At 44.4% G+C, this 60,948-nt stretch overlaps 5 protein-coding genes, 3 long non-coding RNA genes and 1 pseudogene across 9 annotated transcripts in view; 6 read left to right on the top strand and 3 right to left on the bottom strand.

The window, feature by feature from the left end:
- Positions 1-2,178: 2,178 nt before the first annotated feature.
- Positions 2,179-3,659, bottom strand: LOC120661325. The gene is made up of 4 exons (XR_005669866.1): positions 3,528-3,659; positions 3,053-3,445; positions 2,558-2,968; positions 2,179-2,474 (listed from the first exon to the last, which is right to left on the bottom strand). It is a non-coding gene; the product is annotated as an uncharacterized LOC120661325 (long non-coding RNA).
- An 8,628-nt stretch (positions 3,660-12,287) lies between these two features.
- LOC120661290 (L-type lectin-domain containing receptor kinase SIT2-like) lies at positions 12,288-14,755 on the top strand. The gene has a single exon (XM_039940106.1). The coding sequence runs from the start codon at positions 12,510-12,512 to the stop codon at positions 14,541-14,543; it is 2,034 nt and encodes a 677-aa protein (XP_039796040.1). The 5' UTR covers positions 12,288-12,509; the 3' UTR covers positions 14,544-14,755.
- Positions 14,756-21,931: 7,176 nt separating this feature from the next.
- LOC120661278 (L-type lectin-domain containing receptor kinase SIT2-like) lies at positions 21,932-24,788 on the top strand. Of its 2 annotated transcripts, XM_039940062.1 has the most exons (2): positions 22,653-22,798; positions 22,960-24,788. In XM_039940062.1, exons 1-2 carry the CDS (start codon positions 22,790-22,792, stop codon positions 24,631-24,633), a joined length of 1,683 nt encoding a protein of 560 aa, XP_039795996.1. In that variant the 5' UTR covers positions 22,653-22,789; the 3' UTR covers positions 24,634-24,788. The 2 variants fall into 2 exon arrangements, with proteins under 2 accessions (XP_039795985.1, XP_039795996.1); XM_039940051.1 differs by having other exon boundaries at positions 21,932-24,788.
- Positions 24,789-36,224: 11,436 nt separating this feature from the next.
- Positions 36,225-42,159, bottom strand: LOC120661280. Its single transcript, XR_005669857.1, has 3 exons — positions 42,016-42,159; positions 37,231-38,713; positions 36,225-36,867 (listed from the first exon to the last, which is right to left on the bottom strand). It is a non-coding gene; the product is annotated as an uncharacterized LOC120661280 (long non-coding RNA).
- LOC120661279 (L-type lectin-domain containing receptor kinase SIT2-like) lies at positions 37,965-43,446 on the top strand. Its single transcript, XM_039940079.1, has 2 exons — positions 37,965-38,710; positions 42,013-43,446. Exons 1-2 carry the CDS (start codon positions 38,013-38,015, stop codon positions 43,343-43,345), a joined length of 2,031 nt encoding a protein of 676 aa, XP_039796013.1. The 5' UTR covers positions 37,965-38,012; the 3' UTR covers positions 43,346-43,446.
- Positions 43,447-46,001: 2,555 nt separating this feature from the next.
- Positions 46,002-48,704, top strand: LOC120661262 (annotated as a pseudogene).
- A 363-nt stretch (positions 48,705-49,067) lies between these two features.
- Positions 49,068-50,329, bottom strand: LOC120661283. Its single transcript, XR_005669860.1, has 2 exons — positions 50,076-50,329; positions 49,068-49,379 (listed from the first exon to the last, which is right to left on the bottom strand). It is a non-coding gene; the product is annotated as an uncharacterized LOC120661283 (long non-coding RNA).
- Positions 50,330-54,643: 4,314 nt separating this feature from the next.
- Positions 54,644-57,263, top strand: LOC120661271 (L-type lectin-domain containing receptor kinase SIT2-like). The gene has a single exon (XM_039940039.1). It carries the CDS (start codon positions 54,858-54,860, stop codon positions 56,913-56,915), a length of 2,058 nt encoding a protein of 685 aa, XP_039795973.1. The 5' UTR covers positions 54,644-54,857; the 3' UTR covers positions 56,916-57,263.
- Positions 57,264-60,854: 3,591 nt separating this feature from the next.
- LOC120661243 (L-type lectin-domain containing receptor kinase SIT2-like) overlaps positions 60,855-60,948 on the top strand; it is a 2,168-nt gene continuing 2,074 nt past the window's right edge. The window contains exon 1 of the mRNA XM_039940011.1: positions 60,855-60,948. This exon is cut by the window's right edge and continues 2,074 nt beyond it. The gene's annotated coding sequence lies outside the window, so the exon portion shown is untranslated.

The raw sequence follows: 60,948 nt of genomic DNA, 5'->3' as shown, positions 1-60,948 counted from the left end.
AGCTCTCTGCGGACGGTCTTCCCGTGGGACTTCTTCGCCCATCGACGCCCAGACTGCTGGTGGCCCTTCTCGGCCGGGGTTCCTCTCCATCAAGCACGCGGCGAAGGAGCCGGCGAGCGGCCGGCATCCGTCATCTGCTATCAAGCCGACCGTCAGGACTCCATCAACGCGAATGGGAAAGGCAGCAGCGTGGTGCCTCCGGCTCATGGTCGACGTTCGCCTGCTCATCATCAACAGACACTTCGGCTCGCCCGCCAGCGAAGCGGCGGTGACCCCTCAGCATCGACGGTCACTTCGACTCGCCCGCCAGCGGAGCGGCGACCCCCTCATCGTCGACGACTACTTTGGCTCGGCCGCCGGCAGAGCGGCGGCACCCCTCATCATCGATGGCCACTTCCCTGGCATCAGCAGCCAGAGGCGCTAGGCAGTGTTTGGAGGCCCATCTACTTCAACATGAAGTGCAAGTACGTGGGGGCACTCTGCATGCACGTACGTGCGCATGCACTACCACAAGCTAACAAGTCAGTTAGATGATTCTGAAGTTTCCGGCGGATGGGATTTCTATGCTAATCTACAATGCTTGCAACGATCAAATCGACCACGACAAGCTGCTGCGACAATGACTTGTCTAGCTCGCGCGACCACGCATCGCCAACATACCCCTACTACGACTACTCCGTCGTTCAAGACCGACGAGGCCGAACGACACGGGCGGGCGCCGCTGATGTTCCAGCTGTGCTACACCGGCTCATGGACACTGACGAGGCCATGGACGACGCCGACGCCCACATCTACACCACCACCATCATCATGCATGGAGAACGTGAAGCGAAAACTGAAGATTATCACCACAGCAGCTTAATCGGAGGTCCTCCAGCAAGCTAGTCTTGCGGAGGTAATTAACCAGGAGCTTCTCGAGGCCCTAGGAACCAGAACACCACACCGCCCAAGTCAGATCTACCCAACGGTGGCAGGCTATGGAGCGCAGGCATATGTATGGGAACTGATATTTGTATTTTATAAAATATAAATAAAGCTTGTGTTCCCTACCTTTTGTTTCTTTTGTGTATTTTTATATACACTGGCACGCCCGCATTTTTATTTTCCACATAGAGAAAATCTTGTGCGATTTTTCTCTCAGAACAGGCGTACCAGCAAACCCTTCTGAGGTCGAGTAAGAAGACCCAGAACCAGCATGCCTGTCCTCAAACTGTGGTGCAACTGCATATATCATAATTCATAGAACGCAAAGAATTAGTAGATGCTTAGTAATTAAAAACAGAATATAGACAACACAAAAAATGAGAAGTAAGCACCTGGTGTTACGGAGCTGTTAATCCCATCAAAATTTGGTTGGGGGAAGCCCATAGAACCCAGTCCGGACAGGAAAGGCTGTGTCGGGGTAGACATGGTTGCATGATGATACTCCGACGGACCCGCTGTGTCTGCAACAGGAGTACGTGGCAGCTGGACCGACGTGCCTCTACTTGTCGGGGTCGTAGTAGGTCGAGGTGGCCTGTCCCTCATACATGAGGTGGAACGGTCCATGACGACATCGTCCATTCGGCGGCATGTGGCGACTCGAACAAGACGCTTCGCCTTCTGTGCTATGCGGGTAAACATGTTGACAACATCGTCGTACCTCCCGCTTGTGTCTCGGCCACGAAGCATGGATATAGCTGACGATGCATCTTCCGCTATATCCATGCCTATGTCAGCCTGTACAGATTGTATAACAATTAAATATGGTAGAAAATTATTAGAACTTGCACATACACCATAAGTTAAATCAATGAAGTAGTACGTACCGCCTGGTGAAGCGCTTGGCCAGCGTGTGCAGGGTAAAGTAGAGACTGCGGAGGAATGAAAACACCTTCATCTTGCCGCTGGCTAATGCGGACGAGCCGGGTGCGAGTACGAGGAGTGTACCATTGGAGGTACGTGTGGTACGAAGCACCATCGTAAGGAGCCTGCTCATCCATGAGGTCCTGCAGCGCTTGCCCCCAAGCATCTATCCATGGCTGCATCCTCCGCATCAATTCATTAAACATTTTACGGGCCCCTGCATTTTGTAACTGATAACAAAAAGTACAAAATAATATTAAACAATAGGCATGTATAATACTTGACAATCTAGGTGCATCAAATAAATAAAGGAAGTGTCACACTTACGCGTGGACCGCAGGGTCGATGCGGTCACCCAAAGGCATCGGAACCTCCTGCCGTAGGCCAAACTGCCTCATGACGCGATGCACCGCATAATCCTCAACGAAGACATCGAACATGAGATTCTTACATGTCATCCAGTAGTTCTGCTCCTGATAACACGCCTCAGAAATGCCTAGGTCATTACTCCTGACGTGGATGGCGCGCTATGTGTAAGGCTCCCAAGTGACGTGCTCAGGCCTCATGTGGTCGAACTGCTCAGTGAATGCCTCGTACGTGGAGCAAACCTGAACCCCCGCCCACTGCGGCTGCAAATATGCGAACAAATTATGAGTAATGGTATGACATTCATTAATGAACAAATTTGAATTGCATTACACATTCAACGTACCCGACGTCTTGTCCAATGGGAGCCCATGGTCGGCCGGTCGATCATACCCGCTCCGTACATATCCGCGGTGTACTGCTATGGTTGGATATATGGTCGTCCAACCTGAAACCACTCATAGGACCAGAGGTTCACTAGTAGAGGCATACCCGTCATGTTGGAGTTGGACTTCTTCCTCACGCATGCTTGACATAAACCTCTATACGTCCAGCAAAGGACCGCCGAACCCCAAAAAAGCTAAGGAATCTCGTGCAGCTCATTCTCAGCAATAGCCCTAGCGTAGGGTATCCAACGAGCATCTAGTGTGTCTCCATGTGAGCTGGTAAACATAACCCAACCAAACAACCATAGCAGGTACGCCTCCAAGTGACGAGCAAGCTGGTAAGGCGTGTAGTCGTGCACCGTCCTCTGCAGCTGCATTACAGAAAATAGAAAAGTTAGTGCGCAAATAGTTAATACAATGGTGTGTCGTCCAAGTCTTGAAAATGATTAACTTACCCTAAAAAGCTTGAGCCACTGGAGCTAAGGTCCGTGCTTCTTATTTGCTGAAATTGTCAAGTCCAATTGTTGGTTGGGTAGGACACCCTGAAACCGGTGAACCAAGTCCTCACGCCATGTGACCGATGTCACGAACGGTCCAATGGGGCTTCCTTGTATTGGAAGGCCAGTCAGCATGGAGACGTCCTGTAGAGTAACAGCCATCTCCCCGAACGGCATGTGGAACGTGTGTGTCTCGGGTCTCCAGCGGTCCACCAAGGCCGAGAGGAGGGACTGGTCGTACGGGAAGCGTCTGGACCGCTCTGGCTGCTCATGGTCGTCATCATTATCAGCTACATCATCCCCGTCGCTTCGATCATGCGGGCAAGGGGAAGTAGCCCGGCACGCGCCAACCTAAAAAAACAAATCCGATCAGAACAATACAAAGACATTACAAAATAAATAAATGCTCATGAGAAACAATGAAAACACATACCTAGGAACCCACTGGGGGTGAATCGGCCAAGCTTTCTTTGGCGCACGAGCGCGAAGAACGGGGACAACATCATTCCCCTGCGTGATGTGCACGTAAGCACGGTGCTGTCGGTTGATGGATTCGTTAAGCAGCTCCATCCTGTAACAAAACCAAAATTTTGAGTTAGACAGACTGTATCATACCATGCGAAAACATAAAAGCATAAAAAATTGGTATAGACATACGTAAGACTAGAAAATCTTAAAAGACATAAGAATTATTACACATAACAAATAACGATATATAAATGATCCAACAACACACATCACTACAATGATTTACAAATATTGTACAGGAATAAAACGAAGAAGGAAAAGGTCAAACAATACGTCTGAGAATAGCAAACAGATACAAGTCCAATACGCAATACAATGGTCCAAGACTACATATTTGAAATAAGACGGGGTGCACATTGAAGCACCAATATACAAGAATAGTCAAACAGCATAGTCGTAGTCCTCAAGTGTTAGCTGTCGTCCGCTTCGACCCCTTCCACGGCCCCTTCCACGCGGGTTTTCTGAGGTGCTTCCACCCTGAAGGTCTGTGGGGGTCAGAACTACTGCTTGGACAATCAATTGTTTTGTGGCCGAACTATTCACAAATCCTGCAACGTCTCATTGGACCTCCTGCCTCGGATTCGTCCATATCATTGCGTATACGCCTTGTCTGAGGACGCCCCCCTCTGCCATGACTGTGACGTAGCAACTCCATTGGTGGAAGGCATATTGGCAACTCTTTATTGTACACAGAGAAATCTCCACGAGCCATGAATCCAAAAAACTCCCCAGTCCATGTCTGGACCACATTTTCCTTTAAGTAAAAGGTAGGTATATATCCCCCATTGGAAACTCGAACCTGCGCAAGTGAGGCCAACACATGTGAGCAAGGAACATGTAAAAGCATTGGCTTATTGCAGGTGCATTCCGCTCGTCCATCAAATTGTCGACCAAGGTTGACTTCATGAGTTACTAGAGTTGTCTCCCTTCCTACTCCTCCTTTTGCTCTAACAGTTATCTCAAAATGGTTGCCATGCGTACCCATTGCAATAACTATATGTTGCGATGCCTTAGCAACAGCTTTCTCCATCCATATGTACATCTTGTTGCAATACGGTGTCTGCAATATAGTGCTATGAAGAACTGCCACTGCATGACGCTTTTGATAGTACTTTATGATGCCATACAAATGTTTGGGCAATCCTGCACAACACCGATCTTAAGATGCCTAAGAAACCAGAGCCAGCTTTCCTTGTTCTCACCCTCAACAAAGGCAAAAGCCAAAGGGAGTATCTGCTGGTTCGCATCAACTCCAATAGCAGTTAGTATCTGACCTTTATACTTCCCCGTCAAGAAGGTCCCATCCACACAAAGCAATGGTCGACAATGCTTGAATGACTCAATGCAAGGGCCCAAAGATAGGAAAGCACGTCTAAACACATTTGCCTGTCCGTTGTACACACATTCCCTGAATGCAGTGTACGTGTGTAAGGATCACCGGGGTGTCCGACCCTAGAGGGGGAGGGGGTGAATAGGGTCATTAATCACTTTTTAACCTAGGGCTCAAACTACTTGCATAAGATAAACCTAAGATGTCCTATACATGCTAGTTATGACTAAGGTTTATCTTTGCTATTCTCTACTTACCCCAAAATACTTGCAACCTATAGCCAATCCTAAACACACTAACTAGGAAAGTAAAGGCACGCAAGATAAAGTAAATGCGGAAACGTAATAAAGTAAGTAAAGAGGTAAGTGCAAGAGAGATGCAAACTCCTGAGTAGACACGGTCATGTAACGTGGTTCGGCACAAACGCCTACGTCCACGGGACACCGAGGCTCTTCCGATCACCGTCTTGCACTACGCCACCAAGGCGATGCCGGCAAGCAAAGGCAAGTGCCCACAAGACACCGAGTCTCGTGCACTGCCACCGTCTCTCTCGGTCACCCAGCCGAAATCCACTACGGAGCTTCTCCACCAAGGAGGGGTCTCCTCTTCCCCCGCACAAAGTGCTGTTGCCACTCCACACCAAGTCGGAGGGTCACACGACTGATCACAAGGATTGCTTGCCGTAGCAAGACTTCTCTCAAGGGAGCTCTCGCAAGAACTAATCCCTATTACAAGCACTAAGCACTCTCACAAGTGTGCTTAAGCCTATATGATGTACAATGAAGTTATATGGTGGTTGGAGGTGTTCTTCAAGTGTCTTATGCTTCCTTAGTCTCCAGCACTATCAAAAGAGCCGTGGGGTGGCATATATATAGCCCACACCCCAAACTAGCCGTTGGAAAAGGCTGACAAAAAAATGCTATCACCGGTTAAACCGGTGCTCCCATTTTTGTCATCACCGGTTTAACCGGTGAGTGCATTTTCCAACTAGCCGTTATACTTCAACGGCTACCTCAATCGACCGACGTAATCAACCGATGCAGCGTCGGTTTAACCGGTGAGTGTAGTTGCTAAAAAACTAACTCTCTGGACAACTGCACCGACGTTCACCAATATCTAGCGTCGGTTCATCCGGTGTATAGATTTTGCCTCAGCTGCTGAGTCCATTGCACCGACGTATACAACTTCCTTAATGTCGGTTTAACCGGTGATACTAAAACTTCCTGGTTTGCTCCAAGTCAATGCACCTACGTATGTAACTTTCTCAGTGTCGGTTCAACCGGTGATACTAAAGTATCTCTGTCTTGATTTCTTTGACTTGGATTTCTTCACGGTCTCTTCGACTAAGATTTCTTTTCTTTGTCATCACTTGAACCTAAAAGCCTGAGAATGGTCATCTTAACAATCATATTAGTCCAAGTGTTGTGTGTGTCATCAATCGCCAAAATATTATATTGAAATATGGCATGAGAGGCCATTTTCGCTACAACGTGCTAGGATTTCTTTCCTTCAAGATGTCAAGCACACAAGGCAGGTTACAATATGAGGCCTCATATGAGCCCCATCGCTTCTCAAGTGCAATCTGTTTGGCCCTCCAAGCTTTCTGGTATGCAATGTCATATTTGAATTGCTGATGAACTGATCGCTGGATGAATGAGCACTCCATGTCTCTCTTTTCTATTATCTCACTATATAGTTCATTTGCAATCAGAGACGCTGTCAAGTTCCGATGCCTCTTACCTAAGTTCTGTAACGTGCAGCTGTGATTCTGCACGATAGAAGCAACCCAATGGATCTCATTCTTCAGCACATGGGCGTGTACGTAGAACGTGCATCCCGTGGCCCTGCACTTCACACTATATTTTGATGGGCTTGAAATCGTAACATACACCTCTCTTAATGACATCACCGCCCACCGTGAAACTGTGTCCTTCAATTCTTGCTTATTAGGAAACAATTGATCTTGGTGAATCATGATGCAGCCATATTGATACGAACACTTCTGCATGTCCATAGCTTCCATACTCGATTGATTAGGCCTATTCCATTCCTCAGGAATCAGAGCCTGACTACCCATGTTATCATCGTCTTCATCTTCATCGTTGTCCATATCGTCCTCCAAATTTAGATTTGCTTCCACTTCAATGGTGTGGTGGTCAACGGCTACTAGATCGTCAACAATCTCTTCAACTGTTTCTCCCGCATCAGCCACACCATCAACATCAATTTCCTCCCTTTGGGTCCCGCCTTCCTCCGCAATCTGTAATTGGTCCACATACACATCACCATAGAAGGCACTCTCATTCTCTACTGGCTGCGAAGAGCTAGCCTCACATACAACCTCTTTTGGACATGGCTAGACCAGAATAGTTAACGGAACATTACACCGCCTGCACCACTCTACCCATTTTCTCCACTTATATGTTCGGTCTGCAACTCGAAGCTCATATACGACTGGATTAATGCCTGTAATATACAGGCAATGAACCGTGACCGAACACAGATTTGCATCTAGTTGAAACATCGCCATAAACCAATCCTTCAGATCCCTTATGCTCGCACTCTCAGGGTGCGGATGATCAACGGTGATATGAGGAAAAGGACCTAAATCAGCCCCGAAGGCCATTAACTACCTCTCCCTGACCATAATATATCCGAATCTGATTTATACTTGACATTGCTACAACCTGCTACAAATTTAGACTATCAGTTATAGATTTGAAAAGAAGAATTTAATGGACTACATATCATATTAAATCTAAACATCGTTGTTAGGCCTGGATATGCTAATTTGAAATTCTGAGTCACATAATTCCTAAAGTAGAACCTTATCTACGGTAAAGGTCATGAATAGCAGTTTCAGTACTTGTCAGAAAATATGGGTGCTCTATTGTTCATATCAAAACCACAATCAGTTAAAATTATATTGTTCTTTAGGTAAATCCCCCTATTAGAATGCACCCTGGATGTTCCTTAGGTAAACCACGCGCACGCACCGGGGCCTGCCTGCCGCCGCGCCCTGCTGCCGACCACCCACGCCGCCGACAGAGAGAGAGAGAGAGAGTGCTGAGGGACGACGGGTGAGAGAGAGGACGGCTCACGGGCCTAATAAGTAATTTTCGTCTGGCTGTTAGACGAAAATTGATTTCGTCCAACGATTCAACGATAAAACCAAAATTTCGTCCGGCGACTAGATGAAAATTTGTTTCGTCCGCTGCTTAGACGAAATACACCGAAATACTCTGGGCCCACGTAAAATCGTCGAATGGGTGGACGAAAATAATATTTCGTCCGTCCGATAGACGAAATTACAATATTTCGTCCGTCTAGTAGACGAAATTTAGATTTCGTCCAACGAGAAGACGACCATGATCTAGTTTTGAAATTCCTACAATGCAGAGTATTAATCTGTAATTTGAGTAAAAAAATGTATTAAAAAAAGGTTCCTGAAGCTTGGGCTGCTATGCTCGCATCCCTCGCCCAGTGCAAGGCCCAACATGCGGCAAGTCGTGCAGTACCTTGATGGAAATGCGACGTTCCCGGAGCAGATACTGACGGAGACAACACGTGTTGGAGGGGTCTATCCGGGTGCCAATAGTGCTGTGTCTTCATCACCACCATCGTCGACAAGCTTCGGCACAATCTCAGTTGACCTCTCAGTAGGAAGATGATCGAGCTCACGGCCCATCCATTACAGGGGTGCATGAACGGCCCAACATGCATATTATTTTGTTTTGCCCACTTTGTTTGGAATTCAATACGTGGTGGATTAATTACTTGTGTAGATTCAGACTCAATGTATAAATGTTCACACTTTCGGGGGGCAATGCAGATTACAATATGAAATGAAAACATAAAGCCATGATTGATTGTATCCAATCATCAGTTTTTTTTATGAAACATAATCTAAAAACATCTTTAGAAATAATCTAAAAATGTTTTTTTTATGAAACATAGTATAGATGCAGACTCTCCATACACGCACACGTATGTATCTGATCATCAGTTGGAGGGAAGGAAGCACATATATCATACCAGTGCAGGACAATCATAACCAAACAAGCTAAGAACAGCACAGGATCTATTTAGGAGATCTTACAAGATGCATGAGTCACCAGAACCGAATTAGGCAGGCATATTCTGTATCTGGAGTTATTGTTGTCTAAGATATTTTTGAGTTCAGCAGCACGCTGCATATATATTCCAAGTCTATCATTATTGTACGTGGAGCTCTGTTCTTGCAAGCCATATACACAGCAGAATCTATCTCCAATTTCACACCTGAGCTTGAGTGTATGTAAGTGTTTGATCTGAATGGTTAAAGGGATATGCAGCTCAATACATCGAACCCTAAACCCTAGCTAGGGATAAGTCCAAACAAGGCAAGTAGGCAACGCTAAGTGAAAGCTTCCAGTGATAACATCTAAGATCTAACTTTGACAGGATATTGAAGCTGAATATCCACAGACATCGTAATTCAGGTGTCGATTGTTAATACCTCTCTAGGTTCAGAATCAGACTGACATAAAAAAGAAGTGTGAAGAGTATCACGCCTGAAGACTTCAGCACTGCTACCAAAGAAATTTTAGTCATGACTTAGAAGTTCAAACAGGTACCACATATGGAACCGGAATGCAACAACACATTCTCTTTATTACTTGATCTTCATTTACATGTTGGTAGGATTTAATCTTCTAAAAAAGATGTTGTTAGGATTTAAGGTCGGTTCTGAACCTTGCCAGAGTCACATCAGAACATTAAAGCAGGATTATATTGACAATTCATAAGATCCATTTTCCATTCGATGCCATTTATGACATTTGGCTGTCAATAAGGTATATATCCTGAATACTAGGTAATCTCCAACAGTCACAAATACAAAGATTAGTTTCAGGGAATAGTACAGTGCTTGCCATCACTTTCAATCACGATCTACATTAACTGCACGATTCTTCTACATCATGCCTTTCCAGTTTCCCTTCAAGTTCGCCGATCTGCGTGGTTAATCCTCAGCTCCAACCCCCCCGCCCCCCCCCCCCCCCCCCCCCCACACACACACACACACACAAAAACCCTAGTAAGAGTTTAGGAACTTCCTGCACTATTATTAAATCTAGTTGTGCCACGGTCGATCCACCTTCTCTGTAAGGAATCAAGACAACTTAAAACCTTAACTCCCTAGTAAGAGTTTAGGAACTTCCTGCACTATTATTAAATCTAGACGTGCCACGGTCGATCTACCATCTCTGTAAGAAATCAAGACAATTTAAAACCTTAACTCTTGATTTCCACGAAAACATGCTTAAGATAAGAGAAATTTTACTGTCTTTGGAAATTTTAAGAGCCGTTGAAGGTACAGATCCAGTGGTTATAAAGTGAGAGGAACGAATAACCTAAGATGTGGATTAGAACCTACACTCTATTCGTTGTGCTGTGGCTGGTGGCTGGTGCTCATTTATTGTGAGAGAAAAGTACTGCTGGCTAGCTGCTGGCTGCTGGCTGATGCTAGTTTGGTGTGAGAGAAAAATACTGCTGGCTGGATGCAGCGAACAGAGTGAATTTGAAGGCGAGTAACCATCTATAAAAATAATAGTAAGGTCTCGGCAACATCCTTGGTGGATGCTACAACATAGGCTAGGGAGGACTTTATGGTCACCGGTACCACATCATTGATTCATTGTTACTCGCATCTTTACATTTTTCACATTTCTTATTTGCTTATATATTTTTTTTGTAGCGTAGTTCTTGTGAGAATTGACTTTAAGTTGAAAACTCTTTGAAATGAGCTTTTGTTACATATTTAGATGGTATGTTTAGGTTTATCTTGAGAATGAAGTAGTGAAAATCATAAGATTTAAGTTATCTTAATCTACCCTCTCACTCTTTCAGCCCATACAAACATGGATTACTTTCAACATGCATGCTAGTTACTTATTTGGAGCCGACACAATTGACAGTTTCTATAGCAGTGTGCAGCTGCCACAACGTACAGAGAGCTCTCTGTTCAACTGGCATATTTATACATATCTGAATTTCTAGTCTTAATTTGAGACTAGTAGAACTGTGCTGCACCAATGAATCAAAATATTGATATCGCCATCTACGCATTTTCCCCTGCTTAATATATGTTCATTGCTCACTCTCAGATCATCTGCGACATACTGAGCAATTCAACTTCCATAAATTCTAAGGTATTCTCTGCACAAGCCACAACTCGAAAGAAATTTCTATGTATAGTCAAAGTCAACACGCCTGTCGTTCTTAACACACCTGTCGTGTTATAGCTACGCAGCTCCTGCTGCATGATTAAAAAAAGGACTATGATTTCTCCAGCATTATATTGAATAACTAGTGAGGTGCCATGGTGGTCCACCATGGACTAGTGACCAGCAAATAAAACTGGGACAAAGAAAATTCAGTTCGAGGCGAACAAAATTTTAGTGATTAGAAGAGTTTATAAGGAAAATATAATCCCCAACCAGAGCATTACTATACGTTTCTGATGGAACGTACATGTCATCAAAACAGATCATTACGTGTTAGTGAGGCCAGATAACAGATCCTGACACAAATTCATTTCACTTAAATTTAGGTGTTAGACTCCATTAAAATTCTTAGGTGAGAGTTCAGATTTGTTGTCTGAACTCACCTTAAAACTCTAGAAATGATCTGATATTTGAAATAAATAAATATTTTTTTTGCAGATTATCTTTACAATATCGCATTGGCTTCTTACATGGGCTATTCTCCAAACACCTACTACACATGAGTTGCAGTGGCATCTCAACGCTTGGCACAATGGCCAAGGAATCTTTTTACCCAGATACATGAGTGGCAGTTTAGTTTAGTCTACGGATTGATAATTAAAGTGGTTGCTCTCTTTTTTTCTGTAAGGCCATATGCCAGAGGTTGGGAGTTTTTTTAGGTATTGTTGTATCACCTTGATGTGCGCTACTTAAAATCAGTAAAATCAAAAAATTCAGATTTTCTGTTTTTTCCCTCTTACTAATTGATATCTTATTGGGAATTTTGAAACCATGCATTTTGTAGTCAAGCATGTGCAAACAGTCTTACCTGATTGACGGGTTTTCTCTGTCATCTCACTCAGCATAAAGAGATCGGTGGCGGAGTTCTGGCTCTGATCCACTCGCCAGGTTCAAATCTTAGTGCACATATTTGAATAAATAAGATATAATTGTGTATATTCTTAGTTGGTGTAGAGACCAAAGATTACCTCCATTACTCTTTTTTTAAAAAAAAATAAAATAAAAGAAAACTCAACACATAGAGTGCCCATAATTATGGGTAATCTCCTCCATCAAACGCTTGTCCAGACCGCTGGGAAGCACTGACCAGGATTCGACGGCCGGGTGGAATTAAACGCTCAGTTGCCCAGTGCCACTCGTTTTGGCCTTCCCCCGAGTGAAGTCGCCCAGCATCCACTGTGAAGTGCAAACTGAGAACTAACTCCTGTTTGAGCAAGCTTTGTTGCCGAGAAGCTTTGTTTAATCATATCCTTCGTCTTCATCCTTGCATCATACTACTTGCCAGCCAGCCATGCCCAACGCAATCAAGCCTACGCCCATGCTTCTTCTACATCTCATCGCCCTTGCTTTTACCTTACCTGCCTTCACAGCTAGCAACGAGCAATTCGTCTACTCTGGGTTCACCGGCGCCACCAACATCACAGTGGACGGCTCGGCCGCGATCATGCCGTCCGGCCTGCTCGAGCTGACCAACGGCAGTTACCAGCTAAAAGGCCATGCCTTGTACGCGACTCCACTGCGGTTCCGCAGGTCGCCCAACGGCACGGTGCATTCCTTCTTCGTCTCCTTCGCGTTTGGCATCATCTCTGCCTTCACCGATGTGAGCGGCCAAGGCATGGCCTTCTTCCTCGCCCCGAGCATGGACTTCTCCACTGCGCTTCCAAGCCAGTACATGGGCCTCGTCAACGACCGCAACAACGGCAACGCGAGCAACCATATCCTCGCCGTGGAGCTCGACACCGTGCAGAACAACGAGTTCGGTGACATCGACAGCAACCATGTGGGCATCAACATCGACGGCCTCAACTCCGTCAACTCCAGCAGCGCTGGCTACTACGACGACAAGAGTGGCAGCTTCTACAACCTGACGCTGATGAGCAGTGAGGTGATGCGGGTGTGGATAGACTACGACGGGGAGGCCAAGCGTCTGGACGTGACCTTGGCTCCCGTCAAAATGGCGAAACCTGTAAGGCCGCTCGTCTCTTCCACCCAGGATCTCTCCCAAGTGCTGACAGACATGTCGTTCGTTGGGTTCTCATCTGCAACTGGCATGGTCAACACACGTCACTACCTACTTGGCTGGAGCTTCGGCATGAACGCTCCAGCTCCACCCATTGATATCGCCAAGCTGCCCAGGTTGCCTCGTGCTGTTGGCCCCAAGAAGGGTGTCCTGGTGATCGTCGTTCTGCCTGTGGCGACAGCCTCCTTCCTCCTCACAGTGAGCGTAGTTGCATTCCTGGCAGTGAAGAGACATGTGAGGTATGCTGAGGTGCGTGAAGATTGGGAGGATGAATTTGGGGCTCACAGGTTCTCGTACAGGGATCTATACTGTGCGACAGAGGGATTCAAGGACGAGCACCTGCTCGGCGTAGGAGGCTTTGGGAGGGTGTACAAGGGCCTTCTTCCTGTATCAAAACTGGAGATTGCAGTAAAGAGGGTGTCTCACGACTCAAAGCAGGGCATGAAGCAGTTCATCGCAGAGGTTGTCAGCATTGGTCGCCTGCAGCACCGAAATATTGTCAGGTTACTTGGTTACTGCCGTCGAAAAGGTGAACTCCTTTTGGTGTATGAATATATGCCCAATGGAAGTCTTGATAAGTATGTGTTTGGGTGCGATCACAACCACAATGATAATGTTAAACTAAATTGGAGCCAAAGGTTTCACGTAATCAAAGGCATCGCATCGGGTTTGCATTATCTTCATGATGAGTGGGAGAAAGTTACCATCCACCGGGATATCAAAGCTAGCAACGTGCTGCTTGACAATCAGATGAATGGAAGGTTGGGTGACTTCGGCCTTGCAAGACTGTACGATCATGGTGTGGACCCACAAACCACACATGTGGTTGGCACCTTAGGGTACCTAGCTCCTGAGCTTGCTAGAACTGGCAAGGCCACCCCTGTAACGGATGTGTATGCATTCGGAGTGTTCGTACTTGAGGTGACTTGTGGGAGAAGACCTATTAACCAATCATCTGATGAAGACAACCAACTCATGTTAGTCGACTGGGTACTCGAGAATTGGCAGAAAGGATCACTCATTGACACGGTAGACATTAAGCTTCAAGGTGACTACGACACGGACGACGCGTGTCGCTTGCTGAAATTAGGATTGCTCTGTTCACACCCATTTCGAAATTCGAGGCCCAACATGCGACAAGTTTTGGAGTACCTCGACGGGGATAAGCCATTGCCAGAGCTATCACCAGCTAATTTGAGCTTTTACGTGATGTCCATGATGCAAAATGAAGGATTTGACGATTGCATCATGTCGTCCTGCGTGACAAGCCTTGCTACAGTGTCCGACCTATCGGGTGCACGGTGATCCATCGGTGTAAGATGGTATTTCGTCCTGTGGGGTGCAAAAGGAATCACAGTTTGAGCATAGAGTGTTTAGCATATATAATTTGTACTTATAGTGTGTTTAAGTTTGCATCGGTCTTGTAACATCTTAAGACTTTTCCTATTTATACTCTCCTAATACAAAATCAGCAGACCTCGTTCTGTTCTTTCAATAAAAATTGCTTTCAGAAACAATCTGGTTTATATGTTCTGTTAGAGTTCAGCAGAGTAGAGGATGTTTGGGAGCACTCCACTCCAAAAAAAAGTTTAAAAAAAACACTCCACTTCAAAAAATCCACTCCACCATTTTTTCCCATCTTATTTGGCTCCACTCAACTCCACCAACCCTTGTTGGCCATACTGTCATAGAGTGGCTGGCTTCTTCCTCCTCCGTGTAGGATCCACACAGGCCGGTGGGTGTCGGAGGAAACTAGACGGGCGGCGGCCCAACCTCGATGCAGTTGCGACAGCTCGTCCCGAGGACGGCGGCGACGGCGCGACGGTGGGAGTCTGGCAGGCGGTGGCACAGCTCGAGTCCGGCGGGGGGTGGCGTGGCCATGGGTGGCAGAATCCACGAGAGGGCAGCGTGATCGTGGGGAAGACCGGAGTTGATCGTGAGGGGAAAGAGGCAACCAAACATTTTTTTGTGTAATGGGTGCCATGGTGCGTAATTCTCTCTAACTCCATTGGCTCCACTCCAGCTCCAAGAATTGGTGGAGTATCTCTTGAGGTGCTCCACAAAAAAGGTGAAGTGGAGCTAGTTTTTTATGGAGTGGAGCGAAACAGCAAGTCTGTTTGGGCATTTTTTTAGAGTGGAGCTAAAAAAAGATGGAGTGGAGTGCTCACAAATAGACCCTAACTGAAGCATGTAGAAAGTATAAACAACATAAAAGAAAATAATACGCAAACAAGAATGAGGCACTATATATGTTAGGGCAAGTACAACAGTTTAGACAACTGTTGTCTTTTTGCCATACACAGACAGCTAAATAGACATCTTGTACAACGGTTAGCCAATTGCTGTCTATTTGGCTATATGCAAGATATTTAATTCATCCTTTGACACGTAAATCATGATGATCTAGTACATAATTTGATCTTTATAGTTATTTTGGTGCTTACATGAGAGAACCCATGATATATTCCAATAATTTGTATGAGTCTCAACAGAGTCTGAATTGTAGTAGCTAAATAAGTTTTTTTTTCTGAACATGACCTGCTAAGTTCTACAGTAAGAACTTAGCTCTAGTACACAGGGCCCACGTGCCAACCTCATATGTACATCTTATTCCTCCTCTCTTTGCTGCTGCTGTTTCTTCCCTGTTGGCTGCCACATTAAAAAACATCTCTCTTCTCTTTGATTCTCCCACCGAGCAAGAAGGGCAAGCAGGTAGCGGCTCCCCATCTAATTTTTCTACGCTCCCAGCAAACCAAGCAATTGTTGGCCAATGGCCATCATCTTGTTAGATTAAACGTATCGACTAGGGTGTAGATCGAACGGAAAAACTCACTTTCCTTTGGACAAAATTCGTCACACTTGCCGTGATCCATGGCGCCGCTGTTAGGGTTGGCGATGCAGTGACGCGATGGCGCGTCGGTAGAGCTGATGCCGGCGTGGTGCAGTGGCTGGTGCCAGTGGCGCTTCCCGTCGCTTTAGCCCTTCGCTGATCGGTTCGCGACTAGGGTTTCGGTGGGGAAAACTGGTCGGCGGCGAACCTCGTGCCATGAGCCGCCAGTCCCCATCCTGTCTTTATAGGGCTACGCGACGGGGGCCCACCAGCCTTATCTTGGGCTGGGCGCTCCCGATCAGAGCGCGAGTCAAAGGCCCAATTGACCGTTGGGCCAACTGGTGGAGATCAACCCAACATTCTCCCCCTTGATCTCATCTTTTACTTTTAGCTTCATACGTTTTACTTCTTTTCATATTTCATCACAGATTAATGCATAGAGCAGTTTCATCGTCACGGTCAGTTGCCGATAGATTCAACAGCTACAATACACTTCTCTGTACTGAAATAGATTATTTAACTTTGGGCCCTTTATTATCCGGAAAACATAGGCTATACCGTAAACCCATGTCGACTGTGTGTTCTCTGTACACACTGGGTGGCAAGCCTTTTAGTAAGCGGATCCGCAACAACTTTCTATCATTTAAACTCGCAATCCATTTCAATCATGATTCCGGACTTTCTCCTTTACAACGTATAACTTTGTGTCAACGTGTTTGGCACCACAGTTGACTTGTTGTCATAGGAGCAAACTACTTTAATGGTTATTGCTGCTGTCAACCATTATCAACTCCGGGTAAAGGTTCCCTTAGCTATTTTGCCTGTCCCTCGGCCTCGTATCATGCTATACTATATCTTTGCATCACATTGATCATAATTGCTTTGTTTTGGAGCTTTTCCACACAAAACCTCCAAATGTGAAAGTCAGCGACAATTGTGGATTTCGCTACACATTTCACAAGTTTTACTTTTGTATTCACAACCTTTTGAGAGTACTTGATCTTTCCAACTCAGCATGAGGCCAACATTCTCAATTTCAATTCCAGTGATCTATCTCTGGATTGTACTTTTGCCAAAATAACCCGGATACACAAACTATGTCATGGTAAATTCTTTACTTGCGCGCTTATAAGGCTTCCAACAGCTGAAGCATATGGGACTATTTCTATTTCACATTGATTCCTGGAACACTAAGGTTCCCAAAACTATTACCCTTGATGATAAGAACAGGCGTAGATTTATTCATTCGCATACTTTATTTCTTTAGAAGCTTTTCTAAGTATGCCTTTACAGTAACCATAATACCCCTTTTTTCTTTTATCTCGATTAGTCTCAATTCATATAATGAAAACTCATCACCGAGATCAAAATTTGAGGACAAGAATTCTTTATCTATAACAATATATTAACACCACCACTAGAAAGTAGGATGTTATCTTCATTTAAGATGTGGAAATCACATTTCTCATTCCTTTTACTTTGTTTAAAACTATTGTCCTCCTCAATCTCTTTTAAAACCCAAGCTTTCTTACTATCTCATGAACTTTAGATATTACTGTCTCGAAGCTTACTTCAATCCATAAATGGATTTGATGTTGTACTATTTCACATGTTCTTTCTTCTCTGTAACTAAAACTTTTGCCATAAGTCTTGCTTTATACCTTTCAATATTCCCTCTGGAGTCATATTTCACTTTGTAGGTCCATTATAACCTATTGTGATGGCTCTTTTAGGAATCATTCCTTTTCCATGGACTTAACACATGTAATTTTTATGACTTCTTCAAATGAGGTGGAATCGACCTCCATTTGATTTTCTTTACTTTGTATAGGGTTGTTGTTGCTCCTTTTGCCAAATGGCAATGGATTAACAAGATCCTGCATAACAGGATCCTTCTTTGACAGCTAACAACAGGTGTTGTACGCAACATCAGTAGGCATGAGAAACTTTTGTTCTTGAATCATTGAAGTAGACACGCATTCCTACTTCTCTTCAAGTCTTATGTCTCTATATACCATACTCCCCCAGATTTGCCATCATTTGTAAATATAGCATATCAATAAATCTCTTTATTTGGGTTCCATCTGTTAAAAAATTTATATGTGCTCCGTAAGCACCATCTTACTATCTTTGAGGTCATCCAGCATGAATACTGGAATTTAGCTATTTCTTTACATAGGGGTATCAGTATAGTAACCGTTGTACTCCCTCTGACAGTCACATTCATTCTTTAATAGATCATCTCTTGATTTCAATGCACGTTACCGGAGAGTATCTTTTTTTTAACTGTCTCATATTTCTCCCCCTCGAAATGTGGCTTTAACTTTTCTACCACAATTTTGAAAACTATTCACAACTTTTGTTAATGAGGAAACTTTTATTACTTCATCCACATGATTACGTCATGCAGAACAAAGTAATTTCTTAATTTGTATGGGAGTACCTTTTATTCATTTTGCTTTGAGAACTCAATAGAGTCATTTATTCGATATGACAATACTTTTTCCTCATTTCATTTCACAAACTCAACAGAGTCCTTTATTACAAGTACTTTAGCAAGTCATGCTTGCATATCTTTCTTATCTCGAGGTTCGCATGTAACTTTCTATTCTTTTTAAACTTATTGAGTGCTTAATCACTGTGACACAATAGAAGTGTCCGATCAATTCTAGAATAGTTTCATACTTTTTCCAGACAAAAAATGTCAGGATTGGTTCATATTCAGTCCTCAAATTCAGAATTAATCCGAATATTCCATGATACATAATACACATGCTTAATCCGACGTTGGTGAAATTAGTCATGCATGACATATCACAACTTTGATTGAAAATGAATTCTTTTTGATAGAGAGTACATAAGAGACCTTTCTCAAAACGATCTCTTATTGCTCTATCTGCTTTTCTTGGATCAATATCCATAAGTACTTTTCTTTTCTAGCCAGTCTTTACAGAGAATACGTTTTCTCATATGTAATGACCTTGTTTCATTCTGAGTCACAAGTACCTAGTTCATTGTCTTTCGTCCTTCAAGGACAACATAGAACTCTTTGTCTGAAAAGTCAATAATCAATACTTTAAGTTCTATTCTATATCACCGCTGGGCAGAAATAGAATAATCTTTTACATTAATTCTGTATCACCGTTGGGCAGAAACGGAATTAATGTATGGAAAACTCAATAAACTTTAAAATATATATTTGCTCCTCAAAATGAAATTCTCCCGTTGGTTCGAATTTAATTAAAGGATAATCAACTTTATTGCAGTGCAAACTGGAAAATATATTTCTCTAATTTGAGAGCAGTTCTTTATCTATTCTCTGTAAAATGGTCACTTTGATGCAACATTTACTAGAGACTTTAAACTTTAAACTATGACTCATAAAAACTATAATATTGTTATCATCAACGTTGGTCAGAAAATAACAATACTATAATTAACTTTAAATTTCTCTCCTTTGAGAATTATCTTTATGAGTCTAGTAAAGCTCAGCTTTGAGACTTCAAATGGCAGAATAATGCCAAAACTCAACTTTTACTTTAAACAGCGGAAGCTTTTCTATCTTTTACCCACAGACAAATCATTTAAGACTTTTTGACCATTCATCCAATTAAATCTTCTCGTTGGTTCCGACTTAATTGGAAGATAGCAACTGTATAACAGCGGAAATATTTTCCTTTCTTTATGGCAGCGGAAAACTTTTCTTTCTTTTCTGAAACAGTACTTTGTACTCATTTTCTCTCTAAACAATTTATCTCGTTGGTTCAAAATTGAATAGAGATAAAACTATACAAAACTTACTCAAAGTAAACTCTTTAGGCATGCTCTTAAAATTTAATTGTCTTGTTGGTTCGAATTAAATTAAAAAGCAACAATACAAACTTTGCAGCGGAAACATCTAAAAAATTTCTATTTTCAGAAGCAATACTGTGAACTTTTGTCTCTAAACAATAAACATGTTGGTGCAAATTGAATAGAAATCAAACTATTGAAATTTCATCAAAATTTGCCTCTGAAAATGAGAAAACTATTGACAAAAACTTACTGTGCTATACTCTACTTCCAGCCCAAACGGCAAAAGCTGTCTCGGCCCGCAGCATCCCGCGCAGCCCAACGGCCAGCGCTCGGCCCGCTCGCGGCTCAGCTTGCTGGGCCGAGTAGGCCATGACTTGCCTTCACAGCCCGCTAAGCCGGCCCATGGCCTAGCTCGCACGCCTGTTGCCGGTTCGGCCGCCAGCAGCCGTCGGATGGGATCGAACGGCCACCCGCCGATTTCGGCAAGGCAAAACTGGCGGCCGGCGGATCCTCCCCAAACCCTAGCGCATTTCTGTCTTCGTCCTCCCGAGTTTCTCGGTCAAGCGGGCGGCGGCGCCGCCAGCGGGCCGCACGGCCGCGCCGTGGCAGGCCGGCCGCCACGCCATGGCCCTTGCCATGACCGCGCGCAAGGCCGGGCCTCCCTTCTTTCTTTCATTCTCCTTCCCCTTTCTCTCGCTAGCTCGAGCGGCGGCCGCCCGTGGTGACTGGAGGAGGTGGCGGCGCCGGCACCGGCCCCCTCGCCGGCGCGCGCGCTCGTCAGTATGCGGGCGCGCCGCCGTCGAGCGGCCTGGCGTCGGTGCTCGGGCCCCGAGTGCATGCACAGCAGTGGCACACCGGCGAGCCCCTGTCCCGCACGGAGGCGGTGTAACGCCGGCGAGCCGGCGCCTCAGGTAGCTGTGCCGAGCGGTAACAACCGGCGGTGGTGACGCCCGACGAGACTCCGTAAGCCCGCCGCCCCTTTCCTCTTTTCTAGGGTTAGGGTTTGAGTCTTTTGAGTTCGATTTTGATCGATTCTCTCTGTTCTTTGATGTCATTCGCAATCTTTTCTTTTTTTTTCTTCGCACCGAAATGATGCAATCTTTTGAATCCTCCAGACCAACTAGGGTTTTGGATTTGTTTGCTTTGTCAATCCGAGATCGATTTCATTCGACCTTGTCTCTGTTTCTTTCGATTCGTGATTGAATCCATCCCAATCTCAATCTACACACTGGAACCTGGCTCTTGATGCCATTGTTAGATTAAACGTATCGACTAGGGTGTAGATCGAACGGAAAAACTCACTTTCCTTTGGACAAAATCTGTCACACTTGCCGTGATCCATGGCGCCGCTGTTAGGGTTGGCGATGCAGTGACGCGATGGCGCGTCGGTAGAGCTGATGCCGGCGTGGTGCAGTGGCTGGTGCCGGTGGCGCTTCCCGTCGCTTTAGCCCTTCGCTGATCGGTTCGCGACTAGGGTTTCGGTGGGGAAAACTGGTCGGCGGCGAACCTCGTGCCATGAGCCGCCAGTCCCCATCCTGTCTTTATAGGGCTACGCGACGGGGGCCCACCAGCCTTATCTTGGGCTGGGCGCTCCCGATCAGAGCGCGAGTCAAAGGCCCAATTGACCGTTGGGCCAACTGGTGGAGATCAACCCAACACATCTCTCCCATCGAGAAGACTGCAGTTGCACTATAAGTTTCTGTTCCTCCCCAAATCGAACGGTCGCTCACCCCCCGGGGAGTCGCCATGTTCATCTACGAGGCCAGTGGGGACGGCCGGACGCGGTGGCGATGGCCAAGATGAGGAACATGGCGCGCTTGCAGCAGGCAAGAAATTGAAATCAACATAAGCAATTGATTTTTTGACGAGTAGCTAATCAGTTGCTACAGCTTCGATCGATTGCTTTTCCACCTCATGGAGCTCGATCTGTCACGATTGGGGAGGATGAGAGGTACCTGTGCTCGCTGGTTTGCCGCCAAAATAGGCATCCCGCACGCAAGCTCAGCGGATCCGCGACGCCATCCTATGAGGTCTAAGCTTACAAGAGAAACTATATTGCAATATATGGCTAAAACTTAACCGTCCACAAGATCAACTTAACTCCAATTATAACTTGATTTTCCGAAGCACAATATAGGCCCAAACACTTAATTAAATACACATATGCACTTTTACCCTCACACTTATAAAGGCTTGCACACGCACACTCTACCTATATAAGCACTTCTATAGTCTGGACCTGCAGATATTTTGACTGAAGCCATCACACAGGCATCTCAATATACAAAGACTAATTAACAAAAATAGGTGGAAAGATTCCACCTATGGATGCATTGTTTAGCCTGCATCCTTAATTCCACCACAAGAAATGTAACTAACCTTTTTCGATAACGGAAAGAAATTTACCTAACTGAAGCTACGCATAGTTCTCAACTCACATCATACTTAATGCATCAATACCCTACAATATCAACTACTATCCTAGTCATAACGTTCCCTCAGAGAAAGGAAAGGCAGGAGTATCACTTTCCTCATTAACTTTTAGACAATGATGAAAAGACAACTATTGAATGCACTGACCTGCAAGAGATTCCCCAATCTCTGCCAGTAACTCCATTATCAGCAAAGATCCTTGCAATCAACTGATCTAGCTCTTATATATATATTTATATATATCTTGTGTGTACAGTGCAACTGTAAATCGTCATTCAAGGCATATACAGCATAAGCTCCTCTCCTTGATCAGCCTTGACCTTGATCATTCCAGCCATGAAAATTGTGTGTTATCTCTTCATTTTCCACAGCCTTATCCTTGCTGTTTTGTGTACCGGTGACAAGCAGTTCGTCTACTCTGGCTTCGGTGGTGCCAACCTCACCCTGGATGGTGCTGCAACAGTCACCCCAGACGGCTTACTCCAGCTGACTAATGGAACAGGTAACATGAAAGGCCACGCGTTCTACCCGACCCCGATCCATTTCCGCAAGACCCCAAATGGTGCTGTGCAATCCTTCTCTGTTGCCTTTATGTTTGGCATCGTCTCTCTTCATGCTGACTTGAGTGCGCATGGCATGGTGTTCTTGATCTCTCCGAGCAAGAATTTCTCCACTGCGTTGCCAAGCCAGTACCTGGGCCTCTTCAACCCACAGAACAACGGCAAGATCACCAACCATGTATTTGCAGTCGAACTGGACACTAACCAAAACAAGGAGTTCCATGACATCAACAACAATCATGTTGGCATCGATGTCAACAGTCTACATTCTGTGCAGTCGCATGATGCTGGCTACTATGACAACGAAGATGGTACGTTCCAGAACTTGACCCTTGCTAGCCATGATGTAATGCAAGTGTGGGTTGATTATGACTCTCAGTACACAAGGATCAGTGTGACCATGGCTCCAATCAGAATGCCCAAGCCAATGAGACCACTGATCACAGCCACCTATAACCTCTCTGAGGTATTCACAGAGCCAGCATACATTGGTTTTTCAGCTGCAACTAGCCCAATCAATTCAAGACACTATATTCTTGGTTGGAGCTTTGGCATGAGTATGCCAGCTCCAGCCATTGACACTTCCAAGTTGCCAGAGCTACCACGTGTAGGCCCCAAGCCTCAATCCAAAATCTTGGAAATCATCTTACCAATAGCTACAGCAGCATTAGTATCCGTGACTATAGTCATCATCTTTGAACTCAAGCGGAGACGACAGATGTATGCCGAGGTGTGCGAAGATTGGGAGGCTGAGTTTGGGCCTCACCGATTTGCATATAAGGATTTGTTCCATGCAACAAAAGGTTTCAACAAAAGGAACCTACTTGGAACAGGAGGATTTGGGAGTGTATATAGAGGAGTACTTCCAATATCTAAATTGGAGGTTGCTGTGAAGAAGATTTCTCATGAGTCAAGGCAGGGGATGAAGGAGTTTGTTGCAGAGATTGTAAGCATTGGTTGTCTCCGACACCGTAACCTTGTAAGATTACTTGGCTACTGTCGACGAAAGGGTGAACTGCTTTTAGTTTATGACTATATGTCTAATGGGAGTCTTGATAAATACTTGTACTTTGATGAGGGAACATGCATATTAGATTGGTCTACGAGGTTTCATATCATCCAAGATGTTGCATGCGGTCTACACTATCTCCATGAGAAGTGGGAAAAAGTTGTTATCCACCGAGATATCAAGGCAAGCAATGTGCTACTTGATAGCAAAATGAATGGACGGCTTGGTGACTTTGGTCTTGCAAGATTATATGACCACGGGAAAGACCCGCAAACGACACATGTGGTTGGCACCATAGGGTACCTAGCCCCTGAGCTAACACGCACAGGAAAAACATCCCCACTTACAGATGTTTTTGCTTTTGGCATATTTCTTCTTGAGGTAACTTGTGGGCAAAGGCCTCTGAAGCAAAATGCTCAAGATGCACAAATTATATTGGTTGATTGGGTATTAGAACATTGGCGAAACAGAAGACTCATTGAGGTTGTGGATTCAAGGCTCAATGGCAACTTTGATATGGAGGAGGCATGCTTGCTGCTAAGGCTTGGGTTGTTGTGTTCTCACCCATTTGCTGGTTCCAGGCCCAGCATGAAACTTGTTATGCAATACCTCGATGGAGATGTACCATTCCCTGATGCAACATTGATGGATATGAACGTCAAAATTTTGTCCATGATGGAGAACGAAGGATTCAACCTATCCACAATGTCACATCAGCAGTTAATGACAAGCTTTGGCACAATGTCCATCCTCTCTGGAGGAAGATGACACTCGAGCATGGTTTACCGACAGCAAGTGCAGTATTCATTTACATTTTCGTGCATCCTATATTTGTAATATAAGCTCTTAGAAAACATAAGATTCTTAATATAAGTTTTCACTATTGAATACATGCATTGAGAGCCCCTGCACTATCTTTATTATCAATTACAGTTTGAATAACTTACTGTCTCTAGTAGATCCCATCCCTCACTTTCAGGTAATCGCTCATCTGCCACCCTTAATGCTTTATTTGCCACCATGCACTACAGGCCTGAGAAGATAACTGAATCCAGCATTAACCACTGAAGTGAAATGAGCACAATTTTCTAGTAACGACCATTATTTTCTTATTTTCCAAATTGCCCAGCGCACAGCTTTGGTACCATCCGGTGATGGTAGTCTGTCGAAGTCCCTCAAAATGCATTCAACCAGTACCCCTGAAATCTGTTGCATGCGTTCAGACTAGCATGGAGTGTTGTGAAGCTAAGGTAAAGACTACAGAACACATTTCTCCAAACGTAGCAGACTTGGTGGCATCTAAAAAACAGACAACTATATTTCCATTTGTATACCACAGAAAGGATTAATAATCAGTTATATATCCTAACATATTTACTATTGTAAGTTGAACATACTGAAAAGTTCTTCTTGGATTTTTTTAGCTGAGGTTGAGGAATAAATCAGACACCTACAATGTCTGTCTTTGCAGTGCAGTTTGGGCCTTGGACCTAAATTAGGAAATTGCTGCGGTTTGAATAATGAAGCAGGAAACTTTCGCATGAGAGGTTTATGGTATCTCTCGATTGTGCAGTTTTGAAGTTCAGATTGACTGGCATACAATTTACTTGACCGGTACAGCCAAATCCTACTGCAGACTAGAACTGTAAGGCTCAATCCTAGCATCAGAAACGCCATTAGAGAAACATATGAACTGGAATGGTAATTAGGCAAACCTTTAGTCACCGGAAGGAGGCAACTGCATTCGGGAGCCTGGCAAGCGGCGGGGGAGTCGGCGCCGCCGCGTTGCCACCGCCGAGTCGAGCGGCTTAGCGCCTTAGCCGCAGTGAATGATGCGCTCAACGCCGGCTGCGGTGCTGCCAGCTAGGGCCCTCATCGAGGTTTTATGGAGGTCAACAAATAGTGCAAACTTGGATGTTTTTTGAGCCGTTAGGGAAAATTTGCGTTCATGTGTTCTTTATTATAATGGCAGGTTTAGATATTTTGTCGGGCTGAGGAGCTGTGGCCCGTGTATATTCTTCCCTTTTGAAATACTTGAAAACTTAGTGTACGTTTTGAAAACTTAGTGTTTAGCATGAGACTCCACAATATAAAAATCCAAACAAACATCCTGCAATTTTCATGTATTTGCTGAAGTGTTGCATGTTGGGATATGCCTAGCCTTGATGTGATATTTTGATGGTGATAAAGTAGAAGAGTCATTTCCATACATGGCATCACACTTGAAAGTAACTAAACCATTCTAGGTAATTCTAGGGTGGCATGAGGTACAGAGCTGGTATAAGGAAAAATTTGGAGACTTGAATTCAATGGCCAAGTTGATGATGAAGAAGATGCTCAAGACATTATAATAGAAGGAAAACGGGAGTGTGTACGAAACCTAATGCAGTGTGGACCTCTGTCGGTGTAGCTTGATAGCGTCTTGTCTCTTTTCTAGCGTTCACACAGGATCTGACGGTGACGGCGCGACGCAGGAGGCGTGGAGCAGTGGGGCGGAACGGGCCAAGATGAAAAGAAGAGGGGCTTCTCTCATTCCGCCGTGAAGTCGCATGGGCCTACCAGCCATCAGGCCCACGTTTGTCTTCGGCTTCTTTCATTCAATATGGCCCGATTCTGAAGCTGTATTGGCCCATTCTCGTTGAGGCAAAATAAAAATAATGGGGATAATATTAATATCACACAACTGAACTAGATTTGGAGAATAAAAATTGACGCAGAAAATTAATGTAGATAAATCTGGATTACAACAATAAATTATATCGGGTTTATACCCTCGAACTATTACAAAAGTCTGATTTTCAACCTTCAACCACGAAACCGGATAACACATGACATCCAACTATTGAAATCGGATAAATTTGGCCCTTTAGGTTTCGAAGGTGGTTTTCCATTTTGTGAGAACTAAAATAATAAAAATTACACTATAAACTGATAAGTATTTCATTTTAAGTCAAAAAACTACGAAATGGGGTTTCAAAGTTTTCTAAAATGCAACCTATCTATTGGCACGATACTTGTCATTTATTCAAATCTATTTTTTTATGTTCATAATATTTGGCTGATTGTATTTATGTTATTAATTTGGAATAACTAAGATTCAAATAGAGCAATAATGGACATGTTACATTTTTAGAAGAATTTTGGTACTAGTTATATATATATTTTTATTTAAAATAAACTAGTTTTGGTTTTTTAGATCTTATTAGAATTTTCTATTTTTTAAAATATATAAAATCACCTTCAAAAGCACCCCAAAGAATAAATTTATCCGAATTTATTCGGTTTTGCAGTTCAAGATTCAAAATTAAATTTTCACAATAATTCGAGAGTGTAAATTGAACTCTTTTTTTTTCTATATTATAAACAACCCCCCCACCTCCTCCATTCCTAGATGTTTGTCATGGACTTGTGATGATGTTGAGAGCCGCGCCTGCATGGCTGCATCTATCTGGGCATCCTGTCTCTGCATTGCCGTCGTGTCTCTCTCGCTCTGTCCCGTGGCCACGGCCTCTGCACATGGACGGATCGATCAGAGCATTCATTCATGCAGGATGCAGCTAGCGGGCAGCGACAGGGTGGCAATGGGTCATGATTTTAGTGGCCTCTTCACAGGTCCTTAAATTATTTAGTTTAAAATTATATTAAATTAGAGCTCGGCTCTTTCAGAACTCGGTTTTTAGATTTTCTAATTTAAAATTTTGGGCCCTTTACCACTCTTAGGCAGTGACCACCACGAGCCATGACAGAAGAATGGAGCACCGCGTCGATCAGATACAGAAATTGAAGGCTGCTGCTACAACATACAGTCATCTAAATCATTAGATAAAAACCAAAAAGTTAGGATTTTTTTTGCAAAATAAATTAGGAGGTCTCGATTATCGATACCATACACAAAGCTAACTTGTAACCGCGAGGCTGTGAGTAGGTACTAGCAGTAATAGTTACTGTGTGTGGCGGCGAGCGAGGTCAAGTCGGTCATCTGAGAAAGGTGAGTCCGTGAACGCACCCTGGCGACACAGTACAGCAGTGTGCCTGCCGGCTTGTGCGACCATCAGGAGTCTGAATGGATGGGCGGACAGCGGCAGCAGGGCGTGCGTGCGTACGTACGTGTGGCCATCCACGCTGCCTGCCCACCTGCTTCTCCATGTGATGACCTGCTAGCTAGCTCTCGCCCCGATCCCTCACAATTCGACATGCCGGCGGGTGACGTGGCCATAGGTACACACGAAACCCGAATTATATTCTGATAGCGCATGGATCTGAGAATAGGGTATCCGAATCCGTAAACCTACGAGTTTTCATATAAAAAAAGTTTATATCAGCTCATCAATACATGAGGAACGAGAGTACTCTATCCTGCATGTGATGAGTGAATTGTCAACCGTGCGGTGTGATCGTGTGCTTGGTCTTTGGATTGCAGGTACACGGACGTCAAGTGTCGACGGAGAGCTGCCGTGGAGGTGCTGTGTCTGATGGACCGTGCGGTGGACGGCGGTGAAGGGCAGCCAGGACCAGAGCTCAGGCCGGGCGGCAGCTGTGGCGTCCACTCCTGGATAGAGGGCGCAAGCGGCGACGGAAGGCGGGTTTCTTGGTTTGCGCCACAAAACCAAGCAGGCGGACGGCGGTTGAAGACGCCAAGTCGTGGAGGTGACGGGCGTCGGTCTCGGGACTGGCGGAGGCGACGGGCGTCGATGGCGTCTAGGGCCTCGCTGCGGGCGAGGAGGTGACGGGCGTCGGGCGGCATCTAGAGCCGTCAGAAGGCTGAGGCGGGAACGGCGTCTAGGGCCACGGCGTGGAGGCGGGAATCTTCCCGCGTATGAGGTTTTGGCGGTTTTCTCAAAACCGGCCACCTACCCGGGTTTCGCGGACCCTCCAAAACCGCGGACCGGATCTTCGTCGACGTGGCGGCATCGCAGCAAAGACTTCGAGTCGAAGAAAAAAGCTCCGCCGTCGATCGAGGCTGTACAGCAGGGTGCTGCTGACCCGACCGGTCTGACCAGTCTGGCCGCAGCAGCCGGGTATAAATACCCCCCACCAGCCCGTGGCTGGTTGAGGCTCTTGAGTCTTTTGTTTTCTTTGGGTTTTTTCTTCTCCCTGCCCCTGCTCTAGGTTAGGGCCAAGAACTCCAACGCAAAAGAGGGTTAGGTATAGCTAATCTCTCAAATCTAGAGAGTGGATGATGGGCGGATGGCTCTAGCTTTGTATAGGTGAATTCCTCCGAAATTTATGAATGAAATCCTGTTGAGATTCACCTTTGTGTGCTGAGTACTCGTCCTCTCCCTTCTCCTTTGCATTTTTGTCTTGATTTCTCCTCTTTTGGGATGTTTCGTGTTTAGAGGAATCAAGCTTGTGGATTCGTGTTTTACCGAACTCGTTGTGACAATTCTGATCTATCTAGCCTAGTGGCAAAACCCCTAGAATCGTGAGTTCTCACAAATTGGAGATTTTGAGTTTTTGAGAAAACCCCAATCCTCTTTGATCTTCCCTCGAATTCTCACGATCTGTTAATCTTTTGGGAAAGATCTCTTGGGGATATGTTCATGGGGTAGATGCGAAGCTATCCTCCAAGTTTCATCGAATTTGGACTTCGTTTGCTCAAGATTTGACTTTTAAAGCTTTGTTGGCGGGCTGTCTGGGAGCAACCGGTCTGACCGGTCTGGAATTTGAATTCCCTGCCCGACCGGTCTGACCGGTCTGTGCAACCGGTCTGACCGGTCTGTGCAGTCCAGTTCTGCGTTTCGACTCGCTTTGCTCCCGCGCTGCGACCTGGGTCTTCTGCTTCAAGATAGCTTGTCCATAGCTATTCTCACTGACCTAGGTTCAAGGGCTTGCGCTAATTTTGGGACATAGGCCGACGTTTCAAATTTCTAAGAAATTTTGATCGGCTCCCATTCACCCCCCTGTGGTCGCCGGTTTCGGTCCCTCAATTGGTATCAGAGCTTGGTTGAGGTTTTTAGTATCTTAACCGGTTCGAAAAACACTCGGCGACCATGGCGAGTCTTGGTAAGATCCCGGTGTTTTCCGGCGAGGACTATGCCTACTGGAAGGTTCGCATAAGAGCCTTCCTGCAGAGCATGGGAGCCGATGTCTGGGAGATTACCACGAACCAGCTTTACGAGGTGCTGGCTGTTCGGACCACACCTCTTCAGGTGACCCAGCACGAGGCTAACGTCAAGGCCGTCAATGCCTTATTCGCTGGCGTTTCTCGTGCGGAGTTCTCACGCGTCCAGGGTTTTCCGGAAGCCCACAAAATTTGGACGTGCCTTGAGAACTACCACGAGGGTACACCTCAGGTGAAGGCCAGATTGTTCGAGACCCACCGGCGTGAGTACGAGAACTTCACACAGGAGCCGGGTGAGAGCATTGACTTGATGTTCAGTCGTTTTTAGTCGATTGTGAACAAAGTCAATGCGAACAGATCTGCTGGTGCCCTTGAGTACACAGAGCACGAGAAGGCTATCAAGTTGATCTACGCACTTGATCGCTCTGTGTGGGATTTCAAGGTGGACACGATCATTGAGTCTGCAGGCTACGAGACTCTGACCGTGAACGAGCTTTTCAGCAAGCTCAAGGCCACGGAGGTGGATAACCAGACACGAGCCAAGCTTAATGGTGCCCCTCCTTCCAAGAGTGTCGCTCTTGTGACTGGCCCAGGTGGTGGATCGAGCTCTAATGCTAACTCTGCTCTTGGCTTTTCTCTTGCCTCTTTGCCTTCTGTTTCAGATGAGCAGCTGGAGACGCTGGGCGACGATGACTTGTGCCTCCTCATCAGCAAGTTCCAGCGCGTCTACCACAACAGGTAGAGGAAGAAGAACCCCGGGTGCTACAACTGCGGCGATCTGAACCACTTCATCGCCGATTGCCCCAAGAAGTCCGGCGGTGGCCAGAACAACTCCTTCGACTACTACCGCCACCGCGACCGTGACGAGGGAGGCTCCAACAAGGGGCGTCGGCGCCACAAGCACCGCAGTCGTGACCGGGGAGGACGTTTCGACAAGGAGTCGCTCAAGAAGCGCTTCCAGTACAAGGCCAAGAAGCGGGAGAAGGCCTTCCTGGTGCAGCTCAGCGACCTCGACAAGAGCTCCGACACCGACCGCTCTTCTTCACCTACCTCCGACGACGACGACAAGAAGAAGAAGAAGAAGCGGGACAAGGAAGCCACTGGCTTCATCGGCCTTTGCTTGGCGGCTGGTCGGCGCAAGAGCTTCTGCACCATGGCGGGCGAAGCCGATGGTGCTCGTGCGTCTTCGGGTGGACATGCTACACCGACGCACTCAGGCTCTTTTCCTGGATCCGAGAGCGATTCAGAGGTAAACTCCACGATCGACCTGCTTGATACAAAAGTTAGGGAGTTGTACGCCGCTCTCGACAATCAGAAGATGCTGCTTAAGGAAGCAACTAGAGAGCGTAGAAAGCTTAGGGCTGAGCTGGCTTGTGCTAGGGAGAAATCTAGTGAGGATAAGTGCACTGGCTGCATATCTCACATGAATGATCTTGTTGCTCTCCGTGCCAAGCATGATGAGAACGTCGCGAACTTAGATGTTGCTAAGACTTCGCTTTCTGACGTGTCTCATGAGCTCGCTAAGGCCAAGGATGAACTAGAACTGGTTAAGGACGCTCCTATTGTTAGCGATGTGCTTGAATGTGATGAGTGTCCTATCTTTAAGTCCGATCTAGCTTCGTTGCAGTCCAAGTTTGCTACTGTTGTGTGCGAGCTAGAGGAAATGAAGTCTAGGCCAGTTTTGCTTGGTGCTTGTAAGCTTTGTCCCATGCTTAGGTCGGAGCTAGAGGAGAAGAACGCTTTGATCAAGTCTTTTGGAAAGACTAAGGTCGTAGAGTCTAGCCCACCTATTGACTGCTCTGTTTGCCCTGGTTTGATTGCTGACTTAGATAGTCTTGCGGTAGAGAAAGCCAACTTAGAGAATGAGAATACCTATCTTAGGGCGATTCTGAGTTGGGTTTCTAGCAGTGAGCCGCAGTAGGGCATGATGATTAAGCAGTTCAAGCGTGGTGATGAGTTTGGGGTCGGTTACACATACACGAAGTCAGACTTTGATAGGTTGTATGGTAAGATTAGCAAGGCTGCTGGAAACACTGCTTGCACGAGCACACAGCCTTCGCTTGTTGACCCCGCAGATGGTGTGCTTAAAGAACCACCGAAAGCACCTCCGCAGAAGCAGGTTTGGGTTCCAAAGCCCAATGCGCTGAGGAACCCCCTCGACCCGCTCCCTGCTGCCACAGCCCAGGTTGCCCAAAAGAAGAGGGCTGCTCCTCCCCGTCCGCAGGCTAGGCCTCCACCTCCCAAGCGTGAGGTGAGGTACCACTGCGAGTTCTGTGACAGGGAAGGTCACCTGGAGGAGTTTTTCTTCAGGAGGAAGCGGGCTGTGAGGAGAGAGAGCAGGAGAGACAGAACGCGGACATGTACTCTGCTCGGGTGCATGGTCTTTCTCGGTGTGGTGATAGGCGAGATGGTAGGGCGCGCCGTGTAGGTGGAGGTCAGGGAGACGGTGGTGGTTACCGTGCTCCATCGGGTGGTCACTTTGCCGGTCGTGCTCCTAGTCGTTTTCAGTATGGCTATGGAACACGGGACCGAGGCTTCCACGCTTTCCTCGCGGTGGTGTTCGTCAGTCACGCGGTAGACAGGATGGGGGATACGCTCTGTCTAGTTTTGCTAACCCTTCTGTAGAGCAAATGGCTCGACACTGGTTTGCTTCTCACTTTGCTAACCCCAGTGTTGAGACATTTGCTCACCCTTTGTCTCACTACTGATGTGCAGGTTGGAGGCTTGGAGAACAGGTGGATCATGGACTCCGGTTGTTCGCGCCACATGACCGGAAATGACAAATGGTTCTCCAGCCTCACCCCAATGCGCTCAAAGGAGTACAATGTGTTCGGGGATAATGGAAGAGGAAAGGTACGTGGACTTGGCGCTGTTCGGGTTTCAGATCGCTTTACCCTGAGAGAAGTTGCTTTGGTTTCGAATCTTGGCTTTAATTTGCTCTCTGTTTCGCAACTTCTTGATGAGGGGTTTGAGGTTCGCTTCAAGGAGGGTTGTTCGCGTGTTTTGGATTCCAGAGGAGATTTGGTTTGCCGGATTACACCTCGCGATCGGGTTTTCTTGGTTGATTTCTCTGGAACTCCTCTTGGTCCTTCTCGTTGCTTGATGGCTGGTCCTTCTTCTGATTTGTGGAAGTGGCATAGGAGACTTGGACATTTGAGCTTCGATTTGTTGTCGAGACTGAGCTCACTTGGCCTGATCCGAGGATTGCCCAAATTGAAGTTTGAAAAGGACCTTATTTGCCATCCGTGTCATCACGGTAAGATGATTGCTACTTCACATCCACCTGTTAATCAGGTGATGACCGCTCACCCTGGAGAGTTGCTACACATGGACACAGTTGGTCCTTCTAGGGTGATGTCTGTCGGTGGGAAGTGGTACGTTCTTGTAATCGTGGACGATTTTTCTCGCTATTCTTGGGTCTTTTTCATGAGAACCAAGGATGAGGCTTTCGAGTTTGTTCGAGACTTAATCTTGAGGTTGAAAAACGAGCTACCCCAAGCCATGAGAGCGATTCGCAGTGATAATGGCACAGAATTCAAAAACGCTCGTTTTGACGCCTTTTGTAGTGATCAAGGGCTTGAACACCAGTATTCTTCTCCCTACACTCCACAGCAGAATGGAGTTGTAGAGCGGAAGAATCGGACACTGGTTGAGATGGCGAGGACGATGCTCGATGAGCATAGGACTCCTCACAAATACTGGACTGAGGCGGTTAACACCGCTTGGTACGTGTCCAACCGCATTTTCTTACGTGCTTTCATGCACAGGACTTCTTATGAGTTGCGGTTTGGACGCCAGCCCCGTGTTGACCATCTCAGAGTTTTCGGTTGCCGGTGCTTTGTGCTGAAAGATGAAAATCTTGATAAGTTTGAGTCTCGCTCGTCTGACGGTGTTTTTCTCGGTTATGCTTCTTACTCTAGAGCGTACCGTGTGCTGATTATTGATACTAACATCGTCAGAGAGACTTGTGAAGTCACTTTCGACGAGACTGCACCGTGCAATTCTTCTGTCTTTGAAGTTGCAGGAGATGATGAGCTCGGCACCTCCATCTTTGAAGATGAGGAGGAAGAAGCTGCAGATGGCGACGCTGAGGCTACCACGCGTGCTGTGGACCCAGCTATCTCTGCCACGAGCTCGGACGATGACGACGGCCCCGACCCGACTACGTCTACTTCGCGGGGGCTGTTCGAGGAGGTGACTCAGGCTTCACCAGCTGCACCTGAGGAGGCACCAGCTTTGGTTGAGGAGGAGGCGACTTCGACACGAGAAGCACCGCGACACATTCAGCGTCGCCATCCACCTCAACAGATGCTAGGTGATCTCAACGAGCGAGTCACCAGGTCCAAGATAACAAGTATTGCTGGCTTTGCTCACAAGTCATGTGACAATAGATAGGTTATATTTTTTAGAAAACTTTTGATACCCATTTCATAATTTTTTGACTTAAAATGAATTAATTATAAATTTTTTGTGTAAAATTAAATATTTGTAATTCTCACAAAATGGAAAACCACCTTCAAAACCACTCTAGGGGCCAAATTTGCCCGATTTTGACAGTTGGATGGCCTATGTTGTCCGGTTTTGTAGTTGAAGGTTGGAAATCGGACTTTTGCTGTAGTTGGAGGGTGTAAACCAGATTTTTCCCTTTTAATAGATGTAGATCTTGTAAAAGGATTTTTTGGGGGATAAATTCACCCCACCCTATAAATATAAAAGGCCACGGCCGATTGAGGAATCCAATCTAATCGATCAAATACAAAAACCAATCTATCTTTTTATTGTCTTTACCTTTTATCCAAACCCTAGCTTTTCTAACCTCGACATGTTATTCTTCATTCGTCTCCATGGCGTTTGAAGATGCACTAGCTGGCCTGCTGAGCCTAGAGCAACCCAAGGTGCGCCTGCCCCGACGGGGTCCCTCCCGGGCGGGCGTTCGTTGGATCCTCATCGGACTACCCCGACGAGACCGGTCTGACCAGTCCATACCGGTCTGACTGGTTGGTGCTGCGGCGCTGCAAGCAGCGTCGCTGCTCGCCGCATGTTTGAGTGCGATCGTGTGTTGGCCCTTAATCGGCGGCAACACCCGTGCATAGCCCCTGAGCGCGCCACCCCTCAACATCGGCGAGGCCATGGGCACCCCTGGCCGCGCCAAATTGGCCGCCTGTGGTGAGCCATTCTTCAATTCCTCGCGGCTACGGCTTCCCCTCATCCTCCTCGACCGATTGGAGCCCCCACCCCTCCGTTTCACCGCCTTGCAGGACCTCCCGGTGATGAGCTCTGCAACCGCCGTCGGCCATTCGTGTAACATCCTCATCGCCGAGTCTCCCCACTCCGTGACCTAGCTAGTGAGCCTCACCGCGTCCGCGCGCAGCCCCTGCGCGCGCGCCCTTGCCGTTCCACCGTCCCTCACCGCTGGCGAGGCCATGGCTGTGCAGGTTAGCACCGGGCGGGCCGTAGGGCGCCGAGGTGTGATGTTGCAAATATTGTTTTTGGAGGTTGCAGTAGACGATTTATATTGTTGCAACGGGTGAACGGTTTTTATTTGATGTTTTCAATTTGTGATTTCCGATGTTGTAACATATAATTTTGAATGTCCCATAAAGTAAGTGTTAATGTTGCAAATATTATTTCAACATGTTACATTTTTGTGTGAATGTTGAACGAAACATAATGTATATGTTGCGGTGGGAATTTTCCATCTCGGAATCAGACGTTACAGACAATTTTTACTACGTTTTCGTATGTTGCAAGAGGTGATATCCGATGTTACATTAGTGAATTCCCGATATTGCGCGGAGCGTCCGATGGGAAACTTGTGCAATTGATTCAGAGCGTTAGAGAAAGAATGAAGGACTACAATGACCGTTCAGACTTCAGAACACCGATGTCCCTATCAACGACCTTGTCTAGTCTCGATCCGAGCTTTTATTATTGTTGGCTGTCATTAAGAAAACGTCAGTGACCAGGCACTAGTATGTCACAGGGGTCTCCACCGTCATTAACGTATCCCGAATGCTAGGGAATCTCCAACAGTCACACATAGAAAGATAATACCTCTTTAACAGTCAATACATAGATTAGCTAATCTCAACAGTGGTTAGCTATCCGTGGAACAGTATATTACCTGCCCCTTTCAGTCTATGTTCACGAGATCATGCATGATGCATGAGCCACTATAGCCAAACAGCAACAAAATTCTTTAAAAACCCTTTGAAAAGATTAGTTCAAGGGGTTCTCAAATCAAACGAAAAATGAAACAAAAAACCGTATCGTTCATTAAATGAAGGTGTTTATTTCTGTATGAAGAAATATTGTTGCCTCAATCAGTACTTGGAAGTTCAGCAGGGAAGTCTCTTACATTTTCTGTGGACCTGTGCACTCACAAACCACACACGACACATTCTATTTTCCTTTAGTCACCCCTGCACTTGGCTGTCCTTAAGTATTTGGTTTGAACGGTTCAAGAGATAGCTCAAAGACGTACAACACAAGTTAATAACAAGACAACACTTGCCTCACTTATGGACAGCATCTGGCTGGAGAAATCAAAGTTAGACAGGGGACGGAGCAAGCTTCACATAAACTCGAACGTTATCATCCACAGAGGTCTTGTTCGGGTCTGGATTGCCGTGTTATCTCTCCAGTTCCATTGCCTTCAACAGAAGTGTGTGAAGAATAGCGTACCCAAGACTTCAATTCTGTGGCCAAAGAACTTCATTCACGACTTCATATGTAAATTGACAGCCCGTATGAAACCAAAACTGCAATAATGCAAGCCTGCAGAATCTAAAAGGTCATACATCCTATTCAGCTCCGGTGCCATTCCACAGATTGTGGTCCTTGGTTCCCAGTCAACATGGTGTTTGGCATTAGCGTCACAAATCTCAATCTCAATTTTCTCCGTTGCCTTGGTTGTATGAAATACCGATGAACAGATGTTCCTGCAGAAATAAATCAACCATAATTTGGATGAAAAAAGAACACTAGGTAGTAATTTACAAAACTTTCTATACAACAGAGCATAATTGGAAAAACAGGTTTCATGTACTAACTGCAATATCCAAAGATCAACTGAAAATCCTTATGAGCAAGGTTTCAGTGTGATGTATCAAAGGGAAACCAACAACTTTGTCGCCATTACTTCATCCGGTCTCTATCCTAGCATTTTATGGCATTTGCCTGAGCATTTCAGGGTCCTAGATTCCAGGTAATCTCCACGACTCCAGTCACAACTAGAAAGATACCTCTATATACAGTCAAAGCATAGCATTGGTAAATTATTGCATTGATAGTAGACTACTCACCACATATACCGTTCATGAATTATATCACATATAATGTCTTCCCGTTCCAGTCACAATCTAAGTTACCGCTGCGTGAGCCAAGATGCTTGATTGACAAAAGTGGGTTCAGGAATTCCTGCTGTTCTTAAATGCCGAGGTGCCATGGTTGGTCCACATGGACTAATGACTGCCATACAATCAAAAAAAGAGGAAAAAATAATCAAGTTCGAGGGAGCCAAAAATATGGTACAGAAATATTCCAACGAGGTATCAGGTCTTTTCCTGTATTCCAAGGTCAGATTTGCTTCTCAATTTAGATAGCATGTGTAAGTTCAACTATTCCACTGAACTTTCCACTGTCGATTTGGATGTCCTGCTATGCTAGAAAATATCAGACATTTCTAACAAAACATGACTAAAAGAAAAATCTAATTTTAGATATAATAAATGCACACATACCCTCTGGTAGTGATATACCTATGAAAAGTTTAAAGGAATAGGACCTTGACAAGCAAGCCACATGTCCATGCCGTATAGACTACGGCCAATTATTCTAACAAAACATGACTAAATGAAAAATCTCATCTTAGATATATTAAATGCACTCATAGTCAGGTAGTGATATCTGTGAAAAAGCTTGAAAGAATAGGAAGTTGACAAGCAACTTACGAGCCCATGCTGTATAGACTTGGTAACAGAATGGCTAGCTCCAGTGCAAAAATATAAACTGCTGAATGTAGTGCAAGTTCATTCAGTAGTGGTGAAGCCTATGTCCTAGCGTCCTCATTGAGTCAATAATACTCATGTCATACTCTTACATGAATCCCTTGTTCTTGCTGCTGATTCTACACCTGTTCTTCCTTCACCTAAACCTCTCAGCCTTTGGAATTGGCAGAGACCAATTTGTCTACTCAGGTTTCACCAGTGCGAACCTCACCCTTGATGGTGCAGCTACCATCACACCAAATGGCCTACTTGAACTCACTAATGGCACTGCTCGTCTCAAAGGCCATGCCTTCCACCCGACCCCAATCCACGTCAGCAAAGAACCCCACGGCACAGTACAGTCATTTGCTCTCTCCTTCATCTTTGCCATCTACTGTGTCCAGCCCGACATCTGTGGTCATGGCATCGCCTTCCTTCTTGCCGCACACAAGAACTTCTCGAACACAATGCCGATGCAGTACATGGGACTCATCAATGAACACAGCAACGGAAATGTGACCAACCACTTCTTTGCTGTTGAGCTCGACACCAACTGTAATGATGAATTCAAGGACATAGACAACAACCATGTTGGCATCGACATCAACGGGCTCAATTCTGCGAATTCCAGCAGTGCTGGGTACTACGACAACAGAAATGGTAACTTCCACAACTTGACACTAGCAAGCTACAAAGTGATGCAGGTGTGGGTGGAATATGATGAGGATAACACACAGATCAATGTGACCTTGTCTCCCTTAAACGTGGCCAAACCATTCAAACTGCTGCTCTCTACTACCTACTGTCTTTATAAGAGGATGGTTCAGCAATAACTGCACCAGCACGTGGAAACCCATAACGATCTGGAGGTACAATGGTGCCACGGTCACGAAGACGATATCCCTGATTACAAACATCATGAGATTCATCAGTGTTAGTACAAGCATCAGCAACAGGATCATCATCAGGACTAGCCGTGGGAGTAGAGCGAGGACGACGAGTGTAAGTCTGGGTGATAGGTGGTTTAGAAGAGTAAGAGGAAGATGACGTGGAAGTGGAAGGTGGTGCAATGGGAATGAGGACATCAGGTGTGGATACAGTAGATGATGGTGGCATGGATGAAGGATCAGAAATGGGAGGAAGACACATGAACGAGGTGGACTCTGTGGAAAAGGATGAAGAGTGAGTGGACGAGTTGTAAAAGAAGGGTCGGTTTTCATTAAAGCTCACGTCTCGTGAAATACGAATGCGACGAGAAGACGGATCATAACACCGATAGCCTTTATGTTCAAGGCTATATCCAAGAAAAACACACTCAACAGATTGAGCAGTCAATTTAGTCCGCTCACGGGGTGCTAACAAAACATAACACATACAGCCAAAAAACTCGAAGATGATCATATCGTGGAGGAGTCCCGAAAAGAACTTCACCAGGTGGTTTGCCAGAGAGTTTGGATGATGGTTGTCTATTGATGAGATAAACCGCAGTAGAAACAGCTTCACCCCAAAAGTGCAAAGGTACAAAAGAAGATATCAAAAGGGTGCGTGCAGTTTCTATGATATGACGGTGTTTGCGTTCAGCCACACCGTTTTGTGCATGAGCACCAGGGCAAGAAAGCTGAGCAAGAGTACCCTCTGAGGTTAGGAACTGGCGAAAGCTATCAGATAAATATTCACCACCAGGATCAGAACGAAAAGTGGGCAGAAAACTGGATGTGAACCATGCGAGCAAAGGATTTATAAATAGAGAGCAACTCAGAGCGGCGTTTCATGAAGTAAAGCCAAGTATAACGAGAATGATCATCAATAAAAATGGCATAATATTTATGACCACCTTTTGAAGCAAAAGGTGCAGGACCCCAAACATCAGAATGGACCAAGTCAAAAGGTCTAACAGAGTGAGAATCACTAGTAAAATATGGAAGTTGTATTTGTTTTCCAAGATGACAACCCTTACAATGAAGACCAGACTCAACAGAAGTAGGACCTAAGCAACCTGACTTTACTAGAGTAGACAAACGGGATCCACACAAATAGCCAAGACGATGATGCCATTGGGCAAAGGACGCAGCAAAAGCAGACGCAGCGGAAAGCACTCGAGCTGGAGATGCAGTGGATGAAGGTAGGCGCAAGGTGTCTAAGATGTAGAGGCGAGGAGCAGCTCTACGGCGACGGCCAGTCCCAATCACTTCCCCTGTGCATAGATCCTGTACAAAGCAAGATGAGTCATCAAATCCAACAAAGCAATTGTGGTCTGTAATTTGTCCTACTGAAAGGAGGTCCATAGATAGTTCAGGGACAAAGAAAATATTAGGGACAGTAAAATGAGGATCACAAAGAGAACCCTTATGAGTGATGTAACATAAAGTACCATCAACAGTCTGCACAGAAGCACCCTCTGTGACAGGCGTAGTAGAAGCCAACTGCGACTGATCAGATGTCACATGAAAGGAGGCTCCTGAATCAAGAACCCAAGATGACGATGAAGTACCAGCAGATGAAGTGGCAGCAACAGCAACTGAACCTCTAGGAGATGGTCCTGCACCACGACCACGAGTAGCACGACAAGCACGGAAATCAGCCAACTTCTCCGGGAACTTAGCAAAGCAATTCTCAGAGCGATGAATGGTCTTGTTGCAATGCACACAGGGCTGAGAAGAGGAACTCCTAGGCTTCTGAGCAGCAGCCAACACACTGTGAGAGCTCACACCAGTAGTATAAGACATAGACTTAAGGCGAGTCTCTTCAGCAAGTAACTCAGACAATGCCTTAGCCATGGTGAGAGTGTCAGAACTGTGAAGCAATCGTGCACGAAGAGAATCAAATTCAGCTCTAACTCCCATAACAAATCTGTAGGTGAAGAACTTCTCAATGAATTGATGAGCTGGACATGGAGTAGTTGTACAAGCAGGTACCATAGAGAGCAATGTACTCATCAGACGATCAAAAGCTGAATAATACTCATCAATAGACATATCATTTTGCTCGATGACACGAGTTTGTTGCATAAGAGTATGTAAAAGAGCACAACTGTCCTGAACAAAGCAATTCTTCAAATGAGACCAGATCCCCTTGGCAGTATTGAATTTGGACAAACTCATAATCATGGACTGTTTAGTGCTGTTGACCATGGCAGCCATCACCTTGCCATCATTAATCTGCCATGTTTTGAGATCAGCAGCATTGCGCCGATCATCGGCGAGAACTGGTGCATCATCAGTCAAATGGAAGAGTAATCCATGACCCCTAAGTGCAGTCTGAACACAAAAGGCCCACTCGGGATAGTTCTGACCATCAAGCACAATACTAACAACAATAGAATTGACTGCCATGAGGAATAATGAAACTCAGCACAATCAACAGATGCAGATCCTACAACAGCAACAGCTTTCAACTGAGCAACTTCAGCTAAATTTCCTGCAGCAAGTATAACAGCTGAACCAGCAAATGGTTCTCTGGCAGCAACAACAGATGTATCTTGATGCACCACCAAAAGAGATAGAGTAGTAGCAGAACAACGAGCCACAGCAGAGCACCAGCAAGCAGCAAGTGCAGGAGCAAGCAGCAGAGCCGCACGGCACAGCAGTGGAGCACAGAGTAGCAGCAGAACAGAGCAGCCCAGGCAAACGGCTGGGAAGAGACCCAGAAGAGCTGTACGGGCCACAACGGGCGGAAGACGAGACGAGCGCGCGGACGGCCCGGGTGGAGGCGCACGGCGCAGGATCGACGGCTGGGATGGAGCAGTGGCGTAGCGACGGGGATAGAGCGGCGGCCAGGTGAGGACAGCGCCGGGGATGGAGCGGCGGTCGGGTGAGGACAACGCCGGCGACGGAGCGGCGGCTGGGACGGCGCGGACGGCTCGGATCCGCCGGGGACGGGGCGGACCGGCAGCCGGGAATGAAGCGGCGGCGCGGCCGGGACAGAGCGGCGGCCGGGCGAGGATGGGGCGGCGGCGGACGGCGCGCCGTTGGTGGAAAAAAAAGGAGACCTAACCCTAACCTTGCTCTGTTACCATGTCACTGATATTGGATACGATAGATAACGCACAAGTCCCCTTGGAGGGTGACATATAGAGAGTATGGGCCTAATGGGCCTTAACACCTACAACCTATCAAGAGTGCTCGGAGACAAGGCATATGTCGGTTTCTCATCATCGACAGGTTCATTCATTTCACGGCAATATGTTCTTGGTTGGAGTTTTGGCATGAACAGGCCTACTCTTCCCATTGATATCACCAAGCTACCAAAGCTACCCCATGAAGGCCCCAATCCTCAATCCAAGGTTTTGGAGATCATACTTCCAATAACTACTGCAGCATTTGTTATTATTGTAGGCACCATTGTCATTCTTCTGGTTAGAAGGCGGCTAATGTATGCTGAAATACGAGAAGATTGGGAGGTTGAGTTTGGACCAAACAGATTTTCATATAAGGACTTGTTTTATGCTACTGAAGGATTTAAGAACAAGAATCTACTGGGCATTGGAGGATTTGGAAGGGTATACAAGGGAGTTCTTCCAAAATCTAAGGTGATGGTTGCTGTGAAGAAAATCTCCCATAATTCTAAGCAGGGCATGAAAGAATTTGTTGCCGAGGTTGTAAGCATTGGCCACCTCCAACACCGTAATCTTGTGCAGTTACATGGCTATTGCCGCCGAAAAGGTGAACTTATTTTAGTGTACGAATACATGCCAGGTGGAAGTCTTGACAGGTACTTGTATGATCAAGAGAACAAGCCTACTTTGAATTGGGATCAAAGAATGCGAATAATCAAAGGAATAGCATCTGGCTTGCTTTACCTCCATGAGGAATGGGAGAAGGTAGTACTCCATCGGGACATCAAGCCAAGCAATGTGCTCCTTGATGGTGAAATGAATGCACATCTAGGTGATTTTGGTCTAGCCAGGCTATACGACCATGGTGCCGAACCTCAGACCACACATATTGTTGGTACCATTGGTTACCTAGCTCCAGAGCTAGGACGAACTAAAAAGGCAACTCCACTTACCGATGTATTTTCCTTTGGTATGTTTGTTCTTGAAATTACTTGCGGGAGAAAACCCATTGAGCAAACTGGCCAAGATAGGCAACTGCTATTGGTCGATTGGGTACTTGACTGTTGGCACAAAGGATTAGTCACAGATGCAGTAGATGTCAAGCTCCAAGGTGCCTACAATGTTGATGAGGCATGCCTAATACTAAAGATGGGATTGCTGTGCTCACACCCATTTATCAATCTAAGGCCAAGCATGAGGGAAGTCATGCAGTATCTCAACGGCAACGTTCCACTACCGGATAAGTTAACGCCAGCTGATATGAGCTTTAGCATGCTGTCTTTCATGCAGAACAGATGTTTCAACCCAGCGACCTTGACAAACTCATTCTCAACGACAAATAACAGTATGACATCTGACCTCACAGGAGGTAGATGAAATGCATGTACTCTAAAAATTATCTTGCTGTCTTTATCATAAGAAAATGTGATTTGGTTGAACCATTGATATATTCAGATTGTAAAATTAAGAGCACTATAGTTAGATATTTGTGCCACCCTACATAAAGTTGTCTGTCTAATCTGAAATAATTTATTTGTAATGTGTTTACATTAGATGCAAGGAAATTCCAGGGTGGGTGGGTGAATACATCAGAGATGTGAAATTATTACATATGTGAATGCAGATGTCACTGATATGTATTAAAATTAAAAGGTACTCCCTCCGTTCCAAAGTGTAGGTCGTTTTGGCTTTTCTAGATTCATAGTGTTTGCTAAGCACCTAGATATAACATATGTCTAGGTACATAGCAAAATATATGAATCTAAAAAAGTCAAAACGACCTACATTTTGGAACGGAGGGAGTATGACACAATACAAACGTACATAGTACTAAGAATTTCAGTAGATGAAACTTGCAGATATAACCAAAATATTAGCAACAAAATGAACAATGTTTGGCTAAGCTTACTGCATAGTATATGAATACAAACTAATATAATGTAACTATTTGTCAGTCTCTTGCTATCATCATGTGCTACAAGTGCTGGTACTTGGACAAGGCTTTGGATGAGTAACCTTGCCTCTTATCATCTCATGCACTGCAGTTGCTTCTACCTTGCTTTGGGATAAGGTCGTATATCATTTAAATTTTCTAATCAGGTTTGGTTCTTATGGCCAGCCCTTGGCTTTATATAGTCCTCCGTATACTCAAATTAAAGTAGGTAGGAATCCTTAATTGAGTAGGACCAGTAAAATAATCCTTAAGTCTCCTAAAAAGAATTTGAGAGCCTGTGACTTGATAGGATAAGAGGAACTTCTCCGAAAAATCTAACCGGACACTTAAAAAGGCAAATTTGGTTCATGTATGTCAAAGAGTTGGGGGTTGAAACTTGAAAACAAGATCAGTTCAAATTTCCTATCAGTTTAAGTCAATTCCAAGAAAAAAAACCAAGACTCGAGATTCTCTTGAATAGCCTTAGTTTTTTTTTCTCTGAAATAAAACTTAGTCCAGCTAGTATTAGTATTTCATAAACTTTGACTCGAATAAAAAAGTTTCATTTAGATGGTGAGGCAACGAGAAGTCTAGAGGATGCCTGGCTGAGGCTAAAGCAGAAGGCATGGTTTAGAAAAAACAGAAAACTTTACAAAATAAGCCTCTGAATCAATTAAAGGTCATGGAGAGAAACATCGCATCATCATTAAAATGAATGGTTGCGGAAGGGAACAGCCATCATGAAAACAACTGAAAGCAAGTGGTTGCGGTAGCAATAGGCAACAAAATCAGGCATAAAATTTTCTTCCATTATACCTTATGGTTGGGTTAACATTAATCATATTGTAGAATTTCTTTTAACTTCTAATTTCATAGACAAGTTTGCAAATTTATTTATGGTTATGTATATAATATATGTTTTCATATATATTGAGTTGCATGCACCGACCAGTTCAACCCAAAAGCTTAAGCTGATGGGAGAGGTGGGCAATTCACCTATATTCCAACACTCCCCCTCACGTGGAGGCTCCCTCAGGCCTTAGACGTGGAATAGGAGCGAGCATTAATTATTTTATTTAATTGCACTAGCCAGGATTCGAACTCGAGACCTCTGTTGCATGCACCGACCAGTTCAACCCAAAAGCTTAAGATGATGGGGAGAGGTGGACAATTCACTTATATTCCAACAATATATTAGGGGGTTTATTGAACATTAGAAGGGTAGCATTACAAGAACTTTTTTCTAGATAATGGAAGAAATTTCATTAGCATTACAAGAAGACTATTGAACTAAAAATAAAAATAGAATGAAACTACTACAGGAAAAAGACACTATCATGTATGGAAAATACCAAAATCTTCATTAAGACAACATAGGCTAACTGATTACAGATTTATAATTCTTTTCTGGAGAATATTCGCAATCATGGAAGAGGAACATAACTCAAATGTTGATTTGGATCAGATAAAACTTGGATTAGTGCTGACCCCCTAAGAAATTGTAGTATCTAGTTTGATAATTGTTCCTTATTCTTTCTAGATAATTTCCAACCACACATTGAAGAAATATCTGCCTCATATAGCTGGCTCACAAGTGAGGCCCTTGCTGTAGGCCAATAAAGAAACATAGTTCTTTGTGATCACTAACAATTTACCACCCATAAAATGAATCATTACTTGTGTGCTGCTTACGAATGAAATTCTGAAGTATACATAAGCAACCATCTCCACTAAATATCTATGAACATATAAAATAGCATATGTGCTGCAATTCTATTGATGCCATGATAATTAACCAACTATGAAACATGCAAGAAATAGTCCACAAGACGTTCATTAGCATGATCCAGTTACAAATTAAAGGACGTACCCAGTGCTGTAGGCTCCCGCACTGTGCGGGGTCTGGGGGAGGTTATTAGCGGGAGGTCTTTCCCAGTTACAAATTAATAGTCTAAAATAATTATTAATTAATTTGTTCTCCTTAATTATGTCATTTTCACAGTGTAAATTAGCGGCATTACTTGCACCAGAAAACATCACCCTCTCTAACACTTTCAGACATGGATACGTGTGGAAAAACTAGTCCGGTAGATATTTGGCCTTGCCTCAATTTTGTTTTAACTCCTACCAAGCCTTCAACGCAAAAGCACCACAACTGGCCTATTGCTTCATCTTGCTGCACCGTTGTTGATTCTTTACAAGATTTCCTCACACCTCACATGAAGTTCTTCCCTCCATGCCTCCTGCTTTCCTTTGGCCTTCACCTAGCAACTCTCAGCGCAGATGGCAGCCCGCTCCTATACCTTGGCTTCAGTGGCACTAACCTCTCCATGGATGAAACTGCCACAATTACACCGAGTGGACTCCTTGAGCTAACAAATGGCATCGTTAATCGCAAAGGGCATGCATTCTACCCGGCTCCTTTGCACTTCCGCAAGTCACATAATGGTAAAGTGCAGTCCTTATCTATCTCCTTTGTGTTTGGAATCCGCTCTAGTTACCTCAGTATGACCCAGCATGGTTTGGCCTTCGTTGTTGCTCCGAGCAAGAACTTCACAGATGCATTAGCTAACCAGTACCTGGGTCTCACAAATACTGTGAAGAATGGAAACCCAAAAAACCATTTCTTTGCTGTGGAGCTCGATACAGCTCTATCAATTGAGTTCAAGGACATTGATGCAAACCATGTAGTCATAAACATCAATGACCTAAACTCCATAGAGTCATCCTCTGCAGGCTACTATGATGACACAAGTGCTAGCTTCCAAAACCTAAGTCTTAATAGTGGTGAAGCAATGCAAGTATGGGTGGCTTATGATGGACAAGCCAAGCAAATAAATGTGACCATAGCTCCCCTTGAAAAGGAGAAACCAGTAAGGCCATTGATCTAAAAAAACTATGACCTCTCAATGGTGCTGCAAGAGCCAGCATACATTGGTTTCTCATCATCAACTGGTGCGGTTAACTCACAATACTACGTGCTTGGCTGGAGCTTCAGCATGAACAGATCAGCTCCAAAGATTGATACCACCAAGCTCCCAAAGCTACCTCTGAAGGGTCAAAAACCTCAGTCAAAACTCTTGGAAATCATCCTACCAATAGCAACTGCAGCATCTATTACAGTCATGGGAGCTACCATCATTTTACTTCTTAGGAGGAGGCTACGATACACTGAGCTGAAAGAAGATTGGGAAACTGAGTTTGGACCACACAGGTTCTCCTACAAGGATTTGTACCATGCCACAGAGGGATTTCAGAACAAGCACCTACTCGGTGCAGGAGGATTTGGGAAGGCATACAAGGGAGTCCTCCCATCATCCAAATTGGACATTGCTGTTAAGAGGGTGTCCCATGAATCGAGGCAGGGTATGAAAGAGTTCATTGCTGAGGTTGTAAGCATTGGACGCATTCGACACCGCAACCTTGTTCAGTTACTTGGTTATTGCAGGCGAAAAGGTGAACTTCTTTTAGTATATGATTACATGTCAAATGGAAGCCTTGATAAGTATTTGTACTGTGAAGAGAATAACCCCACATTGAATTGGGCTCAAAGATTTTGGATCATCAAAGGGATTGCATCAGGTTTACTCTACCTCCATGAGAAGTGGGAAAAGGTTGTCATTCAATGTGATATTAAGGCAAGCAATGTTCTTCTTGATAGTGAGATGAACGGACGTCTAGGTGACTTTGGCCTAGCAAGATTGTATGATCATGGTACTGACCTACAGACAACACATGTGGTTGGTACCATGGGGTACTTAGCTCCAGAATTGGTATCGACAGGAAAGGCATCGCCTCTCACAGATGTGTTTGCCTTTGGCACATTCCTTCTCGAGGTGACATGTGGGAAAAGGCCAGTAAACAATAATGCAGATTACAACCAAGAGGTGTTAGTAGACTGGGTTCTTGAGCATTGGTGCAAAGGATCATTAACTGAGACTGTAGACACCAGGCTACTAGGGGATTATAATGTTAATGAGGCATGCCTGGTGCTAAAACTCAGGTTATTATGCTCACATCCATTTACTAATGTGAGGCCTAACATGCAAAAAGTCATGCAGTACCTTGACTCTGATTTGCCACTCCCTCAGTTGACACATGCAGAAATGAGCTTCAGCATGCTCACCCTAATGCAAGAAGGGTTTGACCCGTATACACTGTCATCAAGCATCGGCACAAGATCTGGTGTCTCAGGAGGAAGATGATTTTCATGGTTTTTAATGTTATCGTGAGTGCAGTTAGTAGATTGGGTTCTTGAGCACTGGCACAAAGTATCATTGACTGAGGCAACATACATTAGGCTACAAGGTGACTACAATGCTGATGAGGCATGATTGGCACTAAAACTTGAGTTGTAATGCTCGCATCCATTTAATAATGTGAGGCCTAACATGCAGGAGGTCATACAGTACCTTGATTATGATTTTGCCACTCCCAAAATTGAAGAATGCAGACATTGACTATAGCATGGTTTTCCTAATACCACATGAAGAATTTGACCTGTATACACTGCCATCAAGCATAGGCACAATTTCTGAAATCTCCAGAGGAAGATGATCTTCCATGGGTGTTTAACGTTATGCTGATACTTAGCATTTAGCACTGAGTCTTGTAATGTTTGGGGGTAGTGCTAGAGTATTTAAGGGCATTATCTTGTAAAAGTCGAGCATTACAGCTTATTACATGGACTTCCTGAGCTCATGATTTTCATTTGTGTACAAAGTAGCCCTCTATCTGTATAAGTGAACTAGTCTACATGTTCTATTCTGTTGAGGTTACAAATATACATTCACATGTCCTGCAGGTTTATCGATCTATTTGGATATACTGAAAATGCTATGACTTTGCAATGTTCTAAATTAAACGAATTTTAGTAAAATCTGGACAGCCAGATCCAACTCATTCATTGCTTCCAAGCAGGTCCAGCCCAACTCAGCATTTAGGGAACCTATTATTCATATACTCCTAACTCCTAGTCTATGGTGTTTAAAGTAGAATAGTTACTCCCAGAAAGAAAGGTTATTTTATAGGGATATTTTGGAATTGATTTTTTTCCTATGGCATATCGGACAACTAGGAACAGTTCCAATTAAAATGAAACCCCTCTCAACTCAGATCTATCCTTCTACTCATCTTGATAGATTTTAAACATTGTAGAAATGTATCTCACAAACCTAATACATCAATTATATTTGAAGAAGGAGGTTCATCCGCTGCTTCAACTATTGTAGCATATCAAACCATATTTAGAAACATCACTGGAACTACATAAAACAAAAGCTAAGCGATTTGCATAAACAGCTTAGCCTCAGTAAAAGAACACAATGGACAAAATGAGAGATATCGTCACTATAAAGCTCAATACAAAAGTAAGAGAATCAATTAGTAGCATAGGAAGTTCATACATTGTCATCATAAAGCTGGAGGAAGTTGCAGGAACCCATCCATTCACATAAACGCATTATCTCCCACCCTGCACTGGAGATCGGAGAAGAGAATTTATAAACCCAACATCAACCACTGAAGTGAAATGAGCTCGATCTATAAAGCACAATTTTCTCATTAATATTTCTTTTCCAAATTGCCCAACCCACAGCTACAGTATATAGTGAGGGTAGTTTCTCAAGGGCCCTTAAAAATGGATTCAACCTGTCCCCCAGAAATCTGATGCATGCCTTCTAACTAACATTGAGTATTGAGAAGCTAGGTACAGACTACCGAACACATTTCTCCAAATGTACTAAACAGTAGACATCTTCATTTCCATTTATATCACAGAAAGGTGCAACAATCAGTTCTATGTTCTAATCTATTTACTGTTGAAATCTGAACATACTAAAAATGATTTTTTTGTCGGTTCTTGGATTTTTTTTAGTTGAGGAATAAATCAGAAACATACTAAGTATGTTCAGTGCAGTTTGTGACTTCGAGTTAACTTATGAAATTGCTAAGATTTGAATAATGACGCGGGACCGTCTTCACATGAGAAGCTATAACTCCCAATTGAGAAATTCTGAGGTTCAGGTTAACTGTTGCTGAGCATACAATTTTACTGGACCCATACAGCCAAATGCTATACTGCAGGCTAGAACAATGATGCTAAATCCTGGAATCATAAACACCATTAGAGTACCAAAACGAACCGGACTAGTAGTTAGGCAAAGGTTTAGTCACCGGAAGGAGGCAACTGCCTTCGGGAGCCTGCTTGGCAGGCGGTGCGGCCGTCGCCGCCGCCGCCGCCGAGTCGACTGGCTTAGCCGCAGTGAGTGCTCGGCTCAACGCCCGCCGCAGCGCTGACTCCAAGGTCCCTCGTAGAGTACTGTTTCGGAGCCGGAGGAGGTAAATCCGGGCAGTGCAGCGAGCCTTGTGAGGTGGCGAGCGGCGAGCGCTGCCGGTGCCGGCGGCGACGCGCCGCAGAGGTGGGGCGGCCAAATGGGCCGAGATGAAAAGAATTGGAGCCTTTCATTTCTTTTGGTGATTCCTGCTGAGTGCAGCCTTATGGGCCTGCCAGCCCATCAGCCCATGTTTATCGTCGGCTTCTTGTTTTCTATCAGTTTTCTGGCCCGATTCTGAAGCCAACAGTTTTCTATCAGTTTATTCTCACCAGCAGCCAACCATTTTACAGTATATTTTGTTAACTAATTATAAAAGTGCTAGCAATGTGGTTGCGAGGAGATTATATTTTTGAAATTTTTCCAAAACCGTAGGAAAAGCTAGTAAGTAGTAACTGTACTTTTAGAAAAGGAGGAGCTGCGGTAGCATGGTTAACTCTGTATAATATGCTTTTGTTTGTATGTTTTCGTAGGTCTTTTATGATGGGAACACGAGGGCGTCCGATCTTCCGTAAGAAAGATAACTACCGATTTATTGACAACATGACACAAATGATCCGGATTCCGGTCAACAAGACCCGAGCTCAAGACCCGAGCTCTCAATTGAAGGACCACGTCGTCTCTTGATATCAACCGTGTAGAGCCCGATTGACTTCGTCACGAAGGCTAATTTTTGCCTGCAAATTGAAGAACACACGCAGGAATGAGAAAGAACGCAACAAGACTGCAGGTGATCGTAAGATCACAAACTTGGAGTCCTATGAACCGATGATGGCGAACTGTTCAAGAAGATTAATCTAAGTAAATGCAACCCTAACTTGGATGACAAATACTGAATATAATGGTTTAGGTCATCCATGAAACCCTAAACTTGTCTTTAATGGACTTCGACATCATACATGACCCCAACGGCTCAAAATACGACGGCGCAACACCTTGATAGACTCTGGACAATTCCTGTTCACTCGGACCTGATAATTATGTGGGATTGGTGGAATTGAAAAGTTTGTCTCCTTATCTTTCCGTACATATGTAGAGTGTCGAATTTGGACTCTTACGCGATCTAGGATTCAGTGGCCTGGTCCAGGACTCTAGTTGGAGTCAAATTTGATATGTTGAGGGCCTCTCACTTAGCTTGGACCCCCCGAGCTGGTATTTTCTTGCTCCATGTCTCGCTCCAAACACTTCTTGGACTTCTTTATTGTTCGTAATTATAATAATATTCTTAAGTAGCAATCTATTTTTAAAATTACTAAAAGTGTACAGGAATAAGCTCATACGTTCATCTTAAATGATCGTATTGTAATGCCCACATCATTTTAGTCCCTCGTACATGGACTCAGATTTAGTGACACGATGATATTCTCATGACATTGAGGTCTTGTGATCCATGCTTTCGGGGCCACGTGGGTCCTATATCCGGATACTGGTTCTGCGGTCGACCGTGCGGAGCCCTCCGCATGGTCGATGCGCTCCCCGGGCACATGGGCAGTGGGCCCACGCGCAGCAGGTATATCTACATGGTTCCCTTCCAGCCACGCACTTTCATGTGTTCTAATTTTTATTTTTATTTTTTATCTTAAAACTTTATGCCAAAACATTTATTTCCAATCTCTCTATCTTAAAATCTTTTGCTTCAACTTTTTTTTGTTCCTGAAATTTTTCTTGTAGAAAAATTTTGCATGACGACTTTTCTTTCCAAAATTTATCGATCTCAAAAATATTTATCTTCAATTTTTCTGTTTCGATTTTTATTTTCCTTACCTAGTTATAAGTTATAACCAATGACTAAGTTTGTTCCCGAAATCTGTATCCCAAACTAGGTAACAAAGTTATGCTTTCAAAAAATTTTGCTTCTAATTTTGTCTCCAAAAGTTATTTTTAAAATTTTTATCCCCAAATTGGATCTTAAGTTTTTGCTTTTGAATTTTTGTTCCCCAACTTTTTCTCCCAAATTTTGTTTCTCAAAACTTTTTCTCTTGAAATTTTTGTCCACATTAGTTTCCTCCATTTCCCTTTGCGGACACCCACAAAATAAATTAGTTCACCGTAGTTCCCAATGTGAAGTTAACAACCAGCACCGAACACACAGACAGCATATACATATGCTCCCAAATCGACCGTACGGAGGGCACCCGGGAATTAGATTCGCCCGCTACATTCCAGATATGGAATTATGTCATGTCCGCAAATCGACCGGACGCATCGACCCCGTGCGGTTGACCGCAAATTAGCGGTACCCGTTCTATATATCAGTGACTCAATGTCACGGAAATATCACCGAGGCAATTTCACTGAATCTCAATTCCTGGTACATAAACTCTCTTCTTTAATGAAAAATATCCTCACTGTGGGGAACTTCGTTCACAAAGCGTTGTAACAGTCAATCGATCTGGCAAGGACATCAAGAGTCAGTGTCTCCTTGGGGCCCAACCTGAAACTGATAGGAGGACTGTGCGCAGCGTCAACGGGCAGCCATCAAACTTAAGGAACCTAAAGCACACCGTATCTGACGGCATCTCCAAAAAGACTGCGACTGCTCATCTACTCCTACTGGCTGTAGAGCCCGAGCAGCCGAAAGGATAGGAAGGCCCTCTCCGTGACTCTGTGTCAGAGATAGAAAATGGCTTGCATAAAACAAATTACCGACGGGTACGTCGTCGATCCAAAAGAGAGACGACCTCGCCAACCAGTCATTGCACGTCCGGGCATCAAGAGAACTGCTGCATGTTGGATTGGATTATTACCGTTTCTTGTAGTTTTCAGTACTGGCGGTGTCATCCAAGTTGCCGTCCAAAGCACGGTCAATATACATACGATGGTAAATCTTCGATGTGTTCCAACCACGGCGACGTACGCATCCGTCCAATTTTTTTTCTCTCCAAAAAGCATGTATGAATTAATTTGACACAAATTCGATCCGCAATGATCGAAGATTTTTTTCAAAATTTTCACGTGAAGCCGGCTAGAATCTTAGGTTCGCACTCTAAAATTCTAACTATTACTAACCGGAGGGTCCTCTCAAGCCTCTACGTGAAGCCACTTAGAATTCTAGGTGGACACTCAAAAAATAGTAAAATAGAGAAATACCGAAATTGTCACAAAATCAAAAACATCCCGCCATCAATTTGACCACTCTAATTATAAGAGTCATTTGATCTATTATCTTTCCTAATAAATTACTCACCTCTGCTATTATAAAAATAGACTTCCTCAAAAAAATAAAAAAATAAAAATAGACTAAAATAAACCCTAATATATATCTAAATTACCCACCTCTTCAATTATAAAAAAATCTGAAGTAACTCCTAATCTTCGTGTAAAGTACTCACCTATGCAATTATAAACATAATGCAAATAAGCCCTAACTTTGCATATAAATTATCCAATTATGTCATTATTAAAAGTTAAGTAACCTCTAAATCTGAATATAAATTATATAATTATAACAAAATATTAAAATGCAACTATATGAAATTCTAAATTAATATTTCTATCATTATTAATATATTATTATTATTATTTATATAAAATACTGCACATGATATGTGTTACCATGTATTCATGTATCATGAAGAATGCCAATTTACAAACAATGGTTCAATTAAACCTATATCAAACACATATAGAGGTGTGATGCAAAATAAAATCTGTTGTAACTAGATAATGATAAATATATGTATTTTAGAGTATGTGTTAGAATAATATAGATAGATGAAGAAAGAGGACGTGAGATAGATTATTATAATTATTATTAGCTATAAGTTTTATTTTATATTAATTTTAAATAGCCCATGCAGGATAGGCCAGTTCTCCTAGCTAGAATATGATGTGCCCACGGTTGATAGTCATACTAAGTTTGTGTTTGTTAAGCTTCAACTAGCCAAGTAAAAAAGAGAGAAGTTTGAATTTTGACCATCCCAATCGTGTGGCTTTTGCAAACTTGACATCGCTAATATTATTGGCTTCGCAAAATTGCCATTAACTTCGTTGGACCTGACCAATCTGCCCTGCCTATCTCCAGTCTTACCTGATCCATGGCAACTCCAAATCCTTACGTCGGCAGGCCATGGGCGAGCGCGCGTCATTTCCTTGGAACCGGCAGCGTAACGCCACCACGAAAGGTACCCAATTGATGATAGTCATACTACGTTTGTTTCTTTCTGTAAACTTTCAACTAGCCAAGTAAAAAAGAATCTATCTCTCAATACTGTCAAGGTCTGGATTAGGTTTTTTGGGGGGCCACATGGAATGGATTAAACTCTCCGAGATTCGTCTGAAGATACGTTCCGGCAAAACTCCAAAAACAGCAGGGCACAAGTGTACCTCACAAAAAAGACAAATTCTTGCCATGTGAGCACCACACTATATATTTAGGAAATTCAGACATTGGTCACATGTGCAGCACGAGACACAGCGACCACGGCATCCACCGGTGCTAGTCTTCGGTCATCAGCTCGTAGAGCTTAATTACAAGTTGCTCTGGCCGCCGGTCAATCGCTGTACATCGTCAAGAACAACGTACTCAGCAGGTAGACTACAAACAGAATCGACTATCTCTAGAAGAAGAGTACCTTGTGAAATTGGGATGCACACTGCTCGCTGAATTTCTTACAGTCCAGCCATGGAGCATCTTCCCAAGTCCTTCCTTGTACCCTTCTTCCTCCTTTGCCTTAGCCTCAACCTTCCGAGCTTCTGTCGTGTCGCCGGCGGCAACGAGTCCTTTGTCTTCTCGGGCTTCGCCGGCGCCAAGAACAACCTCACCCTCGACGGCACGGCCGCGGTCACCGGGGAAGGGCTCCTTGAGCTTACCAACAACGAGCCTGGCGTCAAGGGCCACGCGTTCTACCGGATCCCTCTTCAGTTCAAGGACTCCCCCAACGGCACGGCGCGGTCCTTCTCCCTCACCTTCGTCTTCGCCATCCTCTCGGCATCCTCGGATGTGAGCACGGATGGCATGGCCTTCGTCATCGCCGCCGGGAAGGATTTCTCCAACGCGTCGCCGGCCCAGTACCTGGGCTTGCTCAACAGCCACAGCACCGGCGGCCCCGCAAACGCGAGCGGGAACCACTTCCTCGCCGTGGAGCTCGACACCATCAAGAACGACGAGTTCCAGGACATCGACGACAACCACGTCGGCGTCGACATCGACGCGCTCTCCTCCGTGGAATCCATCTCTGCCGCCTTCCACGACGACACGGACGGTACGCTCAAGAACCTGAGTCTCATCAGCACTGACGGCAAGGTCACGCAAGTGTGGGTAGACTACGATGGGGAGGCCAAGCAGATCAATGTCACCCTGGCTCCCATGAGAGTGGCCAAACCATCCAAGCCCCTGCTCTCGAACACCACCGACCTCTCAGCTGTGATCACCGATCATGCCTACGCCGGCTTCTCCGCCGCCACCGGGCCGATCAAGTCGCGGCACTGCGTGCTTGCCTGGAGCTTCGCCATGAACGGACCTGCCCCACCCATTGATTTCAACAAGATGCCAAGGCTGCCACACTCCTCTGGCCACAAGACTGGGATGACGAAGGTCTTGGAGATTGCACTGCCTGCAGCAGCTTTGGTAATAATCTTGGCGGCATGCATTGCAGTCTTTGTGATCGTGCAGAGGAAGATGGCGTACGATGAGCTGAGAGAAGATTGGGAGGTCGAGTTTGGGCCGCACCGGTTCTCGTACAAGGAACTGTTCGACGCGACCAAAGGGTTCAAGAGCAAGCACCTGCTCGGCGCAGGCGGGTTCGGCAAGGTGTACAAGGGAGTTCTTCCAAAGTCCAAATCGGAGGTCGCCGTGAAGAGGGTGTCTCATGACTCGAGCCAGGGGATAAAGGAGTTCGTCTCTGAAGTTGTCAGCATCGGCCACCTCCGGCATCGCAACCTCGTGCAGCTACTCGGCTACTGTCGAAGGAAGGGTGAGCTCCTTCTGGTCTATGATTACATGCCCAATGGTAGCCTTGACAAGTATCTCTACGGCGAGGAGAACAAGCCCCTACTGGAGTGGGCTCAGAGGTTTCAGATCATCAAAGATGTGGCTTCAGGGCTGTTCTACCTCCATGAGAAGTGGGAGCAGGTCGTCATTCACCGGGACATCAAGGCCAGCAATGTGCTCCTCGACGGCGGCATGATCGCACATCTCGGCGATTTCGGTCTTGCAAGGCTGTACGACCATGGCACCGACCTGCAAACCACACATGTGGTTGGCACCATGGGTTACATTGCCCCGGAGCTTTCGCGCACGGGCAAGGCGTCCCCTCTCACCGACGTCTTCGCCTTCGGCACTTTCCTCCTCGAGGTCACCTGCGGCCGCCGCCCGGTCAGCAACAGCGTCCAGCACGGCCGGGCGATGCTGGTCGACCGGGTGCTCGAGTACTGGCACAGAGGAGCTCTCGAGGAGACCGTGGATTCGAGGCTGCAGGGCAACTACAATGTCGACGAGGCACGGATGGTGCTGACGCTTGGGTTGATGTGTTCGCACCCGTTCCCGGGTGAGAGGCCTACCATGAGGCAGGTCATGCAGTACCTCGACGGCGACGCGCCGCTGCCGGAGCTGGCGCCGGCGAACATGAGCTTGTTGAGCCTCATGCGCAACCAATTGTCCTTCGACCAGTCCGTCCTGCAGTATCCGTGGTCCGCGACCAGCATGGGTACCATGACACCAGGCATCTCGGTTGGAAGATGACAGCTACTACTAGTATATTGGTTGATTGTATCTAAAGCATGTGCGTACACACAGCCTCTGTTTTGTTTCGGGTCCTTACTGGTTGCTTGTTGTTGTGTCACAACTTTTATGTAGTGTAAATCTGACATGACTATTCACTTTGTGAAAACACGACAAATGTTGTGATCTGTTGTTGGGGGTGCACCTTAGGCTACCTAAGGCTAAGAACCCCTTTGTGTATAAAATAGGCTAAGTTAAAGGTCAAAGGACTTAGTTACAATCACTAAGTATCTTGTTGTAAAATTTATGGACCAATATGTAATATTCAGCCCCACCAATGGAATAAATGTAAATAATTGTCTCCTCCTCTCTATAAATAATTATAGATCCCTAGGACTTGAAGGGGGTGACTTTTGGCCATTTGCTTACTTACTCATTTGACTTCTCTCTCTTCCTACCTCATCTCTCGTCTGTTCAAGATCGAACCCCAATATCTGTCATTACTAATTTGCGTGTCAATTAGTATTTTGTCAAGTTCATAGTAATTTGCGTGTCACTTAATTTGTATTTTGTCAAGTTTATTTTGATGGCCATTAAATTAATTTTTAGACTCATTGCATGACTTATACTCATTTTTTTTATAAGGTAGCAATAGATGTGTGAAAAATAAGTGGACAACTAATCATAAAGCTCATGGAAACTACGCTAGTCATCCTCCCTACAACTTTATATTTTTTTCTACAGTTTGGATCAGACTTCATAAAAGAAAAAGGAAAATAAACTCCAATTTCTCCCTCAAACTAGCACGATAGTTCGATTTTCAATCCTCAACTAGAACACATGATTATTATAGCCATCCAACTGTTGAAACCAGATAAATTTGGATTCTTTGGTGGTTTCAAAGATAATTTTTTATATAAATTAAATGATATAAATTAAACGAAATGTGGTTTGGTCTAAAAAATTCAAAACTAATTCATTTTAAATTAGAAATATATGAAACTCGTATAATTTTTTTTCCTAAAAATGGAACTTATCTGTTTGTGCAATATTTGGATTTTATGCCTTAAAAAATAATAGGCATAATTGTAACACTAAAATACTAAAAATAGAAATAAATTGATATCCTATTAAATGATATACATTTGAAGTTTTGAATACCCACCCCAAAGCCTAGGCCGCCCCCTATGGCCGCCCCTTATTCCTGTTGCAATGAACTCCTTTAGTTCTCACCATCAACCATTATTATGGCTGAAGGTTAATTTTGTAGCAGTGATCTGATCTTAATCTTGCGACATGAATGCAAGTGGAGCTTGCATATGACCCATCCTTACATAGTTTAACACCCCAAGCATGGCAACTTCAAATGAATTTCCTGATTCCTTAATTCGTCAAGATGGAACAAGGACAGCAAAGCTTAATTGAAACTGATGAGCGCGACATCTTATTGAATTGAGGGCGAGTAGGACGTCTAAACCAAATTGTTTCTTGAAGATCGGGACTGCTATAGAATTTAACAGAACAGACAATGCTGAACTGTTCACATTGGCATGGCCCGTCAAAGACGGCGAGGGGTCTCCATGCTAAAATCAACGAAAACGACGACGGAAGAAAATATTCCTAAGTAATATTTTTATACGGCTATGAGATGAGAGGCAATCTACAAATTATACACCCCACATATATGATGAGTATACATTTGAGAAACTAAAATCTTTAACTTTAATACATAAATCCTTTTTCCTTAATTTGGGACAGAGACTATAAAGCTCACAGCCAAGCTGCTGGGTTGATGGGTTAAAATCTGAGAGAATCAATTTGAAAATGCAAAAAACATAAAGAAACTAACATTCAACTGGAAGTTGTACATTTGTACTCCACGCCTCTGCTCTTCACCCAAAGACAAGGTGCACCATTGGGCTATGCTATATTACTAATTGGAAATTCAAAAAAAAAAGAAATTCTATAAATTCTCTAAAAAAAGCAAAATATCTGGCCATCAACCAATATATGGTAATCATCATTGATAATAATAGTAGTTGGATTTACTTTGTTTAGAATTTCCAACCTATGCCATTCCGAAGAATTCGCCTAAAATAACCAATTATACGTATATCTTAATTACAAACATATGCCATTATAGAAAAATTAGATCCAATCTAATTTAGATCCTATATCTATATCTTAAGTACACACATATGCGAGTGGTTACAAGAGCCTCGGTAGCACCTTTGGTTCTAGGTTTGACTTCCTAGGGAAGCGAATATTCTAGAATTTAACGGTGTCGTGCTTTCAGTGTAGGTGACATTCCCGTCAATCGCGAGGGGCCTGTGGTGACTTTGTCAATTTCGAGGCGCCTGTGGTGACTTTGTCAATTTCGAGGATTTGTCTGCTCAGTTTTCGAAGATGCTCAATGGGTAGGGTTTGCGTACATATGTTTATAGGGATAAGTGTATGTGTGTTGCAAGTGTATGAGTTGTACTGTGTAATTTTAAAAAAATACCCATATCTGCCATTAAAAAATAGATCCAACCCAATTTAGATCTTGCAAAAATTGAAGTCTACAAAATAGTGCCAGTCACATCTGCCCTAACTATCATTCTTAATCTCTTCTTCTTATTTAAATCAGAGAGTATATCCCAAAGGGCTAATTAGATATACATTTACATCTGTCTATGTATAAAGGGAGCTGTTGTTCTTTCCAAAAACAAAATCCGATGCTTTTGTGATGAGTAGCATTCCATGATGTTGACCTAGATGACTGGCACTAAGATAGAACTAGACTTACCAGTGCATTAATCTTGATTGTGATGTATGCAAGTTAAAGTATATTTACTCACAAAAGAGTTAAAATATATTTAAATCCTATGTATTATGGTATAAATAAAAACTCTATTTGCCTAATCCCTTCATTCCGAACTATAAGTCATTTTGGTTTTATTCTAAGAGAAGCTTCTCTATGTTTGATCAAGTCCATTGAAAAAAATCATGAATATCTACAATATTAAATTTGGTTCATAAATAGACTAAAATATGTCTGTCTATATTTTAGATAAACTTAGTCGAAATTAGATGAATTTTTTTTAGGACAAAGATAAAACAAACTATAATTTAAAATAGAGGAAGTGTTAACTGGAGATATGTGAGTGTAAATTACCTGCCTCTGCAGTTGCATGGGTTGATAGGCTAGTGTTATAAATCATGTAGTGTACTTGACATTTTGTCTAACACCTCACAGGTACGAACTTCTTTTTCTCCGTGGAAAATCTTTTCTTCCCAACTAGATTTTTTTTTCTTTGATGGAACATTGTTTTCTTCTCCGTGTTTTTTTTTCTTCAGATGCTCCATACAGAAAAATATGTTCCACAGATTAGAAAAAAAAAGCTCCATTAGGAGAAAAAAGTTTACTTAGGAGGTGCGCGACAAGATGGCTAGCTTCTAGTAGCCAATGCCATCTACAACATCTATCCCCTAATATTTCCAAGTCAAATATACTTGACTTGGAACAATATTTGACATCAGAATATATCAATTAAGTATTCTATCTTCTATTGCTGGATATTGGCGGCGATAGTGATACACCCGACATTAGGCAAAGTTAATTAGACTAAATATGACTCGCTCTGTTGAAAGATGCCAAGCAAGTGTGCTTTGACTGTGGTATAGTAGCCAAAGTTAAACTTTCAGCTTTGCTCTTAGGTGAAAAGTTGTTGGTTTTGATACTGTAGCACATTTTGTTGTTACTTGATAAATAATATCCAATTATAAACTAATTAGGCTTAAAAGATTCATCTCGTGCTAATCAGTTAGACTGTGTAATTAGTTATTTTTTCAACTGCATTTAATGCTCCATGCATGTGTCCGAATATTCGATGTGACGGGTACTGTAGAATTTTTTTTTGGAACTAAACAGGGCGGGCATAGTATTCTAGCATTGCTTTATGATTTTGTTCAGTTCACGTTCAGAGTGTGAAGCGCAATTCCCACAGCTTTGCTTGCCTCGCTCTGCAGTCTGCACAAGCGCAATTAGCCTCACTCACTCAATCCAACAAAC

The sequence above is a fragment of the Panicum virgatum genome, chromosome 2K (assembly GCF_016808335.1).
Source record: "Panicum virgatum strain AP13 chromosome 2K, P.virgatum_v5, whole genome shotgun sequence".
NCBI classification, from domain to species: Eukaryota; Viridiplantae; Streptophyta; class Magnoliopsida; order Poales; family Poaceae; genus Panicum; species Panicum virgatum.
The sequence above is the reverse complement of the archived record's forward strand: the minus strand, read 5'-3'. Positions and strand labels throughout refer to the sequence as shown.

Coding starts and splice junctions, on each gene's coding strand:
- LOC120661290 (XM_039940106.1), top strand. CDS start 12,510: ATGCCCAACGCAATCAAGCCTACGCCCATGCTTCTTCTACATCTCATC.
- LOC120661278 (XM_039940051.1), top strand. CDS start 22,633: ATGAAAATTGTGTGTTATCTCTTCATTTTCCACAGCCTTATCCTTGCT.
- LOC120661279 (XM_039940079.1), top strand. CDS start 38,013: ATGTCATACTCTTACATGAATCCCTTGTTCTTGCTGCTGATTCTACAC. Junction 38,711..42,012: donor TTCAAACTGCTGCTCTCTAC/TACCTACTGTCT, acceptor AATGGGCCTTAA/CACCTACAACCTATCAAGAG.
- LOC120661271 (XM_039940039.1), top strand. CDS start 54,858: ATGGAGCATCTTCCCAAGTCCTTCCTTGTACCCTTCTTCCTCCTTTGC.